This window comes from Physcomitrium patens, chromosome 24 (genome assembly GCF_059467195.1).
Source record: "Physcomitrium patens ecotype Gransden chromosome 24, ASM5946719v1, whole genome shotgun sequence".
Taxonomy (NCBI): domain Eukaryota; kingdom Viridiplantae; phylum Streptophyta; class Bryopsida; order Funariales; family Funariaceae; genus Physcomitrium; species Physcomitrium patens.
The window spans coordinates 2,132,444-2,204,532 of record NC_143433.1 but is presented as its reverse complement, the minus strand read 5'-3'; the positions used below and the strand labels follow the sequence as shown (position 1 = coordinate 2,204,532).

At 31.8% G+C, this 72,089-nt stretch overlaps 1 protein-coding gene and 1 long non-coding RNA gene across 3 annotated transcripts; both read left to right on the top strand.

The window, feature by feature from the left end:
- Positions 1-42,470: 42,470 nt before the first annotated feature.
- On the top strand, positions 42,471-47,084 carry LOC112276389 (respiratory burst oxidase homolog protein D). Of its 2 annotated transcripts, none has more exons than XR_016500535.1 (11): positions 42,471-43,393; positions 43,528-43,687; positions 43,824-43,986; positions 44,116-44,526; positions 44,660-45,043; positions 45,157-45,252; positions 45,378-45,670; positions 45,790-45,846; positions 46,071-46,355; positions 46,483-46,561; positions 46,703-47,084. XR_016500535.1 is itself a non-coding variant. In XM_024507666.3 (11 exons), exons 1-11 carry the CDS (start codon positions 42,676-42,678, stop codon positions 46,807-46,809), a joined length of 2,859 nt encoding a protein of 952 aa, XP_024363434.1. In that variant the 5' UTR covers positions 42,471-42,675; the 3' UTR covers positions 46,810-47,084. The 2 variants fall into 2 exon arrangements, 1 of the variants encoding a protein (XP_024363434.1); XM_024507666.3 differs by having other exon boundaries at positions 45,790-45,952.
- A 450-nt stretch (positions 47,085-47,534) lies between these two features.
- LOC149986350 (uncharacterized) lies at positions 47,535-48,606 on the top strand. Its single transcript, XR_016500536.1, has 2 exons — positions 47,535-47,714; positions 48,403-48,606. It is a non-coding gene; the product is annotated as an uncharacterized LOC149986350 (long non-coding RNA).
- The last annotated feature ends 23,483 nt before the right edge of the window (positions 48,607-72,089 follow it).

Sequence of the window (72,089 nt, the reverse complement as noted above, 5' to 3'; positions counted from 1 at the left end):
CAGATTCTCCAAAACCTTTACCAAATCATCTTCCAAACCTATTTCTTCTATTACTCCAACTATGGTTTTATCACTTGAAACTAAACCCACTCTTTTTAAGTTCTTCTCTTGTTTCTTTACCCTTTTTTTATTTATAGAATCTAAATCTTTAATCTTTTAAACACTCACAAATCCATTACTAGATAAGTTCAAAAATCCAAAACTCATACTATCTACACTGGGGTTTCTAGATGAATCATTTGCACCCATGTGCCCCCATCTTACAAGGGTGCTTTTTAGAAATCCACAAAGTTATTTCCTGGCTCCAAGGGCATCCCTCTTAATTGTTCTCTGTGTCTCTCATGGATAGGTTTCACAGTAATAAATTGCATAGCTTTTCTTCCATCCCAACTCCGAATTCTGGCATAATGTGAACCATCATTCAAGACTCTAGTCTCCATTCTAGCAGCTGTAATATAAGGTTGACCAAGTATTACCAGATATGTAGCAGAGTTTTGCACAAAGAAATTTTGCTCCACTTCTACATCTCCAATTCTAGTCTTTACAGCTGGACAAGCTCCATGTAAATCACCTTGTTGATTGTTTGCAGCTCTGATTACCCAACCATGGTTGATATCAATTGGCCACTTATTCTTCTCATATAGCTTCCTTGACATGATGTTGATTTCAGATCCATGATCAACCAGGGCCAAAATTGGATCTTTAAAGTCCCCCAATCTCACATATGTTTCTGTAGTAGCTCTAGCCCAATAAGGAACTGAATAACTACTACTCTCTATTCCCTCATTTTCACATTTGGAGCAAGTATTAACACTTGCTTCTTGTGCATCCTTCCTTATCCCTGTAAATCCCAAAGGTGTGCATTCCACTTGATGCTCTCTTTTACCTTCAACATGTTTAAATGAAACCTTGTTTTCCATATCAACCTTATTTCTAGTTTCAAGCATTGCAAATTGTGCAAATACCTGTCCTATCTCTTCTTCTTCATCCACAGTTACCCGAGTATCCAATGCCTCTACCATAATAGCTTCTGCTGTCATTTACCTCTTCTTCTTTATCACATTGATGATTAATTCATGAAAATCCTTCTTGGCTATGCCTAGAGCCTCTCTTAGAGTGAATTCAATCTTTGCATCCAAGATCTTCTCCTCTAAAATACTCTTCATATCTGTAGATGATTCAATCTCAGATTGAAGTTTATAAGCAGGAGTTTTACCTTTAGGTTTGCTTGTATCTTCTTTCTCCTTTTCTTTGCCCTTCTCCCACCACTCTTTTGGTAATGGTGCACTACCAAGATGAGTAGAAGAAGATACCTTCTCAGTTTTTTGCTCTTTAGAAGCTTCTTTATTTCTTGGAGACCTCCTCTTGTTTTCAGGCTCAATAACATCCTCTTCATGAATAGTTCTACCTCTTTTTTCCTCAACCATAGCATCATGCATATCATCATCATGCTTGTCTCCACACAAATATGCTTTAATGCTAATAGCATCAACTGGATCATTCCACCCAGTTTTCTTTCTGATAGCTTCAGCCCCCCTCATCATGACTCCTTTAGTTGGCAAAGAAACAGCCTTAACTCCCTTTTGTTCAACTGTAATAGAATAAGACTCAGCTCCTTCCCCTTTTATGGCACTATTCTTTGATGTTTGCTCCTCTACTAATTTTTTTATGCCACCCTTCCCAAAATTAGTCTTTAGAGGTTCATCTGACCCTGTGAGTCTTATCCTGCCCTCTTTGAAATACACAATACCATCCTTGATTGCAGCCTTATAGCTATCACACTCACCACGCTTATGGTTTGGATTGTCACACCACATACATCTTTCTATAAATCCCTTTGAGCCTTCAATTGTCTTTGATGAGCTTGTCATCTGGGATTTCTTCAATTCAGTCATTTCTACCTTCAAGTCTTGTATGCCCTTAATTAGTTCTTCAAGAGTACCATCCTTAACAGTCTTGATTCCGTTTTGAGGTGGCATTAGATTTTGAGATGCAGGCATTGGCTCCAACCTTCGTAATAATCCACGAGTCTTAATCTTTTGTTGCCTAGCCAAAAGCCCCACTGTCTCTTTTACTAGCTTCTAATCATTAGTAAAACCACTCTCAGATGTCTTGTCTGCTAGATAAAAGAGTAGCTTATCCTCCAAATGTTCATCAGCTCCTTGTAAAAATAATCCAGTCTTCCTTATTTCCAAAAGCTGCCTCTCTTGTCGTGGTAACTGTCTAAATTTAGCCTCAAATTCCCTGATTAATTCATTGGGAGCCATTTGATTCCCTGGCCTTTGCTCAATCCAATCCAAAAAAGTTTGTTTTGTCATTCTTTCTGAATCCTCCTCAAAAAACTCATCTTTCAAGAGTTCTTCAAATTTCTTCCATGATATAGTCTCAGTATGCAACTCTTGCACCCTCTCTCTGATTTCTGGTACCACTGCCAAATCAAAGGTAGAAATCATCTTTACTTCTGAAACCTAATGCACTTCTATTTCACATGTATAAACCCTGAGGAACTTAGTGATGTTCCTCCCATCAAACCTCCCAACCTTATCCACCACTACTTGTAAAGCTTTGGTGGTATTCTTATCCTCCCCATGCACCTGTTGCCTTTCTTCCATAAATTGAGCAAATGCCCTGAATAAATCATGAGCACCTACTCCACTTGGTAATCCAAATCCTGGAACTTGATCCCCCATTCTAACTTATTGAGAATTTTAGTGCCTTAAGGCTCTCTCAGTGGAAGCACCAAATATGTCGGGGTAGAGAGAGTTTGCCTCAAGAAAGCGCTGGGCTTCTGGCTGTCACTAAATACTCAATCAAGTTTGAAATATAAGGGTAATAATTTTATATATATAAACTCCTCTCCTTTGGAGCAATTACATCAATATACAAGCCTTAAAATCCAAAGAACACCAAAATACTTGATAAGGTGTTATAAAAAACTTATATATCCTTATGAGGAATTTTTCCCGAAGTTCAACAGCTCATAACTTACGATCTAACCGTCTAAACAACTCCAAATTTTACATGGAGTACTGATATATCTTTAGCAACTACCACACCAAAATTCAACCGTAAATTCGTCTTGGATCTTGTGATATCTTGAAAACCCTAACTGTAGCTTCAAACCCTAGCTTTTTTACACCCGTGTACAACTTCCTTCATATCTCACAAACTAATTATTAAAATACTATGAAACTTTGATCTAAAGCTTTTTAACCCAATTACACACACTTGTGGAAATTTTGAGCCAAAAATTCGTCCAGAAACTCAAGATATGGCTTCACCCACAACTAGCAACAAAATGATATACTTACTGCCTTCAAATTACAAGTGCTGTCTTCAACGCCTCATAACTCCTTCATCCAATATTAGAATTCACTATACAGTAAATAGAATGTGTAGCCGAAAAAATGCTCCCTCCAAATCCAGTCGCCGATCTTCCGTTGCTCTCCATATTCGTATGTGATGCCCAAAAGAAGTGACAGTAGGTACGAAATTGACACCTTATCTTTGAACATTCATATCTTTTCCATAAAAACTCGAAATCACACAAAATCTTCACCCAAATTATATCCAAAACCCTAAACCTTCTGACCCTAGCCTCAAAAGCTCGAATGGCCTCGAAAGAGGAACCCTAATTCCTAATATGGCCTCGGGCAGCCTCCTCAAAGCCCATTGGGCATGGTATTCGACCAATAGGGATGAAGTTCTTCACCCCTTGCCTTCATCCAACCATGCCTTACTTTCATCCTTCCCAATAAGCCTCCTTCTAGTTATATTTTCATCTTTTAACTCCTCCCTTCCCTTAATCTTTATACTAACTATCTAAATCCTATATAATATAAACTCTATGATCAAACTAGATTAACTTCCAAATATTTTTTCTTATTTCAATTCATTTTAAATTAACATACTAACTATTCTAACTCACATTAAGACTTATAAACATATTACGCATTTTCACTAATTTTTACATACTATAAGTAATTACAGTACGACAACGCCATTGAATTTCTTGTTCTACAAAACTCTGTTTTAAAATAATCTTTGCTTTCTCTTATTCTAATTTCCGAGCTCTCAGTGCTCCTTGATTTACTGTTATTTTCTGCAAATATTTTTATTGGTTGAATTGCAAGTAAAAACGTCAGATTTTGAAATACAATATAGTTATATTTATTGGCGACCAATTTGTGCCAATCTGAAGAGCCCCTATTGCTCATTTCAGCGATACCTCCTACTAAAAAAATACCTAATGGAGTACCAAATTCTTCTATGCCTCCGTCTCTTTCAGTTAACGGCCTCAAGATTTCTACTGGAATGTTAACAAAATTTCTCGCAAGTATTCTTGGCAATTTTTCTAACGGTACATACGGCTGCAGAATTAATAGTTTGTCCAGTTCTTGATATATTCGGATGTGCCAACAAGCTTGCAACCATGGTTTAATCCAATTCTATCGATGCTTCTTTTTAAGATTACGTTCTTACTCCTCTCTAAGCAAGTTCTTTCTTTATGCTCTTCCCTGTCTTTCTCTCAACTGATTTATTTTCTTTGATGCAATGCTTCCTCATCGAATCAATGCTTCCTCATCGAATCAAAATCTATAGAGGTGACATTTAAAGTCCATAGTAGTTATATTATTTTCAATATTATTAGAACTCCATCAAACCTTATTATACTTGGTCTTTCTTTGTTAGAAATATATAACCCATCCATAGATTGGAGGTTACGAATGATGACATTTCCTACAGAACATTCCGAGAGTAAGCCTGTAAGAAGATCGCAAATCAAAAAATCCTTATTTATTTGAGTAAGAGTGTTTATAACATTATCCAAGGAAGGCACACCATTTTTCATTTATGTGATTTCAACTAGTGGAGAGAAGATTTTGACAACAAATATACTAGAGCAATATAAGGATTTTGAAGACGTATTTCAAAAGAAAAATGCTGACATGCTACTAGAGCATCGACCATACAATTGTGCCATGGACTTGCAAGAAGGAGCACAACCACCTTTTGGCCTAATCTACAATTTGTCATAGATGGAGTTAGTGGAGTTGCAGAAGTACATTGACAAGAATCTAGCTAAGAACTTCATTCATCATTCGAAGTCGCTAGCTGAGGCACCAATCTTATTTGTGAAGAAAAAAGATGGCTCGTTGCGGATGTGCGTAAATTATCGAGTTCTCAAAAAGGTGATAAAGAAGAATCGTTATCCATTATCCTTGATATCAGGTCTTCTAGAGCAACTTGGGCATGCAAGGATCTTTACAAAAATTGATCTAAAGGAAGCTTACAACCTCGTGCAAATCAAGGAAGGAAACGAATAGAAGACAGCTTTTCATATAAGGTATGGCCATTTTGAATATAATATCATGCCTTTTGGTCTTATCAATACTCCGATGGTCTTTCAACACATGATGAATGATATCTTTTGAGAGCACATTGACGATTTTGTTGTCATCTATCTAGATGAGATTTTGATATTTTCCAAGAACATAAAAGAGCATGAGGAACATGTTCATCTGGTCCTTGAAAAATTCGACTAGCAAGGACTTTATGCCAAGTTAGAGAAGTGCTTGTTTAACCAAACTAAGATGGAATTTTTGGGATTCATTGCAACTACGAAAGGCTTAAAGATGGACCCTAAGAAGGTAGAAGTAAACATATCATGGGAAGTTTCAAAGATGATTAGACATGTAGAATGCTTTCTTGGCTTTACTAACTTCTATCGGATCTTCATCAAGAATTATTTTCAAGTTGCTGCTCCACTTACTCGATTGACATATAAAGACAAGCTCGAATGGGGACCTCTATCAAAAAGAACATTTCAAGATCTTAATATGGCATTTACTATGGCTATAATCTTGGTACATCCAAACTTTGCAAAGGCCTTCTATTTGGAGACTGATGCTTCAAATTTTGCTATGAAAGCTGTACTTTCACAGATAGGCATAGACAAGAAGCTTCATACAATTGCGTTCTACTCTCAAAATTTTTCTGTTATCGAGATCAATTATGAGATCTACGATAAAAAACTTCTTGCGATAGTAGATTCTTTTCAAGAGTGGTGTCACTTTCTTAAAGGAACTGTGCATCTGATGACTGTATATATGGATCACAAGAATTTGGAATATTTCATGTTGGCTCGGGTTCTGAATCGTCATCAAGCTCGATGGAATATGTTGTTATTTAGGTTTGACTTTGTTATTACTTATCGACCTAAGAAGCAACAAGAACTATCCAATGCATTATCAAGGAGATTGTATCTAGCACAAGAGGCTGGAGAAGCAGCATTTGATCAACACTGTATAACATTGTTGAAGTCAAAACAATTCAAGCTTTACTCTACTATAGTGCCAATTGATACTGATTTCCTCAACCATGTATGTACAGCAACTATTCGAGATTCTGTAGCCCTCGATATCATGCAATGTATCAATAATGATAAGTTTAAAGTGGAAGGAGATCTTTTGTATTTTGAGAAACAGTTATATATTCCAAAAGGACGAACACGACTCCAAGTTCTTCAATCTTAACACGACTTTCTAATTGTGAGATATTTTGGATTCAATAATAACTTGGAACTTATTTCCCGAGATTTCTGGTGGCCCCAAATGTGAAAGGATGTTAAGGATTTTATCCTCTCCTATGACATTTATTCAAGATTCAAGAACCCTTGGCATCATCCTTACAGTCTTCTTCAGCCATTGCCTATTTGGCATCGGCCATGGTCTTCAGTTTCCGTAGACTTCATTATGGACCTGCTGCCATCAAATTTATTTGACAACATCTTTTTTGTGGTAGATCAGCTTACAAAAATGGCACACTTTGTTCCTTGCAAGAAAACATCATCAAGCAAAGACACAGCAAGGTTCTTCCTTGATAGTATGTATTGATATCATGATTTACCTGATGATATCATGTCAAATCGGGGAATCAAATTTGTATCAAAGTTCTAGAAATCTCTCTTTGAGATATTGAAGGTGGATATCAAGCTTTCTTCGACATTTCATCTTCAAATTGACGGCCAAATGAAACAGGTGAATCAAATTTTGGAGTAATATTTACGATGCACCATCAACTATCAGCAAGATGATTGGAATGCATATCTATCATTAGTCGAGTTTACATATAACAACACCCTTCATGCGTCAACTCAATAAATACCATTCTTTTCGAAGTATGGATATCATTCGAAGCTTGATTTGTTGAGTTCGTCAACCAATAACAACCCGGTAGCTGAAGGATTTGTGAAACAACTATCGGAGCTTCAAACTACATTGAAGCTTCAATTGCAAAACGTTGTCGTAATACATGAAGTCTTTCTTGAGAATGCTCTGGACACCTGGTTGTGGAAGGTAGAATAAAAATTGCAACAACAAAATCCTAACTCTAATAGAATAATCACTAAACTCTAATTAGACCATAATAATGCTAAACAAGCTTTAATCAAATTCAAAGAAATTTCAAAGAAATTTCAAAGAAATAATAAGAAATCTTAAAGAAATATTAGAATAATTATAAATATATTTCAAATACATCTCAATTCAATCTTAATTTAATCCTAATTAAAATCCTATTGGACTTCATTCAAACTTTAGGCTAAAACTAATTAAATCTTAAAGCCTAAAAAAACCCTAATAAAATCTTAAATCTTAAATCAAACCCTAAATCCTAAACCAAATCCTAAATCCTAAATCAAACCCTAACAAAATCCTAACCAAATCCTAAACCAAATCCTAAACCAAATTCTATCCAAATCCTAAACCAAACACTAAATCCTAAACCAAATCCTAAAAAAAATTTAAATCAAATTCCAACCAAATCCTAAACCAAAACCTAACCAAAACCTAAACCCTAAATGAAACCCCAACCAAACTCTAAACCTTAAACCAAATCCTAACCAAATCATAAACAAACCTTAAACCTAATCCCAATCAAATCCTAAACCCTATCCTAACCAAACTCTAAATCCTAAATGAAATCCTAACCAAACTCTAAATCCTAAATCAAACCCTAATTAAACTCTAAATCCTAAATCAAATCCTAATCAAATCCTAAATCCTATATCCTAAACCAAATCCTAAATAAATCCTAGTAATTTTTATAACAGAATTAAACTTCAATAACTAATAAATAAATTGTTGATCTTAGCTCAAAATTTTTAAACTTCTTAAAAACTAAGTTGAAAAAAAATACAAAATATTTTAAAAGGATTGGAAATACCAAATAGATGATAACCTCTAAAATGTGCTCAAGTATTGACTGGCCTCCTTCTCCAACCTTGATGTCAATCTTCCAAAGGCAATATCTCTCTTTTTTATCATTTAATTGATCTCAAAATTCTCATAAATATAGAAAAACAAGTCTAATATCTTCTCACACAAATTTCACTTCAAACCAATTCGTAGATTGCAAGAAATCTTAAAAATCTTCACTGGACTAAAAATTCTATTTTTTGAGACCTTGATCCACTTAAACCTCAATGATCCTCATTTCAACCATTAGATTGAGCTAAGATTTGCAACACATATTAAGCACAACTATGACTACTAACCCACGAAATTTTACACTTAGATCTACTACAAAACTCTTGAAATCACTCAAAACATAAACCCTATTTTATTTCACAAAACTCCAAGTCATCCAAAACAAACCTTGTCTTTGCAAAGCTCTTACAAAGTCAATACAGATCCAAATTATCCAAATCCAATACCCATAGAAATCCTATCCAATCTTCTATCAAACCGCACTCTTTGATCTACCTAAGAGTCTTAGAGTCGTCGTTGAGACTCGATTTTTTGCCTCAGGATTTGATTTCGATCCTGGTTCATAACTGGCCTTCTTCAGGTATCAATATCTAGATTTTCTAAGTAAATTTTGCTAGAATTTACTCTTAAATTCCTTCTAAAGATGTTTATATTATTTATTTTTCCAATCTACTTTGTTTTGCCTTATTTATGGTCCTACAAAGTAAGTAGAAGTCACTTTTTTAAAAAGGCATCATTACTACTAAAAGTTTTATTACCTCCTTATCTTTTATCCATATTTTTTTACTTTATCTTTTAACTTGGCTCTTCTATAATAAGATCCATATTATCATCTTTCACCATATGGTCGTGTTACAACACGACACCGCCTAAGAAGCTTATAAGGCGTCCGCAGATAAATTTTGGAATCAGGCACCTACTTTCAAAATTGGAGATAAAGTATGGTTGCTTCGACAAAATATCAAAACCAAGTGGCCATGTGATAAGTTCGACTACCGAAGATTGGGACCATTTGTCATCTAGAAGCAAATCAATCTAGTGGTATACCGTTTGGGATTACCAGCTGCTATGAAGGTATACCTAATCTTTCATGTTTTTTTCTTGGAACCTTATTGAGAGTCGTCTTTTCTTGGAAGAGTGCAATGTCCACTACCTAGTATTGAAATTGAGAACCATGAAGAATACGAGGTGGAAAAGATATTAGATTCATGGCATAAGTAGGAGAAATTCGAGTACCTAGTACATTGGAGCGGCTATAATATCAATGAGTGCACATGGAAACCAGTAGAAAATCTTATCAATGCATCACAAAAAGTACAAGAGTTTCATCGATGCTATCCTCAGAAACCTAAATCCTTTCGATGAAAGTTTTCAGTGAAGTCCCTTCTCCTTTGTAATTTATAGAAGCTACTTGAGAAGTTTTCAAGCTCAAGGAAGCTGCTTGAGAAGCTTCCTAACTCATAGAAGCTACATGAGAAGCTTCATAGTTTGTGGAAGCTACTTCAGAAGCTTCTTAGATTGTAGTATATATAAGAGCCAAGATTCAGGGAATCCTCAGTCTCAACAACACACCTCTTGGAGCTCTAACTCACCTCTCTAGTGTTGTTCTTGTATTCATCTGATTAATCTAATTCTTTCTGATTCTTCTTGAGCTTCTTGTTTAGATTTCCAATCAGTATTTTAAATTCGTGATATGGCAACATTGAGTTCAAAGCTATGGAACTCAAGTTGGATTTTGTGATTAAGAGGAGTTTGAGACCGAGTTTAGGAATCAATTTCAGTTCATTAATGCGGAGAAAGCATGCAACCAACTAACAAATCTTATACAATCTAAGTTGGTACAAGTTTAAATCTTTCAATTTAAGTCCTTATGTCTCTAAATTGACAATGTTTTAGAAGCAGAGATGATGGATCAATTCCTATGAAGTTTGAAACTTGTGATTCAATGAGAGGTGGAACTAAAGGATCTATAAACATTTGAAGAAGCAATTAAGATTGCAGAGGGGGTCGATGCTATAAATTTTATAAATTATGGACCATGATCTATAATACAAAGTTTTATGCTACTATCAAATACTATGGAACAACAACTAATGCCAATGGAGATTGATGCCCTACAAGAAATATTAAAACTATAAAGATGACAAATATTGGTGCAAAAGGTATTATATTTTTATTGTTGGAAGCCAAGCCATCAGATTTAAGATTGTCCAAAATATCAAAAATCAAGTACTAGCAAAACAAGGTGGATTCACATTCTCAAAATTCACCAAGTCGATAATGAAATAAAGTAGAAAAATAAGGCTCTCTAGAAAAGGTACCGAGGGCTAGTAGTAGAGATAGCTATTGTCTCTTAGAGACAAATGGCATGGCCTTAAATAACTATAAAAAGAATCCATTGGTGCATCTAATGGGACTACTAAGATGACAACTATGTCAAGTACTTGTAGATTGTGGCTTTATAAAAGATTGCATCTCAACTGAAATTGCCCATTGACATAGAATTAAAAGTAAAGAAATCAAAGGAAGAAGTATATATCTTGTAGATGACTGAGAAAATGATTTGAGTGAGACATATGAAGAAAAAACCTTGAGGTTGACTGACACCTACGTCTTAAGAAAGAGGTTCAAGGTGACATAGCCAAGATATGATGTTATCCTTGATATGCCATGGGTAGATATGAAAAATAAGCAAATTGAATAGGTAGTAAGGATAATTTTTTTTAAAGATTGTAGATGCAAGGTAACTCTTTACATGTCCACATCAAGTGAAGATGAAAGATAATCTACAACAATAGACTTATTTGTAGGGATGATCTTTATAAAGAGGTAAATACCATATAAAAAATTATTATATATGGTGGTTTCAAATCTTACATTTGAGATAGGAAAGATATCTGAAGGAGTAGAATGAGAAGAACAACTCATACAAAAATATTGAGATGTCTTCTTAATCGACTCACATAGTAATGTGCCTCCTAATCAAGGTGCCTCCTTTCAAATAAAACTATTGCTTAGAGTCAAATCAACAAATTGACCAATTAATTGCTTAGTACCAAAAGAACTTGAAGACTTGTGAAAGACATTGGATAAATTCTTACAAAAAGGCCTCATTCAAGAAAGTGTATCGCCATAGGAAACACTTGTATTCTTTGTATCCAAGAAGGATGGTAGACTTTTCTTTTGCATCGATTATCAAAGCCTCAATAAGTAGACTATTAAGAATGCATATCTACTTATACGCATGGATGATCTTCTTAAGCGACTTTGAAGTGCGACCATCTTTAATAAATTAGATTTTTGAAGTTACTATTGGCAAATACCTACTACAAGAGAAGATATAGAAAAGATGGTATTTTGTATGTGTTATGGATGTTTTAAATGGCTAATTTTATCTTTTGGCTTCACTAATGTTCCAACTTCTTTTATGGGTTACATGAACAATGAAACATGACTAGACTATCTCAAAAATCCAAGATCCTTCTAATCTACAATAATATAGAGCTTTATTATAAAATAAGATAAAACAAATCAAAATAAAATTGAACAAAATTAAATAGAATATGACATAAAAGACAAAATTGAGCAAACAAAAATAGAACAAATCTAAATAAAAAGATGAAAAAATAAATTTTATTAGGAAAAAGGATTTGAAGCCATACTTGATTAGAAACTTCAAATGGACTTGGTCATTCTTATTTATACCTTATCCTATCACCTTGGACTTTCTAGAATGTTCTTAAGTAGTTAGTCCCATCTAGATAACCACCTTAAACTTTTTTTCTAGAAGGTTCTATGGTGGATCCTACCTAGATAACTGCCTTGAATTCTTTTTAGAATATTCTACGATGGATTCTACTTATTCTTCTAACATGACTCCAATTCTAAAAACTTCTATGGTTCTAATTATCTTTACAATTATCTTATTTATACCTTCTTATAGCTAATCTTCTTCTACTAATACAGAACATCCTTGTTTCACTTCTAATGATATATCCAAATTATATCTTAGGAATAGATGAGATTTTGTGCAGATTTCCACATTGTATCATCAGTGGAATAACCTTTTCAAAGAACTTTGTACTAAAGTTTTGAACGTCTACTGCCACAATAAAAGTAGCGATGCTCTAAAATATTATCAACTTCATATTTTTATTGATCATCAAGTACAACTGGTCGTGGTGGTGGTGGTTGGTGTTGATTTGAAAAGTACTTTGGTTCGATATGAAATTCTTTCAATTGTAAAACATAGAAGTTTGGATGGACTCCAATATCTGATAGAAGTTCAAAGCAATATGCAACATTAGAAATCATTGCAAAAATGTGGAAAGGTCTCAGCTATCGAGGTATTAATTCATGGATTTGGATTAATGTAGCAAGTGGCAAATTGGCATTAGATAGTAACACATAATTATCTTTCTAGAAGGTCTTATATTGTAGATGATTATCTACATACTGCTTCTCTTAATTTTGTATAATAAAGAGGCAATGTCGTACTTTTTGTAAGGCCATTATAAGCCGTTGTATAAATTCTTCCATTATTAGGTTGTTAATGTCAATGGGATAATGGAGAGTTGTTACATAATTAGATGTAGACTGGTATTAAAGGAAAATGGTGAATGACTGGTACTTGCTTAAATACTATCATTGTAAGCAAATTCCAAGGAAGTCAAATATCCATTTCAATCATTATGATGAACCTCCATAAATACTCACAGTATATCTTCTAAGGTTCAATTTGTATGCTTTGTTTGTCCATCTGTTTGAGGATGGAAGCCTATAGAGATAGAAAATTGAGTTTCTAATAGTTTGAATAAGGCTTGCCAAAAACTTCCCTTGAAGCATGGATCTCGATCTAAAATAATGACATGATATAATCCATAGTAACAAAAGACAATGTCATGCAGCGTGATTTGCAATCTGAGAATACACAAGATATCTAGCTATAGAGAGTTTAGCTTTGAATTCTATATAATGTCTTAGCTTCCAAAAATTCCTTTATTTGTACAAAAGTTTAAAATATAACAAAATCCTTCAAAATATTTTTTTTTCACAAAAGATATTTTTATCCTAAACTTTAAAAATTCATATCTCTTGATCCAACTAGTTAACTTTTCTAAAATTTCTATATAACATAGATTTTATTCTTCGGCTTTTTCAAAAAAAAAAAAAAAAAAAAGAAAAAAAAAAACGTAAATCTATTATGGAACTTCTGGCATCTTAGAAATCCTAGCATGTGTTATAAATCCTAATCTACAAGAATCCAAAAACTATTTTCTTCATATCTCAAAAATCCAAAATTCAAATGCTACAAATTTTATATATAAAGATTTTTTTACATGAAAATACACATTCTTGAAAATTTTTAGCCAAAATCTTATCAAATTATACAAGATATAGCTCAAAACACAATCACTAATAATTCAGATTACTTACTATCTTTAGATTTATAAGCATTAACTTCAATCTCCATTATCTCCTTCATTAAAACTTAAAATCCATCAAAAAATATGCGAAAAGTATAGCGAAGAAAGTGATCTCTATAATTCTAGTTGCCGATTCTTTGTTGCTTTCTGTATGCATGCGTTATACTCAAAAGAGTGACAGTAGGTACAAAATCAATACCTCAACTTTGAGCGCCTAAAACTCCATAAAAACTCCAAATGATCCGAAATTTGCACCAAAACCATAGCCAAAATCTTAAAATTATTGATTCTAGCCTCTAAAGCTCGAATGATTCCAAAAGACTAACTCTAATCTCTAATATGGCCTTGGGCAGCCTCCTTGAAGCCCATTGGTCATGATTTTTGACCAATAGGAATAGAGATTTATATCATCCATCTCCATTCATTCATATGGATGCCCTAACTACCTTTTTTACTACCAAAACTCCTCTTCAATTCTTTTTTATATAAAATTTATATATTATATGCCGTAAACACTAAATAATAGAATCAAAATAAAACTTCAAGGATTACCAATGTCTAACAATGGTGGCTCTAAATGTTTAAAATTTATTACTAATAAGATCAACTTCAAAAGTTACTATCAAAAGAAAATTAAGTTATATAAACTCTAATAGAATTTCCTTTTAACCAACTTCTTTTCAAGGTAGTAATCTATCCACATCTTATAACCAACAAAAATCTACTAACATGATTCTAACCATGTTGTTTAGTATATTTTATATTAAATATATAAATACATTATTTTTACATGGTAGCCAAACCACAACATAACAACAGTATTAAAGAAGACTTGTGTAAGTATTGGAGCATCAATATTTGAGCGCATTGTAGCCAAATGAAGTTGTTTCAAGAGTCCATCTACAAAGATGGCAATGGTCTTATGATTATGATATGTATATAACAAATATATAATAAAATCCATAATCATCTACTTTCAACATGTCATAAGTAGCGAAATTGGTTGCAATAGTTCAAAAGTTGCTACATTGCATACTTTAGTATGTTGACATGACTTACAAGAGCATACAAAGGTTCAAACATCATAATCCAAATCTATCCAAAATCATGTCTTTGAGATCCATTTTAGATCTTTTCTTGTCCCAAATGTCGAGATATTGGGATGTCATGTCCTTCTTGAAGTATGTGCATTCGGAATTTAGCATTGTCAGGTACATAAATTTACTACTTAAAATAGAGTAAGCTATCACTAATAATATAATTTTGATGTTGTATATCATCTATCTTTAGCTGATTGTTAACCATCTTGAGAAAATATTCCAATGTGTAGCTTCCTTCCATTCTACCTCTATGGTTAAATCTAAAATAATACTATTAATGGTAGAGACTTCTCTCTTATCTCTCAATTTATCATTTAAGTCTAATCTTTAAAATAAGTTGTCTAGGATAGTATATTGTTACCCTCGCTTGTACTCAAGCTGAATATCAAAAAGCTAAAATTATTCTTTGCAATAATGATGCTACAATTTCATATTTTTTAGATACAAATCATATAGCAAGGCTCAATGGTCAATCCAAACAACCATATTTATAAGATTTAGATATTTAGTATAAATTTTTAAAAGAAGATTAAAGCTCCAAGATAAAAATTCAAACTACTAAGAAGCTTATTTAGAAAGATGAAAGTAAGATTTCAATGAATAAAAGCAAGGAGTGAAGGTATTCATCTCTATTAATCAAAAGTCATGCCCAATAGGCTTTTAATAGATTCTTTACAACTATAAGAAGAATTTTGGTAACTTCAAAAAAGATATTTGAGAATCAAAAGCAAGGACAATAATTTTTAGGATTTTTATTATAATTTGTATATAAAAATTAGAAGATTTGGAATTAGGGTGAAGAAATTATAGCCGTTTGAAGTTAAGATGTCTTTTTAAGATATATTATTGGTCTTTTAAAAATACAAAGAGTTATACATCAACCTTTGGAGGTTAAGAGGTGTGGCTATAAAGACAATTTTAAAACCTACATCTTTTATAAAAAAAACTATTATATTTGGAATTTTTATAAAGGAATTATAAGAAGTTGAAGACAGTATATGTAAATCAAAGGTAATAAGTCAACACATTTTTTGATAGTAATGGTTGGAGCCATATTTTAAATTTTCAAATGAATTTTTGGCTCAAATTTTTTAAAGATGTGAGTTGTTATATTAAAAAGCTATAAACCAATTTTTATAGTATTTGAATTCTTAATTTATGAGATATGAAGAAAATTACATATGAATATATGTAAATATGGATTTAAAGCTATTATTAGAATTTTGATAATATTTTAAGATCCATAATTAATTTATAGTTGAAATTTATTAAACTAATTGTTAAAAGTACATTAATACTTTATGTAAATTTTGAATCTATTTGGATAGTCTAATTGAGAGATATGACCCATAAAAGTTGAAAAAACAAATTCTTAAGGATATAAAGGTTTTAGAATATTTTTTTTATCACATTTTGGATGTTCTTTGGTATTGAAGGCTAATATATTGATGTAATTATTTCTATAAGGAAAAATTCATATATAAACTTGGTACTTTCTTATCTTGAGACTTGACTGAGCAATTAATGATAACTAAAAGCCTAGTGCTTTCTTTCAAGAATTTTTTTCTATTATAATAATGTTCAGCTACTACATATATTATTCAATTCTAAAATCTTACTTGCGACATGGATTAAAATGATAAAGCTCTCATCAATCAATTTTGATAAAATTAAGAAATAATGTCAAAGATTTATTATTGAGAATGCCAAAAGTAGATTCATTAGAGCAACTTATTGTTTTAGCCATTACATGTAACAATCAATTTTTTAAAAGACATCAAAAATAAAGATTTGGTTGAAGAAGTACAAATCAAGCCATAACAACACCTTCTAAATTTTCAAAAGCTTACTTGTTTGAACTAAAGCTTATATAAATTGACACGATATGTTTTAAATCTCTTACTAAGAAAAAAAGACTTATTGTTGTCAAGAAAGTTTGTACCTATATTATTGAGGATCCAAGGACATTTCTCCACATTGTCCAAAAAAGTAATGCAATCTCAAAACAAGGAGCATGGTTGCTAAAGAAGATGATGTATCAAAAAACAAGTTTTTTTAGCTATAATAGGAATTATATAGCTAAAATCTTGTGTAATGCTTAATAGAGATCATATTTTTTTTGTAGATCCTTCTCATAGATATATATATATTTATTCTAATATTTATCTATATGATTAAGTAGAAATAGATAAAAATAGATTTATTTTATAATATTTTTAAAAAAAAAAACTTTCTAAAAGCTTTATAGACACTATCTTGACTTTATATGTGTTTGTAATTGATTATGAGGTTACAAACTTAATCAACAAGTTAATCATATATTGATAGCTTACAAAATAAGTTAACTATGTGGTGCACATATAGATAACTTGCCTTGCAAGTTTATATATATATATATATATATATATATATATATATAGCAAAGTCAATATATTTTGGAGGTCTTATAGAACATCGTCATGTAGCTTTTAGTTAAGAGTATGTAAGGAGGCAAGAATGAAGCCTTCTTCAATTCTTCTCAATGCATTTTTAGTCTTTAGTGTTGTTTCAAGGCTTTTTAATCTTCTTGTCTCTGGCAATAGCTATTCCATTTTAATACTATATTATCTTTGAGTAATTTTTTAGTCTTTTTGAGTGACATAAGAGTGTATTGACATTTTATTTTTTTGAGATTCATGTCCTTAATAATTTGACAAGAGTCCTAGTTCATTGTTCTTCTCTTGTTTTAGAAGTGAATAATTTTTTTAACTTTTATTGTTATATTTTAAAGATTGTAAATTATTTAACTTTTAAAAATTATTTAATTTATTAACATCAATTTTTATCTTAAGAAAGCAGATCATCTTTTTTTGTAGAAATTTTCATTTGACATTAGATGTTGTAGATTAACTTCTTTTAATTTGACTTATAGATTTGTTAAGTTATTTGAAATAGAAGAAAAATTATAGATGCTATATTTAATAAAAATAAAAATAGATTTATAACTATTGCACATCTTTATAAATTTATCAACACTCTTAGAATATAAGTTTTATGCATTACCAATGCTAACCAAGGAAACACTAATCCTATGCCTAAAAAAGAAGTTTAGAATTTGTGTCAAGAAGTGCAATTTAAAAAAACAAGTAGATTGATTTCACAACCAAATCTATAAAGTTCTGCTTCTATAAGTACAACATAGATAAGGATTAATATTCTTAAGAAATTTGATGGAACATGATCAAAATTTCAAAGATTTTTGTAATAAATCAAGTTCTATCTAAGGTTACATTTCTTCCAATATCTTGATGGATTTACTCAAGTTGGATTCATATATATACTTTTATTTGGAAGTATTCTTTCTTGATTTGCACCTTTGATAGAAAAAGATTTACAACTCTTTTATGATTTGAACTCATTTCTACAACCACATTTAGAAAAGATCATTAAAAAAGAATAGTAGAGATCAAGCTCTAATCTTTATGATAAGGATCATAGTATTATAATATGTATTGTCTTGCTTGAAAATGTATTAGATACTTGGTTGTGGAAGGTAAAGTTGTATTTTACAAATAGCCAATAAATCCTAATAGGTTTTATCCATATAAGAAGAATATAAATTGAATTTTAATTCAAAAGTACTTAAAGCTAATACAAAGTATTCAAAAAAACTTTCTTTATAAATCTCAATCATATATTAACTCCAATTGCCTTATTACTTTTATAATTAGGTAATTTTGATTTCTCTTTACAAGTTCTAATCCTAATCATTGAATTTTGATAATTTTTAATTCCTAATCTGATTTTTTATTTAATATAGAATTTTGTATAAAAATTCTAATATAAGTCTTCTATATATTTAAAAAAATTCAGTCCATTCCAAATTACAAATGTGAGAATAAGACCAAAAATTGTATTAATGTCACTTCACCGCCAACTTAAAAGTTGATATAGATGTTCCAATAGCAATTTCTCTTTCTTCAATCATTAACTTTAATTCAAAATTGGTGTATAGCTTGATCTTAAAGTCTTCTACTACCATACTAAATTTCATTTTAATCCAATTAATAGATCTTTAGATATCATAAAAATTCTATTTAATTCCAAACTATTAATTTCTAATATCTTCTTCTATGAAAATCCAAATACCTCTTATTTACTTTGTTAGATTAATATAAAATTTTATATATACTTAAAACACCTAATTAACTAAGTACTATTAAATTTTTAATTATAGATGTGACACCAATTATACAAACCAACTAAGATTGCTAGTACTAATTGTATTGTATGAATCCCAAATCACCAATACAAACTTTAATTTTGAATAATAATTACAAAGTCATTCCAAATCCTTTCAAAGCAAGCCTTATACTTTTAAAATCAATTTAAGGTTGGATCACCAATTCTAATTTTTAATCTTCAAATGCCCTCCTATTTTACCTCAGACGATTATTTTAGTAGCTAAAAGTCTAATTTCGACCTTGTTCTACAAAGGTCAATTTCAAGATATCAATCTAACCTATCCTAGGAATTTTTTAGTCCAATCCTATCTTCAATTTAATCATAATATCAACCATGCTAATTCTTTACTTCTTTTAATTTTATTTTAGTAATTTATGGTCTATCTAAGATAGTAAAAGAGTTTCTACAACCTAGAAGTTAAAATTACTAACCAACATTTAATCTACTAGCTATTAAGATAAGAAAATAAACTAAGAGGCTTTTATAAAAACCATGTTTAAATATCTTAAATTATTATTGAATCAAGATGATTAGATATTAATTAAAAATTTATTTTTGATTATATTTTCAACATGAAACTGGTTAACAATCATATATGTTGCTAAATTCCAAAACCTTATTTATGATGTGGACTAGAATAACAAAGCTCTTATTAATCAATTTTGATATTAATTGAAGGATAATTTAAAAGATTTATTATTGACAATGTCAAAAGAAAAATCTTTAGAATAATTTATTGCTTAAGCCATTCCATGCAACAATTGATTATTTGAAAGGCATCAAAAATAAAGATTTGGTTGAAGAAAAACAAATCAAGTAATAACAATAGATTTCAAGTTTTCAAAAATTTCATCATTAAGGCCAAAACCAATACAAATTGCTATGGTATGTTTTAATTTTCTTATTTAGCAAAAAAAGACTCATTGCCATCAAGAAGATTTGTGCCTATATTGTAGAGAATTTAAATGTATTGTTCAATATTATCCAAAGAACTAACTCAATAAAAAAAAAAAAAAAAAAAAGAGTATGGTTGCCTAAGAAGACAATATGTTAGAAAACTAGTTTTTCTAGCTATAATAGGGACTGTATGGCTAAAATCTTATACATCTCCTAATAATGATCACATTCTTTTTTCAGATCCTTCACCTTATTTTACAATAGAAATTTATTTAGGACCAAAAAATTATAAAATCTTAGCCTTATTAGATTTAGGAGCCTCATCTTATATTATAGATGAAGTCTTTGTCAAAAAATAAGATATATTTTTAATTAAGAAAATCAAACCTGAGCATTTAGAAGTAATAGATGGTTGTTTATTTTCTTCTAAGGATATTATATATAAAATTATTCTTATAAAAGTAGCAACTGGTACTCATAATAGTTTAGTAATATTTAATATAATTAGATCTCTTTATAATTTAATTATTTTAGGATTATTGTGATTAAAAAGATATAATCATGGAATAGACTAAATTTCTTGCAATCTTGGTTTTTTCTATAGTTTAGTTGAAGATTTTGATAGGCAAGTAGAAATCCATAAGATTGATGTTATGATATAACATGGCTAATAGGTGAAAGAAGGAAGAAATTAATATATTATAGAAGATCTTACCTTAAAATATTGTAGTAAATTATCTTAAAAATATAGATAATATTCAAAGAGTAGCAAATTAAAAGTATTAATATTATTTTTTTGCAAAGTGGAATTCTATTTACTTTGTAGGATCATAAATAAGATAAAATAAGTAAAATTAGAAAAATAAATGATATAAGCACATGTGAAAGTAAATTAAAAGTTGATTTTAGCAAAAACTATCTCAAAAAAGCAAAAATTGATGTCCAGAGAGGACCAGTTGTTAACCTCAATCAAAATCAGTCCATGAAAAACAAAACCATATACCTATGGTAATTCTAAGGTTCTTTTAAAAATTAGAAAGTAGAATTTAAAAAAAGACTTCATACGGTTTCTTAAAGCATTGGTTTCTAGAAATTTGAGTTTGTAATAACTTTGTAAGAGCTTTGCAATTTCTTTGGAATTCTTTGGAATTTATTTAGGATTTTTAAGGATTTCTTTAGATTTTCTTTTGATTTTTTTTAGAATTTCTTTAGGATTTCATAAGGATTTTCTAAAAATTCTTTTTGATTTTTTAAGGATTTTTTAGGATTTCTTTAGAATTTATTTATTATTTCTTGATGAATTTTTAGAAGTTCTTTAGGATTTCTTTGTATTTTTTTTATACTTTCTATGAAAATTTAATTAGACTTTACCAATGTTTGATTATATTTGTTAAGATTTAATTGCATTTTATATATGATTCTATAATAGTTGTTAGGACTAGTTATTGCAATTTTCTTTTATCTTTCATAATTAAGTACTTAGTGCATTTTCAAAAAAGATTTCACATAATACAATAGCAATACATCCAAACCATTATTGGTAGGTTCAAAAACTTTCATACATATTACAAAAGAAGGATCAAATTTTGTTATATGCGCCACACCTATTGTTAATGGAAAAAAAAATTCAATTGGCATTCCAAGCCAATACCAAGATTATTAAGATGTCTTTGAAAAAAGAATGAAAATATTCTTTTAAACCATCATCATTATGATTATTCCATCAATCTTAAAAAAGAAGCTCAACCACTAATCAGACAAATCTATAGTCTATTACAAAATAAGTTGGTTGCTTTCAAGAAATGTATTGATGAGAATTTGGCTAAAAACTTCATACGCTATTGTGTAGTAACACAGTTATATGGTAAAAAATAAAAACATGGATATTGTTATAAAAGAGTCTAATAAGAAGATGTGATAGAAAAATAAGGATAAATGATAGGAAGTTAATAAAAAGTTTAGTCTTAATATTGTCTTTTAGAGAAAGAATTTTACTTGCTTTGTAGGGGCATAAATACCTCACATCAAAGTAAATGTGATAAGTTATTGATATAGAAATATTTAAAAAAAAATTACCAATAGATTTAAATAAAAAATCTCTCAAATTACCAAATATTGATATCCAAAGAGGATCAGTTGTTAAGTTGAGTTGAAATCAGACTCAAATGCATAAAACCACATACCTATAGTGACTTTGGAGTTCTTTGGAATATAGGAGAGTAAGATATGAGGGTAGACTAGTAAAGAGATTTTTGACCATTAATTTGAGGTCAATCAAGTTAATATTCAGTTTTTGGGAGATTTTTAAAGTTAATGATTTTTTTGGTTGGATTAAATTTTGAAAAATAAATTTATGTTTACAAAATTGAGAGTTTTTTAAATTTTATAGAGTGCATACTAGTGAATTTTGTATAATGTGTTGGTATTTTAGTTGTTATTATGTGTGCAAATTTTGAAGTCAATCAAATGGATAGATCAAAGTATGTGAAGGTTTTTGTAGGTCAAGGTCTAAGAAATTGAAATTTAAGAGTTAGTAAGTATTTTTTAGTTTTTTAGCAATTTTTTGATTGAATTGAAGTGAATTTTTTTGTATGGAGACTAGACTTGATTATTTATAGTTTATGTATATTTTGGATACAATTCAATAGTTCAAGAAGAAAATATTGATACTAAAAGTTCAACATTCAGATTAGAATTGGACATTGACTAACACCTGAGCGGAATTTAGGATAGATCTTCTATTTGGTAAGTTTGATTTACTTCTGATTTTATATGCTTTTTCCAACTTAGTTATTGAAAGGTGTATAAAATCTTAAGGAAGATCAATAATATAATTGATAGATATTAAGATTTTAAATTATTCTAGAGTTAGGTTAATTTCATTAGGATTTGCTTTAAGATTTAGGAATTGGTTAGAATTTAGGATTTTTTTAGGATTTAGTTAGGATTTAGTTAGGATTTAACTTAGTATTTAACTTAGGATTTAAGTAAGGACTATTAGAATTTTAATTAGAGTTAAAATAAGATTTGGTTGGAATTTATTTGACATATATTTTGAATTTTACTTTAATACTTCTTTTGAATTTCTTTAAGATTTATTCATGCTTCTTTTATAATTTATTTGAGGTTTTTTTAATTGATTAATGCTTAATTAATATTATTAATGTTTAATTCGAATTATTTAAGATTTTATTAGAATTAAAATCTTATTGTTGTAATATTCCTTCTACCTTCTATAGCCAGATACTTGGTACATTTTCAAATAAGGCTTCACATAATACGACAACACTATTCTAATTCTCCAGCTAAGGATCCTATCTTATTTGTGAAGAAAAAAGACAAATCTCTATAGATGTATATAGACTATCAATGCTTTAATAAAATCACCATAAAAAATAAGTATCCTCTATTTTTAATTTTAAAACTTTTTAATTAAATGAATCAAGCAAAGATCTATATGAAAATAGATCAACAAAGAGCATATAATCTAGTATGCATTAAAAAATGAAACGAATAGAAAATTATATTTTAAATTAATTATGGGCATTTTGAATATAATGTCATGACTTTTGAACTAAAAAATGCACCAATTATTTTTTAGCATCTAATGAATGATGTCTTTTATGAGTCTCTTCATAATTTGTTATTTTTTATTTTAAAAAAATCTTGATTTATTCCAAAAATATAAAAAAGCATGAAGTTCATATTTATTGTGTATTACTATATATGCTAACAATTGCAAGATTATATGCGAAGATGAAGAAGTGTATATTTTACACTATTCAAGTTAAATTTCTAAGATATTATCATGGACATATATATGTAAACCAATAATTACCTATATGATTAGATAAAAGTAAGTAAAAATAGATTAATTCTATAATATCTTCTATAGAAGCTTACAAGAAGCTTCATAGATGTTGTTTTGATTTTATAGGTATCTATAATTGAATTTTTAGATTAGAAACGTCGTCAATAAGTAGGCCATGTGCGACACATATTGATAGCTTCAAGAATAAGCTAATTATGTGGCCTACACATAAAAAACTTTCCTTGTAAGCTAACGCATGTGTCTTGCAAAGTCAACACATATTAGAGGTTCTTTAAAACATTTCCATGTAGCTTCTATTTAGATAGTATATAGAGGGAAGAGTGAAGCCTTCTTCACTCTTATCAATTCCTTTCTTGCTTCTAATCTAGATTCAAGAGTCTCTAGTTTCCTTGTCTTTTGAGAATAACTATTCTAATTTATTTTTAATATACATACTACTTTATTTATATTATCACTTTTCTTTTGATATAGATTTTTCAAGTTTATGCATCTTTTCTAGTTTATGTCCTTGACAGATATATCTTTTCAAATGATGGTCTTATAATGGATTTTAAAAAGGTCCAAACTATCATAGATTAAAAGATTTCAAAACTAATTAGAGATGTATAATGTTTTTAAGGATTTGTTAATTATTATTGGATCTTCATCAAGAATTTTTTTCAAATTGCAGCTTTTCTTATACACTTGACATGTAAAGACAAATTTGAATGGAGTAAAGAAACTAAAGCATCTTTTGAAGCCTTGAAGACATCATTTATTTTTGCAACAATCTTATACAGTATTGACTTTTAGAAGGTGTTCTTCATGGAAATAGACACATTAAACTTTAATATAGGTATTGCTTTGTCATAAATGAGAGCAAATGACAAGCTCCACCTAATAGCTTTTCATTCCAAGAAATTTTCAGCAATCACAATTAATAATGAGATCCATCATAGATTCATTTCAAGAATGGTATTATTATCTAGAATACACTTCTAATCTATTTATTGTTGTTGTATTGAAAAATAGCATAGTATATAAAAATAATATAAAATATTATGATTTCTAAAATATTTTGACTTCTAAACCATTCTATATAGATAGATAAGATAAGTGATAGAGAACTTTATTTCTATTGATTGAAGTCATGTCAATGGACTTTGAAATATTAATTGGGACCATATTGGAGTTTGAAACCACTTTTGAGCAACCTATTTGAGGCAAGGTGGACCATTCAAGGCAAGGTAACCTTTTCAAAGTTTCAAGGTTGGATTCATAAAAAATTGGTATTTTGGACTAGAAGTTTGATAAAAGAAATGAGTGATTTAGAATTGTATGGAAAAAATTATGATTGTTTAAAGTTAGGGTGTAATTTTGGGTACCTATTATTACTCTTTTGAGTATATAGAGAGTTATAAAAAATCTTAGAGGAATCAAAAAAAGATATTTGAAAGGTGACTTAAAGAACTACATTTTATGTAAAAACATCAATAGATTTTAGTCTAGAATGAAAGAAAAAGAGCTATTGGAAGTTAGTATGTAAAATTGAAATTTGTAAGTGAGTTGTTTTTAATGGAGGTTTTGATTTTTGCTATATCTTGAATTTTTCGAAGAAATTTCAGCATAAAATTTTCAAAAATGTAGATGACTATGTTAAAAAGTTATATATGAAAAATTCATGGTGTTTGAATTTTAGGTCTTTGAGATATGAAGGAATTAGTGTGTAAGTGCCCAAAAATTGATATGTTTAGTACCTACTAGAGATTAGACGATATCCAAAAACTTGTAATGAATTTATGGTTGGATTTTTGTATGGAAGAAGTCAAAGATATAAGCTAACTTGTAGAGAATTTTGAACCCAATTAAATGCTTAGATTAAAAGTTATTGAATGATACATATACAAAAGGGATTTCTACAAGAATAGAAGTGAATTTAGGATATCTAATCATATCTTGGATACTCTTATATATCTTAGATTTGTATATTGATGAATTTTTCTTCTTAAAGACAAGCTATAAATCATATTTATATTTTATAATCTTACATTTTGTTTGAGTAATTACTCACAACTAGAGGCTCAATGCTTTTTTGAGGCAACTCTCTCTACTATGACACCATGTATATGGATCACAAGAACCTTGAGTATTTCATGACAACATATGTTTTAAATTGTTGCCAAGCCCATTAGAACATATCTTTATTAAGATTTGATTTCAAGTTTACTTATTGACTCAAAAAATAATAAGGTTTGTTAAATATATTTTTTAAAAGTTTTTATCTTATACTAAATAATAAAGATGCACTTTTTATTCAATAAAGAATAATTCTCTTGAATCTTTTCATTTTCATCTTTAAGTAATAAAATCAACATTAATTTTTGATTCAACATTTGTCAAGAAAATGCAATCAATTATATCCTTTAATCTTCTTATTCATGATATGAAGAATAATATTTCAAATCTTATGATACTTCTAAGTTTAAATTTAAAAATAATCTATTCTATTTTGAAGAATGATTATATATTCCAAAAGGCAAGGCATAATTATGTATTCTTCAAGCTTGTTATGACTTTCTAATAGCCAAATATTTTGGATATAACAAGTCTATGGAACTAATATCTAGAGATTTTAAGTAGCTTCAAATGTAGAAGACAATCAAAGACTTAATACAATCATGTGATATTTGTTAAAGATCCAAAACTTCTCATCATCAATCTTATGGACTTTTTTAGCCATTACCTAATTTGAAACAATTATAGTCTTTTGTTTCTATGGATTTTATTACAAATTTTTTAGTCTTAAGTTTATATGATGTTAAATTTATGATAGCAAATCATTTTACTAAGATGGCATATTTTGTATTATATACAAAAACTATCATAGGTAAAGAAATGTCTAAATTTTTTTTTGACAACCTCTATTGCTGTAATAGATTGCTCTAAGATATTATATCAAATAGGAAGACTCATATTATATTTAGATTTTAGAGAATCCTTTTCAAGATTTTAAAGATAGATATAAAGATCTCTTTGAGTTTTTATTCTCAAATTAATAGGCAAATAGAATAAATGAATCAAGTTTTGAAGCAATATTTGAGGTATATGATTAATTATCATCAAGATGATTGGATATTTTTTTTGCTATTGGTAAAGTTTGCATACAATAATTTGGTACATTCTTCTACTCAACAAACACTTTTTTTTTGCCAATTATAGTTATCATCCACAACTTCATACTTTTGACTTTTCAAAAGTTAATAATTCTATAGCAAAAGATTTTAAAAATTATTTGTTCAAACTACATATAAAAATAAAGGTGTAATTAAAAAAAGCTTAAGAATGACAAAAGATTAATGTAGATGCCTATAGTAAGGAACTACTACAATTCAATTTGGATGAGAAGATATGATTACTTCATCGCAATATTAAGACTATTCATTTTTTTGACAAGTTGAACTATTGTTGGCTTAGACCTTTTCTTATTTGTAAATAAGTCAATCTTGTTGTTTATCGATTATATCTATCAGAGTCTATGAAGATCCATCCTATATTCCACAAATCTCTTTTTGAGTCATATAAGATAGTGAATATCTTGAGAAGAAGACAAATGCCACCTCCTCCTATAGAAGTAGATAATGATCAAGAATTTAAGGTAGAAAGAAGTCTTAGATTCAACAAAGAAAGTAAAGACTTTCATCAACAACATCCATCTAAACGAAGATGAAGAATAGCAAATCTTTGCTATAAAAGAAACAAGATCCAAAGAAAATAGATAAAATATATAATTTATTATTACTATCCAAAGAAAATAGATATTATACATGTAATTAAGAACTATAAGACCACCCCATTATTTGATCATTGTTGAAGCTTTCATAATTTTCTTCAAATAAAACATTTGAAACAACGTCTAGAATCATTTCTACCTCTAATAAAATCACCAAATATTGAAAGTCTCTTCTAATAAGATTTATTATTATACATGTAATTTATTATTATACAATATTGGAAGTCTCTTCTAATAAGATATTATACATGTAAGATGTAATTTATTATTATTATTTTTTTAAATTAAGTTTATTAGTTTTTGTTAAGAGTAATAACATAGGATGGAGATCATACAAAGTTTAGTTAGTTTGCTTTCATGAACTATATTCATCATCTTTTATTCAACATTTTTTTTTTTTTTATGTTTTTAATGGACATAAATAGTCAATGTGAACTTTTCTAGAAAATTAGAATAATAAAGAATTAGAAATTATTTCAATTTATTATTCTCAATATAAGTTAAGATAATTTAATAAGATTATGTCCTTAAAACTCTACAATAACAATGATTTTTTTGAAAGGACACATGCATTATATGATGGTATAAATTCTTTGATAGACTTCTAAATTAAAGGACCTTATTTATCTTTGAAATAATTTCCAATATGTCATTGAAATTGAGATGTTTCATAACATTAGCAATTAAAAGTGTGGTTTCATAATAAAAAATATACTAGTGAGAAAATGTATTGTTTACTTTTAGAAATATATATTTTTTAAAATTAAAAACATTCATAAGAATATTTTCATAAAAAGAAAATATTATTAAAATTGAAGTATTAGTATTTTCACGCCCTTCTAATGTAGGGACAATTTTCTTTGTGGAGGACATTGTTCATGAAATAAATATAAAAAAAAAATTGTGGCTTAAGAAAGGACAACAATTATGAGATGGCAGCGTTAAATGTAGCATTCAATGTGATCTAATTAATTTCTCATTAAAGGGGGTGATAATCTCTCAAAATTTCAAGATCCAATATCAGGTAGTGACATGCTCTAAAATTTTAACTAACAATTCAAAAAGAACTGATGTAAAATATTCTGGAAAATATTTTTTAAAAAAATTAAATTAAATCTCAAAAGAAAAAAGAAGAGAAAAGAAAAGAAAGGAGAAAGTCTTACCAAGTATGAGCCAAAAAATTGCAGACCAACTTCAGGGTCTTAAACCCTAAACTCTCAACGTTAATGCTGGAGCTTCGAGCTTTGAACGCCACAATACAATTAAAGGAAACCCTAACCCTAATCCTGTTTACAACAAACAATCTGTGCTGCTCGCAGACTCAGACCATTGCGAACGAAGGAATGGAGGGTGGACCGTGTTGACAGAAAAACAAGCATTCACTCTCTTCAAGGCTTCTAGAAGCCAACGTGAGCTAACGTGCTCGGAATGCGGAGCCTCAAAGTCAATTTCCCTTCCCTGCAAAGCCTGTGAACTCATGCAGCCAGCCGTTCGTTACGAAATAGGTTAACTACTGTAAGTACCGCTGAAAGCAAATCAAAGCTTGTCTTCAAGCTCATCAACATTGAATACATTTATATATATATATATATATATATATAAAAAGAAGTAGAATTCCCTCAGTCGCTCCCTCGGTCCGAGCCTCAAAGTCAACTCGGGAAGGACGGAGAAATTCAACGAAACGCTCAGCAACCACATGATCCCATGGAAGTAAGGAAGGAAGTAAAGGAAGGAAGCTCGGAGAAAAGCGTTACGAAAGCCCGAGGCGAGACAGGCTTTGCATTAGTGGCCGTTCAACGACTTCCGGTCAGACACCACTCCGTCCTTCTACTTCCACTTTCTTCGTCCAGTTGCTTCCACAAACTTCGTCCATTTGGCGACTGATGTGGCGAGGACGGAATAGCGTGAAGTCGACGACGACGAAAGCTGAAGACTGGATGAATATGGATGAAAATTGGATGAGTAGTGCTTTCGATTTGTGATTAGTAGCTACAAAAAAGTATAGCTTTCAATAATCTATATCTTTTTGATAGCATTATGCATATATATATATATATATATATATTAAAATGATCCAAGCTTTTGTTAAATTGACCCACATGTCTAAATCATCCCATGTGGGTCAATTTAACAAAAATGTATCACAATCTCTGAATCAGATTAGTTTTACTTTCACTCATAGTCTATTTATACCTTGAAGCAATACCTTTATGCAATTCAGCTACTCATTTAGTTACAATGCTTTGATTCTTATTACACTTTCGATGGCTACTCTAGTGGTTGTATTTACTTTTTTCTTCCCCTTCCTAACCATATTCCACTTATATACCTCCGCCTTTCCAATATTATTGATTTGTGGCTATATTGTCATATTGATAGCATTGAGAAGTTAAGTTGTGGAATTGTCCATACTATGATATAGTGTACACTAAGAAGTTGGTATAGCTTATAAGTAAAAGAAGAATGAATGATAGAGAAAAAATTCAGTTGAGCTACAATAAGAAGTAAACATTATTGTTGGAGTTTTGATACAAGTTAGATTGTATTGTAGGATTGTGTCTTTTGCTTGAATTGCAGTATAATTATGTAGATTGGCACTTAGTATTGTAAGTGAAATTGATTCATGTTTGAATTAAAGAAATGGAAGATAAACAAGAAAACACCTTGATGGAGATTGCACTTATAAAAGCAAAAAAAATTCATTAGCTTTGCATCCTTAGAGGCAATGGTAACTACTATTATTTGAGATAAGGTAGAAAATAAGGGATTTGAAATAGAGGTAAAGGGTGAGAATAGAGATTGATATCATATAATAATATGGCTATTAGGTGAAAGAAGAGAAAAAGTGTTTCATTATAGAAGAGCCTATTTAAAAAGATATAGTAGAAAAATATATATAAAAGATAAGCAAATAGTACAATCTCATAGTATTAAAACTATTTTTTATAAAAATGGATTCTACTTACTTTGTATGGCCATAAATAAGGCAAACAAACGTAGATTAAAAAAATAAAGAATATAAATATATGTAGGAGGGAATTAAGAGTTAATTTTAGTAAACATTACCTTAAGAAAAAAAATTGATACCCAAAGAGGATTAATTATTAATTAAAATGAAAATCAGACCCTGAAGCACAAAATCAAGTATCTATATTATTTTTAGATTTTTTTTATTAATCAAAAAGTAGATTTTGAGGTAAACTTGAAAAGAGATTTTTAAGAGTTGATTTTATATCATTTGAATTAATATGGAGGATTTTATAGATTTTCAAAGTTGATAATGTACTTAATAGATTTAGGTTCTCAAAAATTAAAATAAGTTTATAAATTTAAAGATTTTATAAATTTCATAGCATATTTCTATGTGAAAATTTAATAATTTTTTGTTGTCTTTTTATGAATATGTATAAAAAATTTGAATCAATTGAGCAATTAGATTGAAGAGTACAAAATTTTTATAAGTTATAGTCTTAAAAATTGGAATTTAGAGGACAATGAAGATTTCTAAGTTTTTTTGTCAATTAGCCAATTGGATTGAAATAAAATTTTATTCAAAGGTAGTTATCTTTGATTTCAAAAATTATGCAAAATTTGATACCAATTGAATGGTAAAATTATGTCATGGACATACTCATGTAAGCCAGTTATTACATATATAAATAAGTAGAAGTAAGTAAAAATAGATAAAAGTAAGTTAATTCTATAGTATTTGATATAGAAGCTTCCTAAAAGCTTCATAGATGCTACTTTGACTTTATAGGTATCTTTAATTGACTTTTTGGATTAGAAACGTGGTCAATAAGTTGGCCATGTGCCACACATGTTGTTAGCTTGAAGACCAAGCTAACTATGTTGCCCACACGTAGAAAAGCTTGCCTTGTAAGTCAAGGCATGTGTCTTACAAAGTCAACACTTATTGGAGGTCCTATAGAACATCGCCACGTAGCCCCTAGTTAGATAGTATATATAAAGACAAGAGTGAAGCCTTCTTCACTCTTGTCAACTCCTTTCTTGCTTCCAGTCTAGTTTCAAGGGTCTCTAGTTTTCTTGGCTTTTTGGCAATAGCCATTCCAATTTCTTTCTTAATATATATATCAAATTATTTCTATTTTTTCATCTTTCTTTGAGAGAAGTCTCACTCATTTATTTGTCTTTATCGTGTTCTTATCTTTGGCAGATTGACAAGAATACACCTACAATATCAGAGCTTTGTCCAATCTTAATTAAGAGTGGATTACTCCTTTTTCTTGATAAGACATAAGTATATTAGAAGTTACGGATTACCTTTTTCTAAACTGATATTGTCCTTAGTATTTTCTTTGTTTTCAAGTCCTCTCTTCTATTTTCTTAAGCGATATTAGACATCTTCTCTTTTCTAAGTGTTATCATGGCAGAACTTCCTGAAATAAAGAGTGCAATGGCAAAAATGCAAGAACGATTGAAAGAGTTAATGCTTGTGATGCATCAACTCAATTTACCGCCACAAGGAGTAACAAGATTGGCAGGAAGTGAAGAAATAGAAATGATCGGAGCTACTTCAACATCTGCACCAAATCATATCTCTTCTCTTATGGTGGAAAGCCCTCCCAGTGTTAGAGAACCAAGAATTGCCCTACTAGAGAAGTTTGATGGTACCAGATCAAAGTTTAGAGGATTTATCAATCAAGTACAACTTATGATTAAACTCCAATCCCAAAGCTATCCAACTCTTGAATCACAAGTTAGATTCATTGATACGCTTCTTTTAGGTTCAGCATTATCATTGTTCTCATTTTTTTTTGAACGACAAGATCCAATATTGAATAATCTAGAGGCTTTTTTGGCAGAGTTTAGATCCATGTATAGAGAACATGATACAATTCGTATTGCAACCAATAAGATGCATATTTTATGACAAGATAATTGATCAATAACGTTGTATGCTTCACAATTTTGATAACTTGCAACTGATATCAAGTGGGATGGTGCTGCACTCATTAGCCAATTTCTCTACCGATTACAATATGAAATAAAAAAATTAATGCTCAAATTACTTGATCTTCAAACATTGAATCAAGCAATTGACTTTGCTATGAAGTGTGACAATTGCCTTTTTGAATTTTGATCTGAGAACTGTACAAGTGGACCTCAACATAACTATAATTCAATAGTAACACCAACATCTCTTCAACACATACATTCGAAAATAGAGGATATGTAAATTGTTGCAATATGTTTCAAACCTCTTATTGAGCAAGAAAAGACTCGTCATCATCAAGAAGGTTTATACTTATATCATGGAGAACCTAAGCCCACTACTCAACATTGCCCAAAGAAACGACTCAACCATAAAATGAAGAGTACGGTAATCAAAGGAGATAGCTTGTCAAAAAACGAATTTATCTAGCTATAATAGGGACTGTGCGACTAGAACCTTGTACAACACCTAGAAAAGGTCCTATCCTTTCCTCAAAATTCTCTCTATATTTTATAATAAATATTATTCTGTGAGCTAAATATCTCAAAGCCTCTACTTTATTAGATTCAGGAGCCTCAACATGTTTCTTAGATGGAAAATTTGCTAAAAGATATAGCATATTTTTAGTAAAGAAAACTAAACCTCTTCATGTAGAAGTCATAGATGGTCGTTCGTTGTCTTCAGGAGATGTTACTCATAAAAACCTTCTTATAGAAATAGCAACTAATAGTTATAGTAGTTTTATAATATTTAATATCATTAGATCTCCTTCTAATTCAGTCATTTTAGGTTTATCATGGCTAAAAAAATATAATCCTAAAATAGATTGGACTTCTCGTAGTCTTGACTTTTTTGAAAGTATAAATAAGAGTGTAGTTAATCAAGAAGAAAGTCATAAGTCTAGTATAATTAAATCTATATTTGTAGGTACAAGTGCTTTCTTGTATGCTGCAAAAGACGGATCACCTTGTGTCATTTATACCACACTTGTTTCTACTGGTGGAAAGACTTCAAGTAGCATTCCAAGCCATTATCAAGATTTTCAAGATGTATTTGAGAAAAAAAATGTGGATACTCTTCCGGAACATCATTCCTATGACTGCTCAATTGACCTTCAGGAAAGAGCACAACCGCCATTTAGACCAACCTACAATTTATCTCAAAAAGAATTGATTGAATTCAAGGAGTATATTGAAGAAAATTTGGCCAAGAATTTCATATGCTATTCCAAATCTCCAACATGAGCTCCAATTTTATTTGTGAAGAAAAAAGATGAATCATTGCAAATGTGATGATTATTGAAGACTCAACAAAATCACTATCAAAAATAAGTACTTGCTACATTTGATATCTAGATTTCTTGATCAATTGAATCAAGCTAAGATCTATACAAAAATAGATCTATGGAGAGCAGACAATTTGGTATGCATCAAAGAAGAGATACACAGAAGATTGCGTTTCGAATAAAGTATGGACATTTCGAATATAACATCATATCTTTTGGACTTACAAATGCACCAGCAGCATTCCAACATCTAATGAATGATGTCTTTCAAGAATTTTTAGATGATTTTGTTGTCTGTTACCTAGACGACATCTTAATCTATTCTAAGAACTCAAAAGAACATGAACTTCATGTTCGCCAAGTATTACAAAAATTAAAAGATGCAAGACTCTATGTGAAGATAAAAAAGTGTGTATTTCACACTACTCAATTCGACTTCTTAAGATACATCATTTCAAATGATGGACTTATGATGGATCCTAAGAAAGTTCAAACTATTATGGATTGGAAGATCCCAAAAATGGTAAGAGATGTCGAATGCTTTTTGGGATTTACCAATTACTATCGAATCTTCATCAAAGACTTCTCTCAAGTTGCAGCTCCACTTACACATTTTACTTGCAAAGACAAACTTCAATGGAATCAAGAAGCAAAAGTAGCATTTGAAGCTTTGAAGATAGCCTTTGTTTCTGCACCAATCTTGTATAGCATTGATTTTTCTAAACCATTTTTTATGAAAACAGACACAACAGACTTTGCTTTGAGTGCCACATTGTCACAAATGGAAATAGATGATAAACTTGACCCAATAGTTTTTTATTTCAAAAAATTTTTAGCAGTCGAGATCAACTATAAGATCCACAATAAAGAACTTCTTACAATCGTGGATTCGTTTCAAGAATGGCACTATTGTCTAGAAGGTACTTCTAGCCCAGTCACAATATATACGGATCACAAGAAACTTGAATATTTTATGTCAGCACGTGTTTTGAATAGTCGCCAAGCCTGTTGGAATATGTCTTTGTTAAGATTTGAATTCAAGATCACTTATCGACCAAAAAAACAACAAGGTTTGTCAGATGGACTCTCTAGATGATCTTATCTTGCACAAAAGGAAAGAGATGGTGCTTTTGATCAACAATAGATAATTCTCTTGAAGCCAGAGCATGTTCATCTTTGAGTAATGAACTCAACACTAACTGTTGATTCAACTTTTATTAAGCAAGTTCAGTCAAGTATGTCTTTTGATCCTCTTATTCGTGATATTAAGAGAAATCCTTCAAAGTCTCATGATACTTCTAAGTTTGAATTCAAGAACAATCTACTATATTTTGAGGGACACCTATATGTTCGAGAAGGTGAAACTCGATTACATGTTGTTCAAGTTCGTCATGACTTTCTAGCAGCAGGACATTTTGGGTACAATAAAACTTTGGAACTAATATCCAGGGACTTTTAATAGCCACAAATATGGAAAGTAGTCAAAGATTTTGTATAATCTTGTGATGTTTGCTCCAGATCAAAAACTCCTCGTCATCGACCTTTTGGACTTCTTCAAATATTATCCATTCCAAAACAACCATGGTTTTCTATTTCTATGGACTTTATCACAGATCTTCCAATCTCAGGTTCTTATGACTCTATATTCATGATAGTAGATTGTTTTACCAAAATGGCACATTTTGTACCATGTACAAAATCTATCACAGGTGAAGAAACAGCTAAGCTCTTTCTTGATAATATCTATCGCTATTATGGATTACCCAAGGATATTATATTAGATAGAGGAACTCAATTTGTATCAAGATTTTGGCGGACTCTTTTCAAGATTCTAAAAGTAGATATAAAACTATCTTTGGCATTCCATCCTCAAACTAATGGACAAATGGAGCGTGTTAATCAAGTTTTGGAGTAGTATTTAAGATGTACCATTAACTATCAATAAGATGAATGGACAACTCTTTTGCCATTGACAGAGTTTGCTTACAATAACATGATATATTCTTCTACAAAATAAACACCTTTCTTTGCAAATAATGTTTATCATCCATGACTTGATACTTTTGACTTTTCAAAAGTTGATAATCCTACTGCGAAAGATTTGGCAATTCATTTGTCAGAGCTACATGCAATGATGAAGGCACAATTAAAAGAAGTTCAAGAACAAGAAAAGGTCAATGCGGATGTTTATTGAAAGGAACAACCACCATTCTACATGGATGATAAGGTATGGTTACTTCATCATAATATCAAGACCACTCGTCCTTATGACAAGTTGGACTATCGAAGGCTTGGACCATTTTCTATTTCTGCACAAATCAATCCAGTTGCACATCGTTTACATCTATCGGAGTCAATGAAAATCAATCTAGTATTCTATGTGTCTCTTCTTAAACCATACAAGACAATAGACATAGCAAGAAGAAGATTAGCTCCACCTCCTCCTATAGAAGTGGACAATAATGAAGAGTTTGAAGTAGAAGAAGTCTTAGATTCAAGGCGGCGCTGAAATAAATTGGAATATCATGTCCATTGACGCGGATATGATATTAGTGAACGTATATGGGAGCCAGTAAAAAATCTTACAAATGCAATAAAGGAAGTGGAGGCTTTTCATTGATGACATCCATTAAAATCAAGATGAAAAATCTTCCTTATAAAAGAAACAAGATCTAGGCAAGATAACATTCTACTTTCAATCCTTGTTTGTAGCTTCTTTGTAGTTGTGACACTTAGGAGATGAAGAACCAACAACCAATGGATTTGACTTAAGAGCCTTTGTTTGTTGACTTATTAGACGAGATATTACGATTGTCACAACCTTCAAGACGACGCAATTGAGATGAAGATCTTCAAGAACGACATGTTCTTCCTTGAATAGATGACGAGATACAACGCGTTTGGTATCACGACCTTGGAAGGGACTCTCGATGTTTGGTGATTTTACTAGAGATAGGAACAACTTTTGATGGTATTTCAAATATATTATTCGAAGGAAGTTATGAAGGCCTCAACAATAATCAAATAATTGGGTGGTCTTCCTGCCCTGGTATGAGACACTACCTATGGTTGAGAGGCCTTATCAATCATCTTCAATGAGAACAAAGATTAGAGTATGTAGTGAATACAATTCGTCGCATCATAGATTTCTTCAACATATGATGACCGCTCCTCGTGGAACTCGTCACTAGAAGGAGGGATAATGTCATGGATATACTCATGTAAGCCAGTTATTACATATATAAATAGGTAGAAATAAGTAAAAGTAAATAAAAGTAAATTAATTCTATAATATTTGGTATGGAAGCTTCCTAGAAGCTTCATAGATACTGCTTTGACTTTATAGGTGTCTTTAATTGAATTTTTGGATTAAAAACGTGGTCAACAAGTTGGCCATGTGCCACACATGTTGTTGGCTTGAAGACCAAGCTAACTATGTGGCCCGCACGTAGAAAAACTTACCTTGTAAGTCAAAGCATGTGTCCTACAAAGTCAACACTTATTAGAGGTCCTATAGAATGTCACCATATAGCCCTTAGTTAGATAGTATATATAGAAACAAGAGTGAAGCCTTCTTCACTCTTGTCAACTCCTTTCTTGCTTCCAGTCTAGTTTCAAGGGTCTCTTTTCTTGGCTTTTTGGCAATAGCCATTCTAATTTCTTTCTTTATATATATATATATATATATATCAAGTTATTTCTATTTTATCATCTTTCTTTGAGAGAAGTCTCACTTATTTATTTGTCTTTATCATATTCTTGTCCTTGACAAATTAACATATTATGGTTTGAAAATATCAACAACAAGGTTGAAAAAGGATGCCAGCTAATACCTAAGTTGAGTTTAGGAATTATCATCTATTTAACATATGCAATTTCCTTTTGTGATTTTTTTTAACTTAGTTGTTGTAAAATTTAAAAATTTTGAGTCAAATTCAATGGTTCAAGCATTTGTTATTGAATTTTCAACCTACTATAGGATTTATTCAGAATTTATTTAAAATTTAGGATTTAATTAAGGATTGATTAGGATTAGTTTAGGATCTATAATTTTATTAGAATTTAGATAGAATTAAATTTTTCTTTAGGATTTAATTAGGATTCGATTAGAATTTTACTAAAATTTTAGATTTGATTAGGATTTGATTAGGATTTAAAATTTTATTAGAATTTGGTCTAAGTTTAGAATTTAAGGTTTGATTAGAATTTTTTTGGGATTTAATTAGGATTTGATTAGATTTTGGAAAGGATTTTATTAGGATTTTATGAAGTTTTGGTTTAAGATTTGATTAGGTTTGATGTAGGATTTGATTAGGATTTTTAAAGATTATATTAAGATTTGATTAGGATTTACTTAAGATTTTTATTTGTGATATTTTAAAAATATTTCTTTAATATTACTTTAAATTTTATTATTATATATATCTTATTAAGGTTAATTTATCATTTCTTTATGTTTTTTTTGTAAGTTCTTGAAATTTCTTTTGTATTTAATTAAAGATTGAATAGCATTGTTATAATTTAATTGGATTTTTATTTAAAAGTTTATTAGAGTTGTTAGAATCATCTTGTTGCAAGTTCCATTTTTCCTTCCACAATTAGATGTTTAGTACATTCTCAAGCAAACTTCACGTAATATGACAATGGTATTGGAAACAAGGAAACATAGATGAGAACATGAGAAATTGAAATAGGAGATAAAAGATGCAATGATGATTAACATGTTGGTCAATTTAACAAAAACTTGGGTCATTTTAACATTGACTTATTTATTTGTAAGTGTATATATGTAAATATGTGTATGTGTGTATGCATTATTGAGTTACTTATCTTTCTTGTTTTGAATGTCAAATAATGTCAAACTGAGATTATATACATTTTGAATTATTTTTGTTGTATGATCAATGCATATATTTTTTAATGAAATTATAATAACAATGCAAATATTTTTTAATGAAATTATAATAACAATTCAAATATTTTATAATGAAATTATGATAACAATGTAATATATATATACACACACACACACACACACACACACATATATATATATATATATATATATATATGATTTTTAGACAATTGCAGTGGTAGGTCACAATGTATTTTTATAAGGCATGTCACACAGAGAATTATTATTTATTCCAAACAAGTGAATTTACTCAAGTCACTGTGATTGTAAAATAGAAAAAATAAAATAAAATAATATATATATATATATATATATATTTTTTCTTAAACAAAATTTTCATATTTGGAAATGTTATCTTCCAAGACTCAAAGCATTTTTAATCATCTAGACTTTTGATGAAACAATATAAAGTAATTTAATTTTTTCAGTATTTAGGACATAGATTTACAAGATATGTAATAATTAAAATTAATAATAAAATATTAAATAAATAAATAATAAAAAATCATTAAAATAAAATTTACAATCAAAATTTATTTTAAAAATTGTTTATTATTTTATATAGGTGTTTTTGTTTTAGGAGATTTAAAAACTTTCAATAAACATGTGTATTCAAAAAAACGGCAAGGAAATGTTAATACCTTTTTTACTTATTAAATGGTAAAATATTTCTTTATTTGAAGCTATAGACTTATACGAATTATACCATAATTCAAAACAAAAATAAAAATAATGTATCAACATTTGTGGATAATAACAATACTTGATTTTACACATTACCTATCACCATGATAACATGAACTTATATTGAAGCAATTAGTTATTATACAATTGATTTTCCCATTTTGTAATAGACATGCAAAAAAATGTTTAACTTATAACAATTAGATAGACCAAAAAGCTTGTAGAATCAATAACTTAGAATTATATTCAGACATATACATATGTCTATACATCTGCATAAATGTATGAGTAGATGGATAAATATAAATGAGAAAGGAAAGGGGAAAGAAACACACACATACATACATATCTATATATATATATATATATATGAATTGCAATTATGTGGGCAGAATGTTTATATTGTTTGCTGCCATTTTGCAATTTGACTTATGCATCATGGACAAATAAATGTTACTTACAGTTATAAATTTTAAAAAGGTGATAGAGAAGATATTGAAAATATTCTGAGACATTACACCATAATTTTAAAATAAAAAAAAAATAATAATGGGTAAATTAGAATAAAATTATCCCCAGAAAATTAATAAAAAAATAAATGCACTTGTTTCACGTGTATATTTGGAATCACTAATTAAACAGAAACCCAAGAAACTTAATATAAAACATAAGATTCTGTTTTGTATATATAATTGAGTAAACTCATGCTCACCTTTGTGAACAACCTATTCCATGCTCAAGCCATCTATATTTTGAAGTCATATCTTTAATCTATATATTATATTGCAGCTGACCTTTGTCTTTGCATTAACAATTAGTTCAAAAAATTTAAATATATTTAGAAGATACCAAATGAAAAGAATGAATTTATGAATGAGATTTCAAGTAACCTGCAAGTCCTTTACTTGTACAGTTTTTGATATATGTAACAAATCTAGATGTGAAGAAGTAAATTCATTAATAGCATAAGTCACAACAACAGTACAAGTACTGTACAAGTGATGTCATTTTTTTGGTACTTTCACTTTATAACATATTGTCAAAGCTTTGTTCTACAAAGTTGTAGATTAGAGGCACAAATGATTGGAGAGCCATTGGCACATAATGTATTCACATGGAACTTTTGATGCGCATTCACCAAATTTCTTGTGCTTTATTGCCTCTTAATTTGACTAAAAGTAGCATGTGACATCTATGACCTCTTTTAAATACACACATTGACATCAAATTTAATAGAGTAAACTTTGAGAAATTCCATCACAAATAAGAGTTTTTTTTTTTTTTTTTTTTTTGACATGAAGAGTGGTTGTTCTCTATTGCAGTCAAAGGGTTAATTTACATAAGCCCTACTTAGGTGTTGCTAAGGTATATTATATCCTAGATATTAGTAAGAAAATTGCTTCTAGGTCCACCTAATTCCCATACCAGCTCATCTACAAGCCATGTTGTCATTACCTTGTTCGTACACCACTGGCATTGAAATTGCTCAACATGCTCTCTCAGCTGTAAAGGTGTGCATTGTATTCTCATTGAAGTGTAAAGCCATGTGTTCCACCCATAGTCAATGAGATTAAACCCTGTTGTGTTACACATCTTTTCCTATGACCTGTGACTCCATTAAATAAAACATCATTTCTCTCTATCCATAATACTCATGCTATGACACCCCTCATGAAGTAGCCACAACATGCTAACAAGTTTGAATTGGTGTGGAATACTGTGCGCAAAGATGCAATGCTTCCATGAGGGAGAAAATGGCAAAGGGCCTAAGCCCCCACTTTGCAAATCACCAAGTTTTGTTTACTTGCCTCATGTGTCCTTTTATATCAGGGGAATCTGAAGTACCACTGTAGGTCGACAAATTGAATAAGAGTTTTCACATGAGAAGTCTTCAAAGAAAGCAATGACTTATAGAAAGAAGAAAAAGAGTATCCTCCAAGACAATTTCCATATCTATTTTTTATGAATCAATAAATGCCAAACCTACATCATGGGACATTCCCCTTCCCCCCACCATGCCCCCACCATGCCCCCACCATGCCCCCACTTAAAGCAACTTTTTGGATCTTCAATTGTGAAGAAAAAGAAAAGAAAACAAAAAAAACAAAAAAAACAAAATGACACTTTAAAGGAAGAACATGAGACAAGAGTGAACACCCTAACCTCGACAAAGAAATGAATCCCCAACTACTCTAATCAAATACTTTGATGTCCCTACATCAATACCCATAGGTCCAAATTCCAATGTGGCAACAGTACAAGACCCCAAAATTCCAAAATACGTGAGGGGTGAAAACTAGGATTTCGATGCCATCAAGCTCGACGTCGACGAGGTGAGCTTCGGTGAAGCAGATCGTGAAGCTTCAGATCCCTTGGGCGATGGTGGCATTGCCATCGTCGTGGGATTGCTGCTCTCGCGGCGCCGCCTCATGCATTGCACAATTTGGGAAATGAGAAATGAGAAACCGTTGACCATTCTTCACCACCACCACCATCAAGTTGTAGCACCAGGCACCGAGATTTTGAACATTGGAGGTTGTGTGCGTGGGTGGTCGCGGACACAGCTCCTGCACTTGTTTATCCCCAATCTGACACACCGTGCGGGAATTATGATTTGCCGTTTGGTACCCGGAGCTTGAAATCTATCGAAGCAGCGAGACGGACGAGGGGGATCGTCAGTGGGAATGGGTGCTGACGTTAATGACGGGCGCATACGATTGTGGATTAAAGTCGTGAGATAATGCGGTCTTTCTCACAACCACCACACCGCTTTCCTCCCAATCTTCAACTGGGTTTCAACTTAGAAGACTAGAATGGGTCGCAGAGTCGCGACAAGTTATCCGACTCGCTAGGAAACCTCGGTTCAACTATCGTGGCGACATATTATTCAGTTTTGCGTTTTCTTTTATCTTTTATTTCAGAGGGATGATGCAATTTTCAGTGTCATTAGCAGGCGTTAGCGTGTTGGCTAATGACACTGACAGCTGCCCCAGTTTCTTGCTGCCCCACGAGAGAGTCAAATGGGAAGTCTTCATAGGACGTTTCCATGACTTGACTCCGACCCCATAAATTTGAAGCGTTTCAACTCCTTATTTCACATAGCAGAACCAGATCTCCACAGGAACTTCCTGTCGGTATAGCCCTCGACTGCGTTTTCACGAAGTTACTCTTTCTCCCAATTCATGATCAACAGTTCCAGAGCTTTCACCACGCGACATATAAGAAAATTCCTCGTCGTCAAACTGTCTGCTGCTGTTAAGAAGAAACATCAGTGGAGGTTGAGCAACGTGACCGGAACTGGTCACCACACGGTATCATGGACAGAAATAGGGCGGCCAGCTTTGTGAAGATTGCGAGTCGAGAACCAAGAAAGCAGAGGTCGTTGAGGCGCGATGGGTTGTCACTAGACCTGAAACCGGTCGGGGCTGAAACCAGCGATTCGGGGATATGGCAGCAGCAGCAGCAGCTGCGAGAGAGAAAAGACCCATATTTCGAGGCGCAAGCGTTGCTGGAGCTCAGTTTTGAGGTTAACAAGGATACAGTTACGTTACGAAGCGTGTCACCCGCAGCCATTGCCGAGGTGCCCATCATACCGGCAGGAGAAAACCTTCCCTGGGGCAGAATCGAGTCACACAAGAATGAGAGTCACCAATCGAGTACGAGCAGTTCTCTGGCAGCCATCATGCCACGCTCGCTGTCGTTAGGGGATAGCGTCAGAGCAGTGGGGAGCATGGTGAAGCAGCTTAGCAACGAACTCGCTCGAATGACACGAAACGCATCGAAGGCCCAGGATTACATCACCCCGGTTGAGCAGTCAGAGTCTCCTGATCTTGAGCTCGGAAGACCGGGTTCTCCCAGAAACATGCAGAAGAGTACCTCGCGCGCGGAGTACGCACTTCAGGCCGTTCGGTGCATCAGTAAGGCGACCGCCACAGATGACGAGAAGAAGTTGTGGGAGAAAGTAGAGCAACGGTTCGTCAAGCTTGCGGACGCTGATTCCATGTTGCCTCGTTCCAATTTTGCCGAATGCATTGGTATGTTCGAAGACCCTCTACATTCCACATCTATCACAAGACATATTCCATATATCTAGTTCTGTGGACAGTGACGGAATTGGAATGTGTGTTTGCTTGAAGTAACTAATATCGTTGCTACTGCATGTGCACAGGAATGAAGGAATCGAAGGAGTTTGCTAATGAGCTCTTCGATGCGCTGGTTCGTTGCAAAGGCGAGAAGGTGAACAGCATCAGCAAACAGGAATTGTACCAGTATTGGTTGGTAATTGCGAACAAAAGCTTCGACGGCCGCATGCAAATGTTCTTCGCCTTGTAAATTGCCTAGACCTTGTTCTTTCATACCTGATCTCACAAAAAATCATCTCATTTCCTCCATATCTTGATCAGTTGAAAATGTGGATTGAGTGAGCCTGACGGAAAAAAACCAAGTTTTCATATCTTTTGATAGGTGTGATAAGGATCTGGATGGTCGCATCACGGCCGAGGAAGTGAAGCAAGTGATAGTGTTGAGCGCGAGTGCGAACAAGCTGTCTGTATTGAAGGAGCAGGCATCAGAGTACGCTGCGCTTATTATGGAAGAACTCGACGTGAATCGTAATGGTTACATAGAGGTGTGCACTTGAGTTCTTCTCCAATCACTAGCAATTATTTGTTAAGTATCGCACACTCATACGCACACACACACCATTGTTGAAGCTTTAAGAATGGTTCACCGACAATTCGACTATGTGTGATTGCAGCTGAGTGAGTTTGAGTCACTCATGCGCGGATCTGTGATGGCTGCAAATGGAAAAGAACCAACAGTACAGTATAACCAAATGTTAAAGCAGAAGAGCAAGCGAACAAAAGTGCAGGATGCCACAGGAAAGGCTAAACACTTCTTGCACGATTACTGGAAGCGGTTGTGGATACTCGCCCTTTGGGTGATGGCCATGACAGGACTCTTCACTTGGAAGTTTCTTCAGTATCGGCATCACGAGGCATATGCAGTCATGGGTGAGTGTCTCTGCGTCGCTAAAGGCGCAGCGGAGACACTGAAGCTCAACATGGCCCTCATTCTGCTGCCTGTATGTCGCAACATGCTCACAAGGCTTCGGTCCACGCGATTAGGCAAGCTCATTCCCTTCGACGAGAATCTCGACTTTCACAAGGCAAGTCTCCTTCCTGATCCGGAGCATGTCAGAGATAGAAAATTCACTAGCAAGTTGGTAAAAAAGCCGTGAGCAGGTTGCTAATAGTCAAATTGTGGCGTCTGAATTGGATTTGCGAAACTGGGCTGTGCAGTGTATCGCTGCAGCTATAGCAGTGGGAGTGTTCGTGCATGGAACTCTTCACATAACCTGCGATATCCCAAAATTTGTCAATTGTGACGATGAAAAGTTCTTTGAGGCTCTCGGCGACCAATTCGACAAGCACCCCACATACGCTGACATTGCCGTGACGCCAGTGGCAATCACGGGCATTCTCATGGTAGTTCTTATGGCAATCGCCATGCTGCTCGCCACCCACTGGATCCGTCGCAGCTTGGTGAAGTTTCCATGGCCGCTGCACCGACTCACGGGATTCAATACATTCTGGTACTCTCACCACTTGTTCGTGATCGTCTACGCGCTTCTCCTGGTCCACTCCATCAAGCTCCTTCTCGCTGGTTCGTGGTACAAGCGAACGGTATGATTTCTTTTCCAACACCAACATCATCAAAAGTTTCGCAAATTTGATAAGAACTCTACTACTTGACAAATTGTTGAAGGTATCTAACACTGATCTTCGACGGTGTGCAGATATGGATGTACACTGCCGTCCCCTTGGTTCTGTATGCCAGCGAACGGTTCTTGCGATTGTATCGGACGAATTACAGCAAGGTGGAGGTCGTGAAGGTGACGATCAGATCACAATTTGATGCATACAAAAACATGGTTCAGCTTCTTACTTTTGCAATGCCTGTCTCACTTCCACTGCAATGGTGGTGTGGTTCTGACGACGATTTGTCTTGTCTGAGCAGGCTGCAGTCTACACCGGCAACGTGCTCGCTATCCACATGACGAAACCCGCTGGCTTCAAATACAAAAGTGGCATGTATCTTTTCTTGCAATGCCCCGCAATCTCCTCGTTTGAATGGCACCCATTCTCCATCACATCCGCCCCGGATGATCCTTTCCTAAGCGTGCACATCCGCACTTTGGGTGACTGGACTACGGAGATGAGGAAGATCTTCTCTGATTCGTTGGGAGGGAAAACGCGCCTGCAAGCTATCAACGATTATGGCCTCAGCGGTGAACTAACTCTGGCTCCAAGGTACTCGATCTTTCACCTCCTTACAAACCCTAAGTTGCATGAAAGTGGTTTTCGATATTGAAGCTAAGCAAATTGTTCCAGCGTTAATCTCTATAATCGGTGTTTGTGCCCAATCGTAGATTTCCGAAGCTGTACATCGATGGTCCTTATGGAGCTCCCGCTCAAGACTACCTCAAGTATGATGTGTTGCTTCTCGTTGGGCTTGGAATTGGTGCAACTCCATTTATCAGTATCCTCAAGGACATGCTTCATCACAGTAGAAACGATTCAGTTTCTGATCTAGTACTTAAAGCCCTCCTCTACTCCTGAATTCTGTCGGTTTAACATCCTTCAGTTTACTTTCTTTTTGCTCCCAAGGCTGCTAGAATTGACTGGAGGTGACTCGCTTTTCTAACTCCAGAGCTCATCCCCTGATTTAAACCCAACTGGAAGTCCTCCTCCGAAGAAGAAAGCCAAGAGGGACCCTAAGGCATACTTCTACTGGGTCACCCGAGAGCAAGGCTCCTTCGATTGGTTCAGAGGAATTATGCGAGAAGTCGAAGAGATCGACAACAAGGAGCTCATTGAGATGCACAACTACTTGACAAGCGTGTACGAGGAAGGCGATGCTCGCTCGACGTTGGTCACGATGTTGCAGTCGTTGCACCATGCCAAGAATGGAGTCGACGTCGTTTCAGGCACTAGGGTATGTGAATTGACATCCGTTTCATGTTTGCACCTCAAACCGTCATTCAAACCTTCTGCGATGTACTCATCTCGTTTTGGAGCCCTAATCCAATGCATTAACATGGATTTTCCCTGATATTTTGCAGGCACGTACCCATTTTGCAAGGCCTAACTGGAAGAACGTTTTCACTAACATGGCCGACACGCATCCAAACAAGCGAATCGGTACTGTTCAATCTCCCCCACTCGATCTTTGGCTTCGCACCGCCAATTTTTTCCTATTTTTCGTCAACTTCTTCGTCAGTTAAGGGGGTTGAGTCATATAATTTAGGTCTTATCTAAGACTTCCTGTTTTGTGTTTTGCAGGGGTGTTTTACTGTGGCCCTGCATCACTTGTAAACGAGCTCAAGACTCTATCGAAAGCATTCACAAAGAAGTCCACAAAATTCTTCTTCCACAAAGAAAATTTCTAATTGGGAGGCTGATTCTTCTTGAGTTTGTGCGTATGCTGAGTCACAAAGAGTTGTAAGATAAAAAGTCCATCAACAGAGGACTTCCCCATCTGCTCCGCCACGAACTAATAACTCAAAAAAACTTGTTATTCACACGACGCAGAACCCCACTTTTTTTAACCAAAGCAGGGCTTATTTAGTGGGTCCAGCTGTGACGATAATTCCATTCGCCATTCGGTGTAATTTCAATACCCTTGTAATAAAGATTAGCCATCACCAATTATCACCACCGATAATTCCCTCAACATGGTTTTTATCACCTCATGATTCCTTACCAAAACGGATTCAAATCAATGATTCACCCACATTGTTTTTCTTGACTGCATCCTTGCTTCCCTGTCTGTAATGTTCCAATTATGAAACCCTAATTGAGACTCGTACAACATGTGAGTCGTGCACATAACAGGCACTTGTTCGTCACTACCTGATGAAGCTCTTCTAAACAGTCCCTGCACTGATTAGTGTGGACCCAGAAGCCATTGTTTGCGCTAGAGGGTTTCTCGGGTCCGTAGAGAGGTGATAGTCTGCAGCATTCTTCTAGAAAATCATGCACATTTCATGCTTCTTATTGAATGAGTCATCCCCCCTGGCAACTCACAGTCCTTCACAACTTGGGAAACCAGTCAGAGGAGTAGCTTGTCAACAGGACCTGACGACTGCTCCGTCAGAGCACATGGCATTGAAAAAGATGAATCGGCGCAGTAGGGGAGCTGCTCAGAGATGACGTTGTTGGAAGCATCGGTTGCGGTGGGTGGCAGTACAAAGCAATCACCCGGTGATTCGATTCCACACACACACGAGGTTATTGTGATCACGTAATGAGGGTGCATTTGTTCCGCTTTACAAGACAATCTGAGAACAAGACTGTAAGTTCTACTATCTCAAAATATGCCTGGCAATGTACGTAAATCTGCTTACAGAAACCTTTCTTCTGAACCTCTAGCGTAAAGCATTAGCATGCCACAGTAAATCCTACGCTACAGGTCTATGCTTAGTTTGCTGAAGTGGGTTTTGCCGAACCAACCAACACACACAACCTAGACGAAGTCTTGTCTTTTTTCCTAACCAATCTTTCATCGAATCCTGCTGTTACGCCACAAAACCAAGCACAAGCATCTCAATAAGTATTTTTCATTAGGATAAGCTTCACCTCTTTCCTAAGGGTGCAAGCCATGGGGTGCTGCTAACAAACCTTCATCGAAGCTCGTGCACGATAGAGCGCGGTTTATCGAAACAGCTTGACTTTTTCTGGATTGGTGGGGTTTTGACCCATGAGGCCATCTTGTGCTGTGTTTTGAACAGTGTCAAACCTTGGAAACCCTAAACTCCTTGCTTCTAGGTTTCAAGCGATATGTAGACTAGATTCAATGAGAATCGCTGCAAAAACTCAAGAATTAGATGCACATTGATCAAGAGCAAAATATGAAAAAGGGCCGAGGCAAAAGATAGGTTTGGGTTGCGACCTCGGCAAGCCTGTAATGCAACAATTTGAAACAGTTTGTTACAGAATTCTGCAATTTTTGCCTCTGAGAGGTGGTGCATGTGTTGTACTAGGAGAGTGCAAATTCATGCTTCGGAGCTGCAGGAAATGTAAAAGGAACAAGAGTGGGTGTCCATGCTGCTGTACAAAACGTGCACAAATCTGCAATTCAAGGTTGCAGAAAATACCAAAACACGAGCAGAGAGAACTGCGTTGTTGCATTGAAACTGCACTGAAAAGTTTCATCAGTTTATTAAAAAAAACATCAATTCCTTTCAGACTGTTAAGAACTCTTCTGGAAGTCAAAGTCAGTGTATGTGTGAATATACATATATATATATATATATATTTATGTTTTGTTTATTTATTTTTGTGATTTTTTTTGTTTTATTATGATTATTTATTTGGTTTTAGACTGTTTTATGTACTTTTTGTATTTAATGTTGATGTATTTATTTTAAAAAATTAAAAAAATTACATTCTTAAAACTTTGTTGTAAGCTTTAAATAATTTATGTTTCAATCTTAAATTGGAGCTCACAACCTTTGCTCTTTTTTTTTCTAAGTACTAATAAAACTATTCTTCTTGGAGAATTGAAAATATTCATACAACTTGATTGCATTATTAAGTTTATATGTTGACCAATTGATTGTTTAAGTTTTTATTTTAAAAAAAGACTTATTGGAAGACTTAAAAATAAATTTATTAAAGTTTAAATAACCATCAATTACTCTATTGGTCTTTTATCTAAAATAAAAAAAATATTATATTATACTTAATATATATATATATATATATATATATTAAATAGATCCATCCATTTACTAAATTGATCCACCGTATCATTAGAAAAATGGATCATCTCTAAAAACCATCATTAAAGTTATAGCCCTCATCCTAACCTCCCCCATTCCTAGTCCTTGTTTCTTTTATTCTCAACTTCTTCTTTTGATCCATTTTGTTCCCAATCCTTGCTTCTTTTGTTCTTGGCCTTCATCTCAACATGCACATAATCCTCCCCTTCCCCCTTCTCCTCTCTCCCCTCCCTTCCATTTCCAACTCTTATTCCAATCCCCTTAGTTTTCAATCTCTACTCCTAACTTTGTCACTAGCCCTCATTTCAACTACCATCCATGTTTGATTAATAATACTTTGACTCATAATTGTCTTTGAGCCTATGAGCTACTTGGTTGATGTTTAATGACAACCTCTACTTGATAATTCCTTCACAAGTGCAACATTAAGTATAAGATCCATTGTCGTATTATAGTTGCTTATAGTATGTAAAAAACTAATGAAAACATATATTATGTTTGTAAGTCGATGTAGATTAGAGTGGTTAGTAAGTAAATATAAAGAGATTTGATATAAGAAAATTTATTTGGAGGTTTATCTATTTTGATTATAGTGTTTATATTATGTAGGATTTAGATTTTTAGTATAAAGCTTAAGAAGAGATTAGAGCCTAAAGAAGAAAATCTAAACTAGTAGGAGGCTTATTGGGAGGGATGAAAAGAAGGTATGGTCGGATGAAAGTAAGGAATAGAGATCTTCATCCCTATTGGTTGAAGGCCATGCCCAATAGGCTTCAAGGAGGCTGCCTGAGGCCTTATTAGAGATTAGAATTTCTCTTTGGAGGTTATTTGAGCTTTTGAGGCTAGGATCAACAAGTTTAGATTTTTGGATACAGATTGGGTGCAAATTTTGTGTGATTTGGAGTTTTTATGATAGAGTTATTGGCGTTCAAAGTTAAGGTATCAATTTTGTATCTATTGTCACTCTTTGGAGCATAACATACGCCTACAGAATGCAATGAAAGATCAATGATTGGATTTGCAAAGAACACTTTCTTAGCTACATTTTTCACATATTATTTGATGAATTTGGAATTCAAAAGAAGAATTTATAGAGAGTTTAAGTGAGCACATCCAAATCAAAGGCAATAAGTGAGTGATTTTGTTCATAGTAATGGTTGGAACCATACCTTGAGTTTCTAGATAAGTTTTTGGCTCAATCCTTTGAAAAAGGTAGATTATTGTATTAAAAATTTATATATACAAATTTTGTGGCATTTGAATGCTTAGATTGTGAGATATGAAGAAAATTGTACGTAAGTATATAAAAACTAGGGTTTGAAGCTACTATTAGGATTTTGGCCATATCTTGAGATTTGCAACAAATTTGTAGTTGAAATTTGTTGTGGTATTTTTTAGAAGTATATCAGTACTTTACATAAAATTTGAGTGTGTTTGAATAGTCTGATTGGAAGATATTAGTTGTTGAAGTTTGGAAATAATATCCTAAAAAGATATGTAAGGATTTAGAATTTTTTTATCATATTTTGGATATTTTTGGAAACTTAAGACTTATATGTTTGGTGTAATTTTTCCTAGAAGTGATATATATATATATATATATATATATATATATAAACTTGCTCTTTCCTATTTCAAGACTTGATTGAGCAATTAGTGACAGCCAAAAGCCCAGTACTTTCTTGAGGCAAATTCTCTCTACTTTGACGTATTGGTGCTTCCATTGAGAGAGCCTTAAGGCACTAATTATATCAACAAGTTAAGATGAGGGATCAAATCCTTGGATTTGTATTACTAGATGGTATAGGTGCCCATGATTTATTCAAGGCATTTGCTCAATTTATGGAAGAAAGGCAACAAGTAATATTTATGGAAGAAAGACAATAAGTAATCCTCTCCATGGAAGGTTTGATGAGAGGAAGATCACTAAGTTCTTCAAGATTTATATATATGAAATAGAGGTGCATCAAATTTTAGAAATGAAGATGATTACCACCTTTGATTTAGGAGTGGTACCAGAAATTAGAGAGAAGGTGTAAGAGTTGCATATTGAAACTATATTATAGAAGAAATTTGAAGAACTTTTGCAAGATGAATTTTTTGAAGAAGATTTAGAAAGAAGAATAAGACAGACTTTTTTGGAGTGGATTGAACAAAGGCCAGGGAATCAAATGGCTCCAAATGAATTAATCAAGAAATTTGAGACTAAGTTTAGGAAATTACTACAGTAAGAAAGGCGACTGTTGGAAATAAGAAAAATTGGATTATTCTTACAAGCAATTGATGGATACTTAGAAGATAAGTTGCTCTTTTATTTAGGAAACAATGCATTTGAAAGTGGTTTTACAAATAATTGGAGACTAGTAAAGGAGATAGTGGGACTTTTAGCTAAGCAACAAAAGATTAAGACTTGTGGTTTAATATCAAGGTTGGAACTAGTGCCTACATCTTAGAATCAAATGCCACCTCAAAAGATGATCAATATTATCAGGGATAGTACTCTTGAAGAATTGATGAAGGGCATATAAGATTTGAAGATAGAAATGACTAAGTTGAAGAAATCTTAGATAGCAAACTTATGAAAGACAATTGAAGGCTCAAAGAAATTTGTAGAGAGATGTATGTGGTGTGATAATCCAAACCACATGTGTGATAAGTATAATAGCTTGAAAGGTGCAATCAAGAATAGTATTGTATATTTTAAAGAGGGTAAGATAAGACTTACAAGGTCAAATGAGCCTTTAAAGACTAATTTTGGGAAGAGTGGCATGAAAAAATTGGTCAAGGAGTAAATATCAAAGAATAATGTCATACAAAGAGAAAGAGCTAAGTATTATTTTATTATAGTTGAACAAAAAGTAATTAAGGCTAATTTCTTACCAACTACAGAAATCATGATCAAAGGAGCTAAAGCTATCAGAAAAATAATTGGGTAGAATGATTTAGTTGATGTTACTAGTATTAAAGCATATTTATATAGGAAAAAATATAATGATAATCTACATGATACCATGGTTGAGGAAAAAAGAAGTAAAGCTATTCATGAGGGGGATGTTATTGAGCCTGAAAACAAGAAGAGATCTCCAAGAAACAAAGAAGCTTCTAAGGAACGAAAATCAAAGAAAATGTCTTCTTCCACTCATCTTGGTAGTGCACCATTACCAAAAGAGTAGTGGGAGAAGGGCAAAGAAAAGGAAAAAGATGATATAAGCAAATCTAAAGATAAAAATCTTACTTATAAGCTTCAAACTGACATTGAGATATCTATAGATATAAAGAGCATTTTAGAAGAGAAGATCTTAGATTCCAAAATTGAATTCATTATAAAAAAGGCTCTTAAAATAGCTAAGAAGGATTTCCATGAGTTGATCATTAATGTGATAGAGAAGAAGAAACAAATGACAATTGAAGCTATTATGGTAGACGCATTAGATACTCAGATAACTATGGATGAGAAAGAAGAGATAAGACAAGCATTTATACAATTTGTAATATCAGAAGCTAAAAATAAGATTGATATTGAAGACGAGGCTTTAATTAAATATAAAGAGGCTATCCAAGAGCATCAAATGAAATATGCATCTATAAAATTTATTGAGATAACAAAAAATGCACAAGAAACATGTATAAATACTTGCTCTAAATGTGATAATGATGGAATAGGAAGTACAAGCTATTTAGTTCCTTACTAGGCTAGAGCTACTTTAGAGACATATGTGAGGTGGAAAGATTCTAAAGATCCAATTTTAGCCTTAGTTGTTCATGGATCTGAAATCAACATCATGTCAAGGCAGATATATGAGAAGAACAAGTAGCCAGTTGATAGCAATCATGGTTGGATAATTAGAGTTGCAAAAAACTAATAAGGTGATTTATATGGAGCTTACAGAGCTGTAAAGACTATGATTGGAGATGTGGAAGTGGAACAAAATTTCTTCGTACAAAACTTTGCTACATATCTAGTAATACTTGATCAACCCTATATTATAGCTATCAAAATGGAAACTAGAGTCTTAAATGATGGTTTACATTATGCCAGGATTTTTAGTTGGCATGGAAGAAAAGCTGTATAATTTATTATTGTGAAACCTATTTATGAGAGGCACAAAAAGTAATTAAGAGGGATGCCTTTGAAGCCAAGAAACAACTTTGTGGAATTTTAGAAAATACTTCTATAGAATGAAGACACATGGATACAAATAAATCATTTACAAATCCTAAAGTAAATAATATGAATTTTGGATTTTTGAACTTGACTAGTCATGGAATTGTGAGTATTCAAAAGATTAAAGATTTAGATTTTTTGAATAGAAGAAGGATAAAGAAACAAGAAAAAAACTTAAAAAGAATGGATTTAGTTTTAAGTGATGAAGCCATAGTTGGAGTAAGAAAAGAAATAGGTTTAGAAGATGATTTGATAAAAGTTTTGGAGAAATTAGTTACAAGCATAGATAGAAATGCTATAGTAGAAATATATTCAAGAAAAACTTATGAAAAAATAAAAAAGATAATAACAAATGGTGGACTTACTACAAACTATAGATTGAAACATGAAGCTAGAATACAAACTAAATATAAAAATATGACAAGAAAGATAAAGCCTATAGCTATCAAGTTACCAATTGATACTATAGAGCATATTAAGCAAGTAATTAAGGAGCCAAATCTAAGAGAAAGGCACAGAATTGGACAACAGTTTATTTAAGAATCATTAGCTAAATTGAAGATTGAAGGAGGTGATTTCTTGACATCAATGAAGAAAAATATGTTTCAAGAAATGCTTATTGAACATGGTAAGGTATTTGCCTTAACTCTTGATGAAATTAAATATACAGATCCTAGTATTGTGGTACCTATGGTAATCTTTATTGTGCCACATGTTCTATATGATTTAAAGCATATACCTATGCTTAGAGCTTTGCTTCCAAAATTATTAGAACTATTAAAAGAGAAGGTGAAGATGGATATTTTGAAAACATCACTTACTTCCTATTTTAATAGATAGTTCTTAATATCCAAGAAGTCATGGACATTAAGGTTTATTCAAGATATGCAATCTATAAATAAAGTAACTATTTGGAACATGGGATTAGGTCTTGTAAAAGATGAAGTGGTTGAACAATTTGTAGGTCATGCTATCTATTCTATTGAAGAATTCTATTTTAGATATGAAAAATTTTAATTGACTAAAGAAAATAGAGATTTAACTACCATAAAGATTCTTTTGGGTTTAATGAAGATGTGTGCCTTTCCTCAAGGTGCAACCAACTCAATGGCTCATATGCAAAATGCTATAAATCAAATATTCAAAGAATTTGAATTTAAAAAAAACATTCTATTTTTGGATGATATACCTATAAAAGAAGATAAAAAAAGATAATTATGAGACTATGGAGCTTGAAGGTTGTAGAAAGTTTGTCAAGAGACATATGGAAGATGTGGCTCAAATATTGGAGAGATTAAAGTCAATTAATCTCACATTATCTTTGAAGAAATCAAGCATTCGAATTGATGAGATTCTAGTGGTGGAACATATGTATGGCAAATATGATAGGAAATCAAACCTTGATAAAATTGATGCTATATCTAGGATGAAGGCTTGTAAAAATTTTATAGAAGTGAGAAGGTTTTTAGAAACATGTATATTCTATCATATTTGGGTGCCTCACTTTGCCCATATCTTTGAGCTACTATACAAGTTATTGAAGAAGGGTAAGAAATTTGTTTGGGAAGAAGAATAAGAAGAAGCTATAAAAAATTTGAAGAAGATGTTGAATTCATCACATGTGCTTAGAAAAGTAGATTATCAATGTGCAAGACCAGTGGTTGTAACAGTAGATACAAGCCTTTTAGTAATTAGATGAATATTGAATAAGATGATGTAATAGAAAGGAGATTTGCTATAAATTTTGGGACTAGGATTCTTACAAAGTAGAAAAAGAACTTATTTCCAAGTTAAAAGAGAGCTTTGGAGAGCTCTCATTGCTCTAAAGGTTGAGAGGAATTATTTGATTGGACCAATTATGGTTTTGAAAATAGATTATTTGCCATTACTTAGAATGATAATTAACTATATTACTTCAGATATTGCCATGTTAAGATGGATAGCTTATATAAAAATATTAAATCCTATTTTAGTACATATTATTGGTAAAGAAAACTTAGTTGCAGATATGTTGTCTATAGCTAGATATATCTTTTAAGAAGAGATAATTGCACATGAAAGAAGTGAAGATCAAGAAGAAAAGAGTTATGGAAATTCATTTGTTACTAATAGAATGGATTTTGGTAATAAGGTTCAAAATTTCTATGAAGGTTTGTATGAAGGCAAATTAAAGGATATTGGAATTTATTTAAGCACATTGAAGAAATAAGAAGGGTGGATGGATAAAACCTTCAAAGATGTTAGACATCAATCCTATGGTTACTTGTTTAGGGATGGATTTCTATAAAAGAGGCCAAAAAGACATGACAAAATTCTATTGAGGATAGTAGGAGATCTTGAAACTAAGTTTAAGGTTTTGAGAGAATATCATGATATACTTTGGGCAGGATATAGAGAAGTTTGGACCACATATACTAAGATCAAGGAAAGATATTTGTGAGTACAATTAATAGCTCTAATGATTAGTTATAATCACTTTTGTGATTTTTAACATATTTTTACTAATTTTTATGCTAATATGATTAATTTATAGATCCAAAGTAGGTTTTTTAGTTAATTATGATTTAATCTATAATTTTACGTTATTAATTAGGTAGATACTTCTATTTATTAGATTGAATAATTTTTAAAAATTCTAAAATAGTAAGTTTAGAAATTCTATGATTTTTTTTTGATTTGGTTTAAATCCTCTTTTGGTATTAAAATTAGGATTTTAATAGAATTTTTCTTCTAAATCTTAGAAATTATATCTTGAATTAATCTACAATCTTAGTTTTCAATCCCAAGGCTAATTTCTAATTTGATGATGGTTAAAAAATCCCTTAAGTCTAATTGCTCTATCTTTTTATTTAATTTTTAAGATTTTTTAAGGTTAAATTTCATGCCACAATTTAAATGGATTAAAAATATAAAGTCTAATTGTTAACATGATAATGATTTCTAAAAAATAGAGGTGAACTAATTTTTATGGTGGACTTTCCTTTCATAGTGATTTTTATCACTATTTGAAGTTAAAGAATGGAAAAAAAAAATTAAAATATCAAAAAATCAAAAGTATATTAATTCAAGGCCAAATTAAAATTAGGAGTTGTGATTTGCCAAGAGTTTGTGCTTAAGGAGTTAAAATTGAAGAATGGTGATTATGAAGGCTTTGATGGCAAGAATCCTTGCTGATCTCTTAATTAGGATAATTAGAATTAGAATTATAATTGAAATTTATAACCAAATTAACAAATTAATTAATTTTAATGATTTAGAACTTAGAATTGAACTTGTGAATAGTTGATCTTAGGATAAAAATTTATTTTGGACACATTGATAGTATTATTTTTACCAAAACAGCATTAGTTTTTGACATATAGGCAATTCCAAACTTGAAATCGGATTTAGGCTTAGGATCATTGTGGATCCTTGAGCTTGGTTAGGAATTTTTGATCTAGATGGTGGAGATGTATCCACCACTTTTGGGCCTCTTCCCACCTCGTTAAGAGGGCTTGCATGGCTAAGCTCCCTCTCTCTTTCTATTTTTTTCTTAAGGCGAAGCCATGGCAAAAATATTTCCCCATTTTGCGAATGCAAATCTTATCCCTTAATCTTATATTGCTTCGGTTTTTATTCCTCTCAATCTATCTATTTTCATTTTTTTCATATAAATTTTGTAGACATATTCTACTCACTCTTAGTTTTGTAATGGCATAAGGCACGCTTGATTTGGAGCTATGACAGATTTTTGGAAAAATTTTAAACTGGCAAGGGTCTATAGCCTTTGGCAGCATAAAAGCATCAAGTTAAAAAATCTATAACTTAGTTATCCCTATCTCAACTTCAATGTAAATTACTAGAATGAGTGTACTTTAAAGTCTAATTTACTAAAAAGTTTTAATCTTTAACTTTCAAGCTATAACAAAATCGTAATGAATTGTTAAGTGAGAAGGTATCTGCTACCTTGGTAGTTAAAACAATTGTCTTTGAAAAATCATACCTCAGTATTTACTTATGTCTTTGTGCTGAATTTTATTGAAGAAGAAGCATTACAAAGTATAGTTTTAGGAAAAAATAGAGTTGTGAACTTTGAATCATTAATCAATTTTTAGTAAATTTTTAAGTAAAAAGGGATCTGCTACTTAGGTAGCTCAAGTTCTATAATTTTGAAAATTCATATCTCAATTGTCAAATATTAGATCACTACGAAATTTAGATGATATAAGTAATCTCAAGTCAATTTCAACCAAAAAAAGTTTCAAGTGCATAAAAGCTATGAAAAAATCTTGGCAAATTTCTGAACAACAAGGGATGTATTGCCTCAACTTGACATATTCTAAGTAAGTTTTTCTTTCCAAATCGCCTTTTAATCACATTGTTTAGTACCTAAATTACTATATTATCACTCATTCATCTTATTATCATTAATTTATGTTATTGAATAATTTTAAAGAACTTTTTATCTTACTTTGGAAATTAATCTTAAATTCTTATCTTTCCATCTATTTTCACCCTATAAGGATAAAATAAATAAAAAATATAAAAATTAATCTAATCTTTTAATTTTTTCTTGTTCTTTTTAATCTTAACCTTTAAACTTTTATTTTTAATCTTCAAATTTAAACTTTTACTTTTAATCTTCAACTTTAAACTTTTAATTTTAATCTTCAACTTTTACTTCCGTTACTTTTAAACTTTTTACTTAACTTTTAGTTATTAATTCTAAATTTAATTTTAATTTTATTTTTCATTTTTTATTTTTCATTTTTTAATCTTCCAACTTTCATCTTTTATCTTAAAATCTTAACTTCATGTTATTGCTGAACTTAATATTTAAGGCTATTTACTATAAGATTTTCAATTTTGGATGAAGTTTGGTCATCAAAATTTCATCCATTGTTGTGATGTAAAACAACTAATAGGTGAAAGGGTGAAGAAAATATAATATTTTTGAAGATCTTATTTCAAATATATTGTAACAAATTATCTTGGAAAAATAGATAATAGTCAAGGAATAGAAAAATTAAAGGTGCTAATGCTGCTTTTTTGTAAAATAAGCTTCTACTCACTTTGTAGGACCACAAATAGAGCAAAATAAGGTAGATTAGAAAAATAAAAAATATAGGCACCTTTGGAAAGATTTTAAGAGTAGTTTGTGGCAAAAATTATCTTGGAGACCCAAGAGTTGATATCCGGAGAGGATTGGTTACCAACCAAGATCAAAATCAGACCCCAACGCACAAAACCAAGCCTTGACAATGATTCTAAGGTTCTTTTGGAGTTCAAAGAATAGGATCTAAGAGCTGACTTGATGAAGTTACTTTAAGCATTAATTTGGAGTGATTTGAATGTATATTGACTTTGTAAGAGCTTTACAGAGTTGGAATTTATTTTGGATGATTTTGGATTTGTGAAATAAAATAGGTGATAATTTTTGAAGAATTTTGTAAGTTTGGTAGTAGATCTATGGATGAAAATTTTGGGTTTGTAGATGTAGTTGTGCTTCATGTGTGCTATGAATTTTGATTTGATTGAAAGAATAGATTAAAAGCCATAATGGTTTTTGTGGGTTATGGTCTCAAAATTTTTAACAAGTGTGTAAAGTTTGGAAGCAAAGTAAGAGTTCAATCAGGAGTAATTGGCTTTAGGAGATTGACATCAAGGTTAGAAAAGGAGGTCAGCCGACATCCAAGCATATTTTTGAGGTTATCATCTATTTGGTAATTCTGATCATTTTTAATTTTTTTTGTACTTGTTTTTAACTTCATTATTAAGAGGTGTGTAAATTTTGACTTAAAATCAATGATTCATTCATTAATTATTGAGGTCTAAATCTACTATAGGAATTACTTGAATGGAATAGGGTTTGGTCAGGATTTGGTTTAGGATTTGATTTGTTTAGGATTTGATTAGGATTCAATTAGGATTTGTCTAAGATTTGATTAGGATTTTATTAGATTTTTTTTAGAATTTGATTAGAATTGTTTAGGATTTGATTAAGATTTGATTAAAATTTGATTAGAATTTGTTTAGGATTTGATTAGGATTTGATCTTAGATTTTACTATGATTTAATTAAGATTTTATTAGAATTTATTTAGGATTTGATTAGAATTGAATTAGAATTTGATTAGAATTTGATTAGGATTTGATTAGGATTTATTTAAGATTTGATTAGGATTTTTTTAGAATTTAATTAAGATTTGATTAAGATTTGACTAAGGTTTGACTAAGATTTGACCAAGGTTTGACTAGATTTTGACTAAGATTTAATTAAGGTTTTTATTTTAATATTTTATTAAGATTTCTATTTTAATTTTTTTTTTGAATTTATATGTTATTTCTTTATGATTTCTTGAAAGGATTTCTAAGAATTCTTTGTATTTCTTGTATAATTCTTTTGAAATTTTAATTGAATTTGATTGATGTTTGATTGTATTTTCTAATCTTTAATTATAATTTAATTAAAAATCTATTAGAGTTGTTAAGACTTGTTGTTACAATTTTTCTTTTATCTTCCATAGTCAAGTCCCTAATGCATTTGCAAGCCAAACACCACGTAATATGACACTATGGATAACTTTCTATATATATTTCTAATTTACATGGTTTAATATCTTTATGGATAGCTCTAAATTAGTATTTTAGCATGGTATTAATTGTTCTTTTTTTCCTCTCTTTTTTTATACTAATTTTTAATTTTCAAAATTTAAGTTTGATGGAATAAGTCTTGGAAGGTACTTAACTAAATGAACTATAAACATTAAAAATTAAATCATAAAAATGTATAACAAATTTTTTTGTTTTGTTGGATTAATTTTGATTATTATATAATTTTATTTTTTTCTATCTTATATATGATTTTCATCTCTACATAAATTAATAGTGGACTCTAATCTAAGTTATAATCTAATTAAATCAAATTTAAGTGAGAGAAGAAAAAAACATTCATACTTGTCATTATAATTCTAAAAAATATACTTCTTGATTATAATAATTTTTTTTATTTGATAATTACTTATAACAATTGTTAGCCTCTTTTTTATCATTATATATCCTCACATCAATAGCATGATTCATTTCAGCTTCATTTACTAATTGTCTCTTCTTTTTAATTTTAACAATAATAACATCATCAAACTCCTTCTTTGCAATTCCTAAAATGTCTTTATTTTTCTTTCAAGATGAATTCTACTTTAGCATTTAATACATGTTCTTTCAACAGCCTCTTTAAATCTATTGTTGCTTTAATATCAAAGAGTAGTTTATAAGGTGTTGATTTAACTTTATCTTTTATTTATTTTGTTTTTTTTTCTAGCATTATTAAAATATCTTTTTTAGATAATTCTTGTAAAACCGCCTCATAAATTTTGTTTCCTCAAGTTTGTTTCTGAACAAATTTTTTTTTATACTATCAAAATTTCTTTTTTTTTTTTTTTTTTGCTATCAAGGCTTTATACTGGCTCTTTATAATATATGCACGAATTAAAAGAGCATCTATAAGATCTTCTCAATTTATTGCACTTTATATTCTAGCTACAATTTTTAATAATAATTTCTAAGGAATATTTCTTTTTTCTATCATAGAAATGGCTAAAGTCCAAAATCCACTTATTTCTACACTTTTGTCAAAGTTATCATCTATCCTAGCACCATAACTTGTACTTAAAAGAAGTTACAAAAGAAATATAAAGAGGTCTTAAACTAATCTCAAAGAAAAAATAACAAAACATCTTAATTAAATAATAGAAATAGAATATTTTAAAAAAAAATAAAGAATCCTAAAAAAATATTAAAAATAAAAATCCTACTTAAATCTTAATCAATTTTTAGGTCAAATTCTAATTGAAATCTTAATAAAATCTTAAATCCTAGATAAGTCCTAAAAAAATCCTAATCAATCTCTAGTCAAGTTCTAAATCAAACTCCAAGAAAATCTTAATCCTAATCAAATCCTAAACCAAATCCTAAGCCCTAACCAAACTATAAAAAAATCCTAAATCAAACCCTACAACAAAATAGAACATCAACAACTAATGATCAAATCATTGATATCAACTCAAAATTTTTGTACCTCTTAATATCTTAATTAAAAACAAGCACAAGAAAGATGAAATTTATTACACTTACCAATTGAGAGAAATACAAGATAATCCAATTAGGTATTGGGCAACCTCCTATTTCAACATAAATATTAAACTTTCAATACCAATATTTCATTCTTGAATTATTTAATTGCTCTCAACTTTCACCAAAATATTAGAAATCAAGTCTAGTATTAATGAAAAAATAAATTCACTTAAATCAAAATGATAGATTGCTAAAGATCTTAAAAACACTCACTAATCTTCAAACTCCAATTTCTAAGACCTCAATCTACAAAAACCTTTACATGCTTTGATCTAATCATTTAATTGACCTCAAAATTTTCACACATATTAACAACTAGCATACCAAAATATTTTCTAAATTTACTTGTATTTATACCACAAACTCAAGAAATCTTCAAATTTATAAATATATTTTTATTTCTCAAAATATTAACCAATTAAAAACATCACTAACTTTGAAAATCCTTCAAAAACTCAATATTGATTCAATTGATGTAAAACAAATGCCTAAAAATCTTTCTTTGAGTTTGCTCTCAAATTTTGTTCTTTGATCTACCAAAGAACCCTAAATTTGTTGTATGGATGTAATTTTATGCCGTAGGATCTGATTTTGATGTAGGCTAATAATTGGTTTCTTTTAGGTATCAATTTTTGGTAATTTGAAATAAGTTTTATTTTATCCTAATATTGACTCTTTGTCACGGACACAAAATACAGACTTGAAATCTAACAAGAAGTTCAAGAAGAAGTGGCAGAACTAGATTAAACAGATGAGTACAAGAACAACACCAGAAAGGTGAGCTAGAACTCCAAGAGATGTGTTGTCGAGACTGAAGAACCCTTCAGCCTCGACTCCTATATATACTACTGAATAGGAAGCTTTTCGAGCTACTTCCGCTAACTAGGACGCTTCTCCAACAACTTCTACTAATTAGAAAACTTCTCGAGCAACTTCCTAGAATCTATCAGAATATTCTAGAACCTTCTAAGAATATTCTAGAACCTTCTAAGAATATTCTAGAACCTTCTAAGAGAATCTTTAGGGAATATTCTAAGAATCTTCTAGAACCTTCTAAAGGAATCTTTAGAGAATATTCTAGAAGAATATTCGAAGAATCTTCCAATGTATGTCCATGACATCACCTCCTCTTCTAGCTTCGAGGTCTCCGAGAAGCAATGTTATTATCAGTCAATACCAACGCAAGAAAATGAAAATCTGTCGTATCACATCCGCTATGAATTCCAATTGTTGTTCGCGAGGCAAATGATTCATCGGCCCTTGGAGCCAACGGTAGTGACCAACACCTTCAACCTCTGACCAAGCGTGGACTTCTGTGTCTTCATTGTGAAACTGTCCTCCAAACACACCTTCTGGCTGACTGTCGTAGGCAGGCTCGACCTCAAATACAATTACTAGCGATCTGTTGCTCGGTATCCTCCGACGTCGTCGTGGTGCAGGCGGTTCTTCATCTCGCGGTCGTCTTCGTGAGCTAGTCGCTTGAGATGACATAACAAGTGTAGTATCTTGACTATCCATGTCTAAAGGCTAAAATGATGAGAGCAAACTATAGTTGCTAACAAAGTTCTACACTATCGAACTATGGGTTTTGGAGGTGCCCTCCTCCCTTTTTATGCTACTTGATGAGCAAGCTTCAGCAAGAAGCTATCGTTGAATCGGCTTAGGTTTATGAGGATATCGTTGATGAAATTCTTGTACCTTTTTTGGCGCATTGGCAAGATTTTCGGCACGCTCCCACGTTCGTTCATTGATGTCGTATCCACTCCAATGCACTAAATACTCCAATTTTCTTCTATTACGCCGTGAATCTAGTACCTTTTCCACCTCGTATTCCTCATGGTTTTCAATTTCGATACTTGGTGGCGGACTTTGTACTCTTTGGGAAAAAGCTGACTCTCGATAAGGTTCCAACAAAGACACGTGAAAGACTGGATGTACCTTCATAGTAGCTGGTAACTCCAGACGATATGCCACCGGATTGATCTGCTTCCCGATAACAAATGGCCCTAATCTCCGATAGTCCAATTTGTCACATGGCCGCTTGGTCTTGATATTCCGTCGAAGAAGCCATACTTTACTTCCAACTTTAAAAGTAGGCGCCTCATTTTGATATTTATCTGCAGATGCCTTGTAACTCTCTTGGGCAGATTGCAATTGAAGCTTCAACGTCGCTTGAAGCTCCGATAGTTGCTTCACAAATCCTTCAGCTGCTGGGTTGTTATTTGCTGAAGAACTCAATAAATCGAGCTTGGGGTGGTATCCATAGTTGGAGAAGAATGGTGTTTGTTGAGTTGACGCATGAAGAGTGTTGTTGTATGCGAACTCAACAAGCGGTAGATATGCAGTCCAATCATCTTGTTGATAGTTGATGCTGCATCGTAAATATTGCTCCAAAACTTGATTCACCCGCTCCGTTTGACCGTCAGTTTGAGGATGAAAAGCCGAAGAGAGCTTAATATCCACCTTCAATATCTCAAAGAGGGACCTCCAAAACTTGGATACAAACTGAGTACCTCGATCCGACACGATATCATCTGGTAGGCCATGATAACGATATATGTTATCAAGAAAGAGTCTTGCGGTGTCTTCACTTGACGATGTTTTTTTGCAAGGCACGAAATGCGCCATCTTTGTAAATCGATCCACCACAACAAAGATGCTGTCAAATGAATTCGATGGCGGTAGGTCCGTAATGAAGTCCATAGAAACTGAAGACCATGGTCGGTGCGGAATAGGCAATGGCTGGAGAAGTCCATATGGACAATGTCGAGGGATCTTGGATCTTGAACAAACATCACAAGAAAGGACAAATTCCTTCACATCCTTCCACATTTGGGGCCACCAAAAATCTCGTGAAATGAGCTCCAAAGTCTTGTTGAATCCAAAATGTCCCACAGCTGGAAAGTCGTGGCGAGATTGAAGTACTCGGAGTCGAGTTGGTCCTTTTGGGATATACAACCGCTCCTCAAAATACAGAAGATCTCCCTCCACCTTAAACTTGTCATTATCGACACGTTGTTTGATGTCAAGAGCTATAGAATCCTCAATGGTCGCAGTACGTACCTCGTTGAGGAAGCCATCATCGATAGTTGCAACAGTAGCAAAAATCCTGAATTTTTCTGGTTTCAACAATGTTGTACATTGTTGATCAAACGCTGCTTCTCCAGCCTTTGGCGCAAGATACGATCTCCTCGATAATGCGTCAGATAATCCTTGCTGTTTTCCAGGGCGGTAGGTGATAATAAAGTCAAATCGTGATAGAGACATATTCCATCGAGCTTGACGATGATTCAAAATTCGAGCTGTCATGAAGTACTCCAAATTCTTGTGGTCCGTATAAACAGTCACTGGATGTGCAGCTCCTTCGAGGAAGTGACGCCACTCTTGGAAGGCATCCACTATAGCAAGCAGCTCTTTGTCGTGGATCTCGTAGTTGATCTCAGCAGCAGAGAACTTTCGTGAATAGAACGCAACTGGGTGAAGCTTCTTGTCTATGCCCATCTGTGAAAGCACAGCTCCCAAAGCAAAATCTGAAGCATCGGTCTCTAAATAGAAAGCCTTTGCAAAGTCAGGGTGTACCAAGATTGGAGCCGTAGTGAATGCCGTCTTGAGATCTTGAAATGCTTTTGCTGCTTGTGATCCCCATTCGAGCTTGTCTTTGCTTGTTAGACGCGTGAGTGGTGCAGCAACTTGAGAATAATTCTTGATGAAGTTCCGATAGAAGTTAGCAAATCCAAGAAAACACTGAACATCTCTAACCGTCTTCGGAACTTCCCAAGATATAATTGCTTCCACCTTTTTTGGATCTATCTTCAAGCCCTCTGTAGTCGCAATGAAGCCCAAAAATTCCATCTCATTCTGGTGAAATTGACACTTCTCCAACTTGGCATAGAGTCCTCGTTCACGTAGTTTTTCAAGAATCAAACAAATGTGCTTCTCATGTTCTTCTTCATTCTTGGAAAATATCAAAATATCATCCAGATAGATGACAACAAAGTCATCGAGGTACTCCCGAAAGATGTCGTTCATCATATGCTGAAAGACCGCTGGAGCATTGGTAAGACCAAAAGGCATGACATTGTACTCGAAATGGCCATACCTTGTACGAAAGGCTGTCTTCCATTCATCTCCTTCTTTGATTCGCACAAGGTTGTAGGCTCCTCTTAAATCAATCTTTGTAAAAATCCTTGCACGTCCAAGTTGATCTAAGAGGCCGGAGATCAAAGGTAAGGGATAGCGATTTTTCTTGGTCACCTTGTTGAGTCCTCGGTAGTCCACGCACATCCGCAGTGAGCCATCCTTTTTCTTCACGAATAGGATTGGTGCTCCAGCTAGCGACTTTGAATGTCGAATAAAATTCTTGGCTAGATTCTCATCGATGTACTTCCGCAATTCTGCCAACTCCGTCTGCGATAGGTTGTATATTGGACCAAAAGGTGGTTGCGCTCCTTCCTCTAAGTCTATGGCGCAATCATATGGTCAATGTTCCGGCAGTATATCGGCATTCTTCTTCTGAAACACGTCTTCAAAATCCCTATATTGCTCTGGTATATTCGATGTTGAGATATTCTCGCCGCTAGTTGGAGCTGCATAAATGACAAATGGTGCGCCTTCCTTGGACGATCTTAGGAACGCTCTCGCTCCAATAAACATGGATTTCTTCATGTAGGTTCTACCAACAGGTTTATTATTATTTTTTTCAGGAAATGTTATCCTTCGTAGCCTCCAATCAATGGACGGATTATGATCTTCTAACCAAGAAAGACCAAGGATAACAGGGCTTGATGGAGTTCTAATAATATTAAAAATAACGTAACTACTATGGTCCTTAAACACCACTTCTATAGGTTCTGATTCGTGGGTAACGTTGCCTGACAATAAGGGTCGTCCATCTATCACCTCTACGTGAACAGGTTTGGACTTCTGTACTAAACGGATCTTGTGGCGTTTAGCAAACTCTTCATCTAAAAAACAAGTAGATGCCCCCGAATCCAATAAAGCTAAAGTTTTTTGTTTTTGAGGGCCTAAAAACAAAGGAATTGTAAAACAACGGGCAGGTTGGACAGAGAAGGAGGAACTTGATTGTTGTCGTGATATTAGATTGTCCAGCCGCACGGTTCCTACTGTGGCTGGGCGTCGTCGTTTTCCGGAATCATCGCACTTCTAGTCTTGACAGGGTGCCAATTTTGCTTCTTTGGGCAATTTCCAACCTTGTGACCTTCTTCTCTACAGTACAAACATAACCCTTCCTCCATACACCGTTTCTTCTCTGTTGGAGTAAGAGATCGGACACGCGCCGTGTCGATTTGCATGTCTGTTGCCTCCGAATGTGAGTTTAAGCTATTTGCAGACATAGTCACGTCGTAACGAGTCATTTGGTGTCTTGGACGTTGGTCTTGGCGACGCTGGAATAGGCGGTTGTCACACTTTACAGCTTGGCTAATAGCTTCGTTGAGCGTTTGAGGATCAGGAAGAGATAACAGCAAGTCCTTCACATCATCCTTCAAGCCCCAATAAAACTGACTCACCAACGCCTCTTCACCCCAATTAATGTCACTTGCCAATTGTCTGAAATCCGAGGCATAGACTGATGCAGAGCGTGTTCTTTGTCGTAGCGATCGGATCTTTGTTGTAGCCCATCGAACTTTATCATGCTCGCCAAATGCTTCTGCAAATGCCTCCAAGAACGTTTCAAAGTTGCTCAGGATTGGCGATCGCTTCTCAAACAAGGGAGTAAACCAAGACAGAGCTTGTGCTGTAAGCAAGGTTCCAACAAGCCCAACACGCGCTTCCTCCGTCGGATAACGTTCGGGCTGTAAAATTGTTATCAACCTGATTTGGTTGACAAAACCTCGAAACTTGGAACGAGTTCCATCAAACTTATCCAGAAGACTAACTCGAGGCTCCTTTCGTTGTAGGACTACTCGATCTTGTTGAAATGGAGGTAGAACTGCTTCTTCTGGCGCAGAAGTTTGAGGCTAATATGCTTTAGATGGCGCTATCCCAGATGCTCCATTGTTATGGAGTCCTACCATGACTCCTTCGATCTCTGTTGTCCTATGTGACAACGAGGCAAGAGCATTTATGATGGCGTCTAGTTTGGATTCCAAACTTTCAGCCATTTTAACGTCTTAACCTTCGGCTAACCTTCAGAAAGAAGAAAAAAGAGTTTTGACAAGAGGACAATATTGGTTCAAAGGAGAGTACTCCGCAACCTCTAAAACGCCTTAAGACTCCAAGATGAGGGGTAATCCACTCTCTCCAAGAAGAATAAGGCTCCAATATTGAGAAAGAAGAGATATCAGTTTAGAGGAGGGTAATCCGCAACCTCTAAAACACTAGCACACCTTCAAGAAGAGGGGTAATCCACTCTCTAACAAGAAGGAACTAGCTCTGATACCAGTGAAAATGCAGTCTCGACAAACTGTCACGGACACAAAATACAGACTTGAAATCTAACAAGAAGTTCAAGAAGAAGTGGCAGAACTAGATTAAACAGATGAGTACAAGAACAACACCAGAAAGGTGAGCTAGAACTCCAAGAGATGTGTTGTCGAGACTGAAGAACCCTTCAGCCTCGACTCCTATATATACTACTGAATAGGAAGCTTTTCGAGCTACTTCCGCTAACTAGGACGCTTCTCCAACAACTTCTACTAATTAGAAAACTTCTCGAGCAACTTCCTAGAATCTATCAGAATATTCTAGAACCTTCTAAGAATATTCTAGAACCTTCTAAGAGAATCTTTAGGGAATATTCTAAGAATCTTCTAGAACCTTCTAAAGGAATATTTAGAGAATCTTTAGAGAATATTCTAGAAGAATATTCGAAGAATCTTCCAATGTATGTCCATGACACTCTTTCTTAAATGTGCATGTATAAATTTCTTATGTTATTTATTTTGATTTGGCTCATTTATATTTTTACAAAGTAAATAGAAGTTTCTTCTATTAAAAGATAATATTAAGACTAAATCTTTTATTGCATTTCTATCTTTTATCCTTATTTTTTTTCTACACCTTTTTGCTAGGATCTTCTATAATATCATCCATATTTTTTTATTTTTCACTATATTGTCATGTTACTATACAACACTGCACTTTCAATAAGTACTACAATTGACTACAAGCTACCAAGTAGCAATACCATTGACCTCAGCTATAATGCTACCACAACCAAAAAATAAGGAAAAAAAATAAAAAAAACCAATATCCTTTACTATCCTAAGCAGTAAAGAAGAAGGACTTACATAATTGCAGCTCACTGCACAACGTATGGAGCTCAAAAAAATAAAAATAAAAACAAAAAAAACAAGGAAGTGAAGGATCTAGTAGCCAAATTCCTATCAACAAAGAATCTGCTATCATTCTTAGGCAACCTCTTGTCTTTTTTATCACTTTTTTATTTTATTTTATTTTCTTCTTATTTATTTTTTTTCTTTTTATAATATATAATAGTTTTTTTACTTCTTTTATTTTTATTTTTATTTTTATTTAATTAATATATATATATATATATATATATTAAAGACTACTAATAAATAAACTTTTTTTTTTCTTTTTTGACAATAAGAGCTACTTTCATTGAGCCATCATCTAATGTTAGCTACAAAAAATATATTCACTCTAGAAATTTATCTTAATAAATTCTATCCTAGATTTTATATCCTCTATTAGCAATCTATTTTCTATTTCTCTTTAAAATTCTACTACCAATTTATAAAATCTGTGATTTTAAGCATAATAAGTATATTTTTTATACTAAATATCTAAGTGAGTCAATTCAATGACTCACATCATTGCCCAATGATTTTGAGAATAATGACTAGACACTTAAATCACATCTTCTTTAATAAATCTAATTAGTGAAATATCTCTAAAATTTTACATTTTATTCTCTTTATGTATATTGCTTCTCATTGCTTTTGTTCCTTGTGCATTTGATGTTTCGGTATCTCCTATAGATTTATTTATTTATTTATTTATTTTATTGAATCAATAATAACTTCATGAAATTTATGCTTTGCAATTCCTAGAATTTCACCAATTATAAATTCAACCTTTCTACCTAAAATCCGTTCCTTTAACATCTTCCACAAATCTATAGCAATTTCAATATCTCATTGTAATTTATAAATAAGCGCCTTTGCTTCTTTCTTTTTTATAATTTTTCTTTTTTTTGTAGAAATATTTTCTATTTCTTCTTCATTCATAAGTTCTTTTTTTGTTAAGATTTCTCTCTTCTTTTAGTTTTTTTTGTAGCCTTTTATTATTTTAATATTTTTTTTGTTTTTTTTAATTAATTCTTTATATTAATTCTTTTTAATATGAGCATGAGCTAATAATTCATCTACTAGATTATCCCACCTAATAATGTACTAAATATTATTTTCAACTTATTTTAAATCATCTCTAATAATATTTTTCTTTCAACATAATTCATTGCACTTAATTAAAAAGAATTAGATTCTCTTAAAAACTCAAGATTTATGCTTAAATACTTGCTAAGATTTTCTTCCACCTAATATGCCAATGCTTCATTGCTTAAGATTTTAAATTCTATCTTTATAAGCACCTTCATCTTTTTTTTACTAAGATTTGTTTCTAATTTTTTTCTACTTTCTTTTAAATATATTATACCATCTTTCAAAAAAAACTCTTTTTTATAATGCCTTTATAAAATCTTCATATTTCCTTCTTAAATCATCTACACTATCACACCACATGTATCTATGTACTACACCTTCCATTGGTTTTAAATTTTTTTATTAATATTCTTGATAATTGAATATTTTTTTAAAATTTTATAAAATTTATTTATAAATCTTTCATCCCTTATATGATTTTATCAATTTTCATTTCTTCTTTCATTAATATAATCATTGAAAGTTGAATCATAGCCATAAGATAGTTACTAGGTATTTTTATCTTAAATGTTTGTAGCGGTCTTTGAATATCTATCCTATTCTCTCATTTTTTTCTTTCTTTACAAGTAATCTTATTGCTTTTTCTTTTTTCTTCTAATTTATTATTAATCCTTCTTCTTCTTTTTTATTTTTAAAAACAATTTCCAACTTCTCTTGTAACTCTCTAGCAATTGTTTCAAGAAATAAATCCATTTTGCTTGGATCTAATAACTATCTTTTTTTGTAATAAATAAAAGTATTTTCTTTTGATCTATGTATAGAAAACATGATGAAATTTGTATTACATCCAACAAGATTTGTATTCTAAGATAAGACTATCAATCAATAATGTTGTATGCTTCATAGTTTTGATAACTTGTAATTGATATTAAGTGAGATGTTATTCTATTTATTAGTTAATTTTTCCATGGATTATAATATGAAGTAAAAAAATTAGTGCTTAGCTTACTTGATCTTGAAACATTGAGTCAAGCAATTAACTTTACTATAAAGTGTGACAATGAATTTTTTGAATTTTGATTTGAGATTTATACAAGTGTGCCTCAATATTATTATAATTCAATAGCAACACCAATATTTCTTCAATACATACATCCAAAAATAAATAATATGCAAATTAATATAATACATTTCAAACTTCTTACTAGGCAAGAAGAGACTTGTTGTTGTCAAGAAGAATTGTATTTATATTGTAAATAATCTAAGTACACTACTCAACATTTTTCAAAGAAGTGATACAATTTCAAAATGAGGAGTATGATTATCTAAGAAGATAATATATCAAAAAATGAGTTTGTCAAACTACAATAGGGACTTTGTAGTTGAAACTTTGTACAACACCTAGTAAAGGTTCTATTCTCTCCTTATAATCTTCTCATTGTTTTATAATAAATATTATTTTAAGATCTAAATATAAAAAAAACCTTTGTCTTGTTAGATTCAAGAGCCTCAATGTATTTCTTAAATAAAGAATTTGCTAAAAAATATAACATACTTTAATTCAAGAAAACTAAACTTCTCAAGTAGAAGTCATAGATAGTTTTCTATTGTCTTCAAGAGTTGTTAATCATGAAACCATTCCTATAAAGGTAACAACTAATGATTATAGTAGCTTTTTAATATTTAATATCATTAGATCTTCCTCTAATTCAATCTTTTTAGGTTTATTATGGCTAAAAAAATATAATCCTAAAATAGATTGAATTTCTTATAGTATTATTTTTTTTAAAAGTATAACTAAGAGTGTAGTTAATCAAATAGAAAGTCACAAGTCTAGTGCAACTAAACTTATATTTGTAGATGTAAGAGCTTTCTTGCATGTTACAAAAAAAAAATTACCTTGTATCATTTATATTGCACCTGTTTCTAATAGTAAAAAAAATTCAAGTGGCATTATATATATACTTTTTTTTAATAGTTTTGTTACTTGAAGATCCATTTTAGATCTTTCAAGCCATCCTAAAAATAACTTTTTTATAATTCAATCACTAATTTTGAAGAAAAATTTATCTTTCAATGCTTTAAAATATTTCTTCTATGAACCTCGAAAATATGCTATAATGGACTTTACTTGATTTCTTACCTTTTATGAATAAGCTAATTTGAATAATTGAATCATCTCTTTCTCAAAAATATGCTATTATACTATAATTATTTATAATATGTAAAAATTAACTAAAACATATAATATATTTATAAGTATTGATATATATAAGAGTAATTAGTAAGTTAATTTAAAAAGAG

Coding starts and splice junctions, on each gene's coding strand:
- LOC112276389 (XM_024507666.3), top strand. CDS start 42,676: ATGGACAGAAATAGGGCGGCCAGCTTTGTGAAGATTGCGAGTCGAGAA. Junction 45,044..45,156: donor GTTCGTGGTACAAGCGAACG/GTATGATTTCTT, acceptor GACGGTGTGCAG/ATATGGATGTACACTGCCGT. Junction 46,562..46,702: donor GCATCCAAACAAGCGAATCG/GTACTGTTCAAT, acceptor TGTGTTTTGCAG/GGGTGTTTTACTGTGGCCCT.